At 34.1% G+C, this 60,948-nt stretch overlaps 2 protein-coding genes and 1 long non-coding RNA gene across 3 annotated transcripts; all 3 read right to left on the reverse strand.

The window, feature by feature from the left end:
- Positions 1 to 30,868: 30,868 nt before the first annotated feature.
- LOC146924032 (uncharacterized) lies at positions 30,869 to 33,639 on the reverse strand. Its single transcript, XR_015010021.1, has 5 exons — positions 33,229 to 33,639; positions 33,064 to 33,137; positions 32,671 to 32,756; positions 32,372 to 32,585; positions 30,869 to 31,046 (listed from the first exon to the last, which is right to left on the reverse strand). It is a non-coding gene; the product is annotated as an uncharacterized LOC146924032 (long non-coding RNA).
- Positions 33,640 to 38,297: 4,658 nt separating this feature from the next.
- Positions 38,298 to 39,519, reverse strand: LOC146924033 (uncharacterized). Its single transcript, XM_085711814.1, has 2 exons — positions 38,513 to 39,519; positions 38,298 to 38,376 (listed from the first exon to the last, which is right to left on the reverse strand). Exons 1-2 carry the CDS (start codon positions 39,517 to 39,519, stop codon positions 38,298 to 38,300), a joined length of 1,086 nt encoding a protein of 361 aa, XP_085567940.1.
- A 2,799-nt stretch (positions 39,520 to 42,318) lies between these two features.
- On the reverse strand, positions 42,319 to 56,471 carry LOC146924034 (E3 ubiquitin-protein ligase dbl4-like). The gene is made up of 4 exons (XM_085711815.1): positions 55,465 to 56,471; positions 55,254 to 55,328; positions 42,576 to 42,711; positions 42,319 to 42,483 (listed from the first exon to the last, which is right to left on the reverse strand). Exons 1-4 carry the CDS (start codon positions 56,469 to 56,471, stop codon positions 42,319 to 42,321), a joined length of 1,383 nt encoding a protein of 460 aa, XP_085567941.1.
- Positions 56,472 to 60,948: the final 4,477 nt, after the last annotated feature.

Consider the following 60,948-nt stretch of genomic DNA (forward strand, 5'->3'; position numbering starts at 1 on the left):
TCTGGAAAGTCCTAATATGTCGGAACCTATATTAAAACATTCCAAATCGTAACAAATATTTCCTAAAATAAAATGTCTATTTTAGTAATATTCCACAGCTGATTCTAATAAGATATGCGCGTTACTTGGTCAGTAAGTAAAAGGAAATACGATTTCCTTAATGGATAAACTACGCGCGTACAGATAAGGCAGAACCCAGGCACACTGAACCATGCCAGGATGTTGGAACATTGTATCCAACATCACACAGAGCTGCCTAACTACATGCTGGAACATTGGTTCCAACTTACAGAACAAGGATATTTGTTTTAGCAACAATGCAGCCAATACAAATACCCAACAATCTCCCCCTTTGGCAAATTTTTGGCTAAAACAAATTAAGCCCAATTCTTATGAAACTGAGGGATACAAAAATACCATTCCTCCAAGAGCATGAGCACACACCAATGAAGAAACAACTAGCACACAGAATTCAAAGAGACACCATAGATACAATTCCTCAAGTCATCACGAACACATATTCTTTTGTGTTTGAGGTCTGATAGGTCACTGGGGCAGTGACTGACCATTAGGATAGTGAGATGGGATCTCAGATCTAGAAGTTCCTAGGTTGAAGTCTAGACGGGTAGGTCCTAGGTCATATAGTGTAAACGAGGAGTTTGCTGAGAGCTATTGAATAAGGACTACACTAGTGGATTTCCTTCCTGGCTTGGTAGCCCCCAGATGTAAGCGTGTTGTGCTGAACTGGGTCAACAAACTTCCTGTGTTCTTTATTTTTCTGCACTTTATTTTCTTGTTTTATTTTCTGTTTATCGCATGATGTTGAAACATTAATCGGAACATCGCAAACGTTTAAACATCTGACAGAACCTAATAAACCAAGTACGCTAGAATTTCACTCTCTCAAATGACAAGATACTTCTCATTCTCGACCCTCTTTTTATATATAGGTAACATACCTTATTTATTTAATCATCCAAGCCCCCAACTACGAACTAAGTAGTTTGAACTCCCTCAACTATCAAACCTTTCAAAACCTTACTAAAAGACAAACTAGGAATCTACTAAAGCATAAGTATATAAGCAACAAAGTTTTTATTGAAAGAGATCTACCTCTTCAGGACTACCCTCACGTAATCCTAATCCTAAAGCTGATGCCAAAGCAAAGTGCGGTGACTTTTCTCCATTTGTACAGTTTTTGACATTGAAATTTTCATGGAACTGCATGTGTTACACACAAGGAATCAAACAAGATATAATAAGTGATACAACTTGAAGCCATCCAAGACTGCCCAGTAAATGAAACAACATATACTAGTTAAATTATCATTTGGAAAGCCCAAATTTATCAAACGATTTCAGAAGCAATATGAAAGAAAGAAGATTAAAAATTGAGCTATTGATTATCACAAAAATAGGGATGTTAGGAAAACAACGGAATGATGAAAACATGATATGACACATAAAAGTAAAGCAATGCTTTTTTTTATTTTATTTTAGTCACACTAAAAATTTTCTTCAACTTTTGATCTTTTAAAATGTTTTTCGTTCACACCTTTGTTGTCTGCTTTTAAGAGTCTGGTCATGTATATCATTCAAATATTATAAAAGTTTTTTTCAGTAAAATTTAGAATTTTTTAACAAAACATGAATTCCTGAGCCATTTAACAAAAGATGAATTAAAATCTAATTCAAATATTATAAAAGTCTCTAATTGATGACATTTATTAAAATGTTAAGGCTTTTCAAAAGTGATGATGTGGTTTTGCCGAATGAGATGCTGATGTCGGGGCCTCATTCGCCACTTTCGGCTAAGAGTGCGGCTGATTTGAGGTTTTGGTACTTTTAATTAGGGGGGACTTAAAATCTAATTGATGATATGTATGTAATCTAATTCTAATGATTCAATAATTTACCATTAGGATTACTTGTTGAATTTGATGTTATACCGAAAATGCTTGATAGCATATGAACAATGTGTTTAATTTTTTTTTTGAATCGACAAATATTATTAAGCTCGGAAAGCGCAAGACGCACAAAACCGGCAAGAGGAGGAAAAAGAGTACAAAGGCCAAAAAACAAGGGGCCCCTCAACACCAATAGACTCAATAAAAAAAACCCCCTACAAGTCCTACTTCCGAAAAAGAAGAGGAAAAAACAACAAAAGCAACCAGAATGCACAAAAGAGACATGCGCAACCAAACACCAATCACGAAGCCAGGAAGCAAAACCCCACCGCACACTAAGCTGCACCAGCCAACAAACCTGTAGCCCCACAGCAGGAAAAAACCGCCTGCAACTGAATAGAGAGAAGACCTGCCGCACCACAACTCAACAGGAACACAACAACCACCACAGCTTGCAACCGAAGAAAATAAGGGCAACACCTCCACTCCTCATATCTTCTACACAAACAGCTTTTTGGATTCCAAATCCACTCATAGAGCAAACAAGTCAACTCGCTAAATTCCACCTCCAGGATAGAACTTTTATCTCCTCAACTATATCATCTATTCTAATCTCAACATTATTGAAAATGGCGTTATTTCTTGCTTTCCAAATCGCCCAAATGGATGTGTGCCAAATTAATCTCATTCCCCTTCTAACCTCTTTCCGATGAGTTGCCACTCCATTCCAACATTCCCAAAGTGAAACACAAAGAAGATGATTTGTCGACTTCCAAGTCATTGTTGTAGATGTAGCCAAATCTTCAAGTCTTCAAACAATGCACAAGAAGATGATTTGTCGACTCAACCATCTCATTGCAAAAAACACAAAGCAAGTCTATGTTGTTTGGAATAGCATTCCGCCGAACTAAATTCAATCTCGTTGGAATCCGATTAAGCAAAGCTTTCCAGAGAGAGCCACCACTTTTGATGGCGCCGCACACTTCCGCACTTGAGTAAACACCCGCGTCTGTTCTCCCGGCACCTCATCAAGAGCCGTTAGAGCCTCTAATTTCTTATAAATTGATCTTACCGAAAACATCCCGTTCTCCTCTATCTTCCAACACCAATCATCCGCCCCTTGGGATAACTCCACATTGTGTTTAATTATTGTTGTATAGTAACAATCGGATTTTATTTTGGAATAAGTGTGCATGTCTCTTAAAGTCATGATTATATATGCAATTCATTATTGGACCCAAATGTGGTATGGCTAAACAACGTTCAATACCCCTTAAGGTGTGAGATAATCTATCTATCTATATATATCTTTGAATTTGAAACTTGAACTATTCTTATGCAAGAGTTTTGATGATGTGGCATGTCTAAATGAGCTCTAATTTTTCATTTTCTATTGATACTTTGTCACCCTCTTTTAACTATTACTCTAATAATTCATTCATTATTTAACCCCACTAAATCAATTTAATGTTTAGTGAATAGGCCTATTATGAGAGATTGTATATGCATGATGATACCCTCCACTAATTCAATGTTTTTCTATTCATTTTCCAACAGTTTCAAACTACCCAGTAGCTGAAATATTTTTCTTGAAATCAATCGGTTACATTGTCATTCTATTAATTTTTCCTAAAAAAACAAAAAAACTCTACGCAACATTTCTTACGGGAGCAATTTATTTGTATATTTATGACACTATATTATCATGCTATCAAAGAGAGAATTCCCTCTCCAAGTTATGCATCTTCTCCCTCACATTCTTTTTTTATTTTCAGTTATGAAAATTCTATTGAACCATAACTGTTCTTGCATAGTGAATTGCTTTAGTTGCGGATATTGAATCATCACTCTCAAAAACTATCCCTTATTTTTTCATCATCATTTTCTCTAAGAAACTATGATACCTCTTCAATTTTATCTTATGGTTCACCCCATCCACCATCACCACTTTTGTTACTCTTCAATCTCTTGATTATTCATTGATTTCTAATCTATGACATAATAGGGACTCAAATTACTATTAGATTAGAAAAATATTTTAGCTCAACTTTTCTTTATTGATTTTGTTTTGAAGGATACTTTGTTTATTCATATAATGTTTATTAGTTTAATTTTCTAACTTTTTTAGTTTATTTCTTAAGGTGGATGTGGCAATTTTTTCATGTCAATTAGAAGAAGAGATTGCTTCAATTAAAAAAAATTTTGGGAGAAGAGGATAAAGGAGGCTTTTATTTTCACTTTTGATGCATCCAGCTCGAGAAGCCTATGAAAAACGCCAGCTCATGTAGGTATATTTTTATAGCCCTAACTATTATTTGCATAAACATTTAAATTTATTGAATTTATTTTGAAGTTGTTTTATACAGTAAATTGTTTAGAGTTTAAGTAAATTATTTTTAATTAGTTTATATGAATGTAGTGCTAATTGTTATCATCTATTATATATTTATTTTCTCACTTATATTTTCGGTACAATTTATCTGTTTATCAAATTTATATAGGTTAAAGAAATATATAGGTTAAGACAATATTAGTAGAAAAATATTACAAATGACAAAATAAAATAAACAATATAATTATTTATAATGATAATATTTTATATGTAGTCAAGAAAATATTTTTATCTCTAAAAATAGTAAAAAAAAAATGACTAAAGGTTAATGAAACTATTGGATGATACCTCTTCAATTACTCGCTCATTGTATTAGTGCAAATTTTAAGTAACTGTTTCCTATTTCTTAACTATGGTCATTTAGTCACTCATTGTATTCCTTAAACAAATGAAAAGGATACAAGTGATGATAATTTTGTTCATCCTCACTTTCTTCAAGCAATTGAATGATACTTTTCAATTTTTGTATTATAGTTTTTCTCTCCTCTTTTTTACTCTTCATTTATTGACTATTCATTGGTTTCTATGATATCACTCAATTTACTCAAAACATTCCTCAAAATTAATCTATAAAATGAAAAGGCTTGATTTATCTATCTATCTATCTACTATCTATCTATCTTTGTATAATAAACTTGAGTCACTCTAATGCTAGAATTGTACACCTCTAAAAAAAACTTGATTTCTACTCTCTTATTCTATCTATCTAAATAAATAAATAATAATGTGCAGTTAAGTTGAAGTTACATAAAGATAACTTCTCACATTATATCTAGAAAATGTAACTTCTCACCACATGATAAATATGTATAACAGAAAGTTATTTTAACCGTTGACTCTATATATGCTCCAATTTAAAGATGTTTTTTATATGCTATATTAATTCTGCATGTTCACATATAAAGCTTATAGACTAATCAAATTCTTTTTTTGTTTGGTTCTATACGTTAATCAAATTCTACATATACACTGCAACATGAAATGTCTTAGCAAAAAATAAAAATTTGAAAAGTCAGTCCTAACATTTTAAGAATATTAAAAATGATTATTATGCTACAAAAATAAATTTCATTTATAAGACCAAAAACTCTAAAAATTGACGTTTTAGTTTTTCTAATAAAGTCTTGCCTCATGTTATATATACATCATTGAAACATATGTTGGAGTAAGCCCTAATATCCAATCAATATTGATTGGGTTTGGCTTTGTATCATGATATTGATATAAATATATATTGTGAATATATATAATAATAAGGCATTTCTTTATTGATTTTGTTATGTTTCAAAATAATAAAGTCCCTAGAATAGATAGTTCATGTAATGGAATATTAAGTGTGACTTAATCATGAGATTACATTACGTAAAGAACGCTATTCTTAAACATATCCATAGTCAAGCTTTAATATGAATTGGGATAATAATAAAGCATAAAGACTATTACGTATGTATACTGATGACCGCATCTCATGGGTCATTGATATTGAGATATTAAGTCTATACATAAGTATAAATATTAGGGGTAATATTTATACTGGATTGACCCACCGTGAGAATACTACATAGTATGTTATGAAAATGTCATAAGATATTCTCACAATGATAATAATGTATATCGCTCTTAGACCTGAAACCACTATGATCCCTAGATGTGGACTCAAGTGCTTTGTTGCCATTCTAACGTTGTCTATAAAAGGATAACCATAACGTTGGTTGATGGGTACTTGATGAATCATGCTGAGGGACATGAGTGTCCTAGATGGGATTTGTCCCTCCTCATAAACAGGAGATATATCTTTAGGCCTCTTGATGAAATATGACTGTAAAATTGCATGGCCATGCCGAACTAAGTCAATATAAGATATTGGACTTATTCGTTATTCAGTATATTTCGGAATCAAGGCTATACAAGGGTGACAATATCTATGCCTTGGGATCAATAAAGATATCGAGACAAAGGAGTAAGTGTACACATGAGTATTATCATGGAAAGGTTTCGTCAGATCACTTGACATTCTTGTCACTTGGGTAGCAATGATGTGTTGCTAGATACCACTCATTGTTTATAATATTAAATATTAGATTTAATATTATTGCAAACGTGACTAGAACATATAGGGTCACACACAAAGAACAATCAAAAGAGAAATATATAAGTATGACTTATATAAGGGGTGCGTTTAGTAAATAACGCTAATTAGTTAGCAAAATTACTAAACTCGTTGTTGGGCTTACTGAAGCCCAATAGTGACTTATGACTTGCAGAGCACACTAGAAGTTCTATAAATAGAACTCTGGTGCTGAAGTTTTTGGTTACACGTTGTTTTATCTTGGTTTTCGGGTGTCAAACATTGATTACGTTTGAACCTTTTAAAACCGGTGATATCTTATTTTTTCTTGGGAAGGTAAAAAGTAAGCAAAACCCTTGAGAATCGAGGTCCGGGAGTTGTTTTCGCTACGGGAAGGTGTTAGGCACCCATAACGACGATAGTATCCTATAGGAACCGTCTTTAATTTCTACGCGCGCGCTTTATTTTTAAATGCTATTTTGAAATGTTATTTACACCTAAAGTTTGCTAAATGAAGAATTGGAGGAAGAAGAATGTTTTTGGATTTTTATTTTATTTGAATTGAAGGAATTTTGTTCCTTGCCTACGTACCCGTTTAAGGGATCAAATCCACCGTAGTTCTCTTCCAAAAATGTTTTTGTTTTTGTTGGTTGATTTTAAGTTTGAAAATGGGATTTTGAAGAATAAGAGAGAGAGGCCTCAAGGGCATAAGATTGTGAAATTGTGAGGTTGAATTAGTTATTTTGAGAAAGGAAGTCAAAGTTTGATTAAAGTTCATTGAAATTTTGATTAAGAAAATAAAAGGAAAATTCAATGGGATTTTTGATCCCAAGGTTTATTAAGAAAAATATTTGAGTGAAGTTTGTTCAAGTTTTTTGGAAAATTGATTTTTCTAAGTGTAAAGCCTAAGCATTCATCTAAACATACAATCCTAAACATACATCTAAACATGCATATCCTAGCCATATACCTAAAGTGATGTGTGTGCATGTGTCGGTGCTTGTGTCGGTGTACATCATTAGAGTCCATTGTCCATAGTACATCATTGGCCTAGATACATTCTATAGCCTCTTTGCCAAGCTACAAACCAATGGTAAAAATATACATCCATTTACCTAGTTATACACCCTAATATTGGGAAATCTAAAATAGTAAATCACTGCCAAAAAAATAAACATGTAGAACATGCGCTTATACTAAACAAAGTAAGATGAAAGAGGCAAATATGCACATGATGAACTTTTTTTGAAAAAAAGAAGTTAAGATGCATGAAATATGGATTAAGTCACTGAATGAACTAGATAAAAGCATGCTTAACGTGGAAAATAATTTTGAACCAAAATGCAAGGGGATGTAACTAAAGTTAAACGAAAAACGTGATAAAAGCAATGCATGATATGATTTTTGGTTAAAAGTCTGTACTAAACCAAAAACATTACAGTGCATGATGTTGATTCCTTCAAAAGCTTATATGAACTAAAAGAAATAGGAACATGCATGAGATAAAAAGTTAACTATTGGATGGACTAAGAAATGGATGACATGAGGAGAAATGATTTTTAAAAAAAGCATGGAATGACTAATCATCCATTAAATTGTAAGCAACTGTATGTAACCTTAAATGTTAATTTTTAGTATGCAATCAAATGATAAAACAAATGCATGGTTAGATTATAACAAGAGAATGAAGAAGTATGAATAAAACCGAAACATAAAGTAAAGGAAAAAAAAATGATTAAACATGATATGCAATCACGAATACAAAATGCAAAGAAATTTTTTAAAGAAAATGAAACAGGGGTGCGCAACAAGCAGAAAGGGGGGGTTCATGCAGCACAAACATAGAGAGAACAAACGGCAAATGCAATGCAACAGAAGCCTGGCAGACTTTGAAAATAGGCTGGGTTGGGTTCATGGATCATGGATGCGGGTTAGGTTAGTAGCATGGGTTATGGGTTAGTTACAAGAATAGATTACCATTGAGAAAGAAGGCACACGTAACTTCTTCTTCTTCATTCTAAGCACAACAACAAGCCTCCTTCTCTACCAGAAAACAAAAAAACAACACCGTCCTCAGCTTTCCCCACCGGCGAGTTTGAATTTTCCGGCGTCGGCATCCTGGAAACAAACTCGCCTCTAGACTAACACACCACCACTACTCAGATTTCTATCCCCTTCTCAAATTCGAAATTAATTTTCATGGATTAAATTTCAAAACACTTAAATCTAACAAACACAAAACTCATAGTCATCGATAGAGAAAAGGAATTCGAAGGATTTTTACCTCTTTGGATGTGATCTGTTCCGGATTTGTTCAAGATTCTGTTTCCTTGCTGTTGCTGCGAATCCAATCTGCTCGCATCTCTCCTCGAATTCACGTACGGTTCTGGTATAGCTGAAGCTTCGTGTTCCACATACAGTTCCGGTATTGCTGTAGCTTCGTATTTCTTCTCTTCTTCTTCAAGCTGATTCGGTTTTGCTTCTCCTGAAAAGCTTCCCGGCGGCGAAGTTGTTGTGGCGAAGGTCGAATCAAATTCGTCGATGTTCTCTTCACAATTTCACCTTCTACACCAATTCGAATCAACGAATTCTTCATCGCCGATATTCGAAAATTCAGCGTTCTACTTCTTGATAACGCCGTGATTTAATGTCGCTGATGCCATTGAACTTCCTTTTGCCGTTGTTGTTATTGATCTTGTGCTTCACATATTCAACACTTGAATCCGATTCTGTTACTGCTGTTTGTAGATCCGATTCAGCTTGAATGTTCGTGTGGTAAAGGAAAACGAAAATGGATGTGTTGGTGATGACGATGATTGTGATTGTGGTGGTTTTGTGGTGGTTTTGGTGGTGGTTTTGGTTATGGAGTTTTTTGTGTGGTGAAGATGGTTGAAGGTGGTTATGGAGGTTGTTGAAGCTTTTGGCTATGGTGGAAGTTAGTTAGAGGAGAGAGAAAGTTGTTAGAAGAGAGGGAAAAATAGAGAGAAAAAAAAAATAAGAGAAAAAAAAGCTTTTGTGAATTTTTGTGGAATTTGTGAAAATAATTAGTGAAAAAAAAATGATTAGTTGTGTATGAACCTTGACCATGACTTTGACCTATTTATAGGTGATGTGGGAATGCTTGGACCAATGATGTGATGTCATGTGGCACTTGACTTGTAACAAACTTTGACTTTGACTCTAACAAACTTAAAAGGGAATTAAAATGCAAATAACAAAAGTACAAGGACCAAAATGAAAATTAAAACTAAAATTGAACTTGAAAATGTAAATTGAAAATTAACGTAAAGCGAGACGATTAAAAGCAACAAAGCAGATTAAAATGAATCAGAAATTTTACGTGAAATGACCAAAATGCCCCTGGGGACTAAAACAACTAAAAATGACTCAGATGCAATTTTAAAATGGATTTTTAACGAGAAATTAAAGCAAGGACTTATGCAGGCAAAATTAAAAGACTCAGAGACAATTTTTAGAATTTAAACGGGGTTTTAACACATGAAAAGACTAAAATGCCCCTAGGGGCTAAACTGACTCAAAAATGACTCAAATGATATTTTTGGAATGGATTTTGACATAGAATTGAAACAAAGACTTACTCAAACTATTTAAAAGGACTCAAACAACTTTTCAAAGATTGAAAGAAATTTTAACATAGGAAATGACTAAAATGCCCTTTTATGTGAATTTTGCAAGTAATATTGAAATAAAATGCAACGAAAGATGCAATTGATCAGAGACAGTTCAAATGACTTAAAATGCAAGAAAAGGAGAATTGAGCTAGTATTTTTAGGTCCAAAATTAGGGTATAACAGCTGCCCCTATTTAAGTTTCTTTGTCCGGAGAGTCAAGAGACGGAGTCTTTGATTTGACGGGACGAAGATACTTAAATATTAACATTTGCACTGTTTTTGGACGTAAAAATACGCTCTCAGATTTTCAAAATATGAATGCCATGCAACATTTTGATTATGAATGCAAGACAAACAACTGGAGTTCATAGAACATGTCATGTCACCAGGGATTCAGGTGGACATTGACAGGGTGGACAGACCAGGGAGTAGAAAACAGGGTACAAGTTGTTCTTTGGGTCGAACTAGCCACTTGACCGAGGAACACAAAACAAGAGATAGGTGCAAGCTGTTCTTGGGATTGAACTTGGCACTTGACCGGAAATACAGACATATAGGCAGATACAAGCTGTTCTTTGGATCGAACTTGACACTTGATTGAAGATACAAACAAATAGGCAAACACAAACTGTTCTTTGGATTGAACTGGCCATTTGGCTGGAGACATAGACAAAAGGGTTGATACAAGCTGTTCTTTGGATCGAACTTGCTTGTTGGATTATCACCACATCATGTGGGAAGGTGCAAACTGTTCTTTTTCAAATCGAACTTGCCATTTGACCAAATAACAAAGCATAAGCTGGGTACAAACTGTTCTCCAGATTGAACTTGCCGTCTGACCGATAACAAAGCATGAGCTGGGTACAAACTGTTCTCTGGATTGAACTTGTCGTTTGTCCGGAAGCATAGGCATATAAGCAGGTACAAGTGGTTCTTTTTGGATCGAACCTGGCACTTGACCAGTTAACAAGATACAAATTGAAAGTCTGGCTTAACAAGATACCAATTGAGGGTAAATTGTCATTGACTTGATTTGAAAATAGACATGACCATTTTTGTTGGCCCAAGAGTAAATTGAGAGTGAATTGACATTGATTTGAATTGGATTTGAAAGTTGACATTGAAAGAGAGATTGAGAATTGAGATTGAGCAGAGACATAGACATTGGATTGGAGAGTTGCAATTGACATTGAGATTGGATTGGAATTGAATTGAAAGTTGAAATTGACATTGACATTGGATATTGGAATTGAATTGAAAATTGACATTGACATTGACATTGGATATTGACATTGACATTGACATTGACATTGGATATTGACATTGACATTGACATTGACATTGGATATTGACATTGACATTGACATTGGATATTGACATTGACATTGACATTGACATTGGAATTGAAATTGGAGATTGACATTGAAATTGGAATTGAAATTGGAGATTGGAAATTGCTTCGAATTTGACATTTGAAATTGGAATTGCTTCGAATTTGACATTTGACATGATTTGGAATTGAGATTGGAAAGTTGAGATTGCATCGAATTTGACAGTTGAAATTGAATTGAATTTGACATTGGAATTGGAATTGAAATTGAAATTGAATTTGACAGTTGACAGTTGGATATGCAACATGTATGCATGGTATAGCAAGATTATTGGATGTATGAACACATAAAATGCATGATTATGCATGTATGAATGCTTGAAATGCATGATTGGTTGGCAATTTGGCAGAGAAATTTCACAAAGGCAGACAAGACATTGGAAGATTGGGCACGTAGTGGCTCGTGGTGCGACATATTCACAGGGGAAAAACCTCTTTGGAGAGACCGTCGTTAGGAGACGTATCGAAACCACGGCTGAGGGCAGTAAAACTTGTAAAGAAAGGACCCTTGGAAGGTTCTTGGATGCAGGTCGCCGTTGCTAGGCGTGTCAGTGCTGGGTAAACATTGAATGTTCGCATCTGTGGTCAATGCTTTTCAATTTTTCATTCTTTCACTTTTCATTTTCAAACCCCACTCTTGCCTGAACCGCCCTTTCGGGTTTTCGATTCACCGGGGAATAAATATTCTTTTCATTGCCCCATTTTTGCCTGAATTGCCTTCATAGGTTGTCAATCAGCGGGGTGCTCATTTTTGCCTAAGCCGCCCTTTCGGGTTTTCAACTTAGCGAGCTTTTCATTTGCATTTTTCATTTTTTTCATTTTCATTCTATTTTTTCATTCTTGCCATTGACCACAGATCATCCTGGGGAGTAACCTGCTTGTAACATGTATTGGAATAGACATTGACACTCATTTATTCATGCATGTTTCATTGAAATGTATCCTGTTGCTCAGGTTTGCTTCCAAAATAGACAGAAAAAGATTTTTCAATTTTCAAAGATGTTTGTTTCAGACATTGATATTATCAAATAGAAAGAAAATGTTTTGTATATAGCATTGAAAGTAGAAAGGAAAGTAGAGTTTCAAACAAAAGCACTGGCTCAAATTGATGTAGAAGAGTGAAAATCAGCCAAAGGCATGACTTCGCGGATTTACAAAGCTTGGAAAATGGTAATTTATTGGTTGGTGATACATTGAACACGATGACCGCTACATTTCATAGAAATTTTGAATTCACAAGTACAGAAGCCTCTGATGAAGATGACCATTGACAGTTGCAGACGCCCCAAGGGGTGATGGTGATTTGCCAGATATAGTTACTTGTCTTTTATTGACCTCATTTTTGCATGAACCGCCCTTTCGGGTTTTCGGCTCATCGAGGCGCTCATTCTTGCCTGAGTTGCGTACAATCTCAGCGAGCTCTTTCATATTCATTTTTTGTCCCTAACTTTTGCCTGGATCGCCCTTTCGGGTTTTCGATCCACCGGGAAGCGCATTCTTGCCTAGGCCGCCCTTTCGGGTTTTCGACCTACCACGCTGTTCTTTTCTTTTTAGACAAAGTATTTCTTGACTATATCGGCATTAACAGGATTTGGGAGTTCAACACCATCCATGTGTGTAAGGATCAAAGCACCACCAGAGAAGGCCTTCTTGACAACATAAGGACCTTCATAGTTAGGTGTCCACTTGCCCCTTGGGTCGGGTTGCTGACTTATCCTTCTTTTCAATACAAGTTCGCCTTCCTTGAATCCTCGAGGTTGGACTTTCTTGTCAAAAGCATTCTTCATTCGCACTTGATACAACTGTCCATGAGTCATAGCATCCATACGTTTCTCTTCAATCAGATTCAATTGATCATACCGACTTTGACACCATTCAGCCTCAGTTAGTTTTGCTTCCATGATCACTCGAAGAGATGGAATCTCCACTTCCAGAGGGAGAACTGCTTCCATACCATATACCAAAGAGAAAGGGGTTGCCCCGGTTGAACTGCGCACTGTAGTACGGTAACCATGCAAAGCAAAAGGGAGCATCTCATGCCAGTCTTTGTAAGTTGTGACCATCTTCTGAACAATCTTCTTGATGTTCTTGTTAGCGGCCTCAACTGCACCATTCATCTGAGGTCTATAAGGAGAAGAGTTGTGATGTTCAATTTTGAATTCTTCACATAAAGCTTGCATCATGCTATTGTTCAGATTGGAACCATTGTCAGTGATGATTTTGTTGGGAACACCATATCGACAGATGATGTTATTCTTGATAAACTTGACAACCACTTGCTTGGTCACATTTGCATAGGAAGCAGCTTCAACCCACTTGGTGAAATAATCAATTGCCACTAGAATGAAACGATGTCCATTGGAAGCCTTTGGTTCAATCCTTCCGATCATGTCAATGCCCCACATAGAGAAAGGCCATGGGGAAGATATAACATTGAGAGCATGTGGAGGCACATGAATCTTATCAGCATAAATTTGACATTTGTGACATCTCTTAGCATGTTTGTGGCAGTCACGCTCCATGGTTATCCAGTAATAGCCGGCTCTTAACAGTTTTCTTGACATGGTGTGACCCGAAGCATGGGTCCCAAAAGTACCGTCATGTACATCATGCATCAATTTCTCAGCTTCTTGCTTATCAACACACCTTAGCAAGACCATGTCATAGTTCCTCTTGTATAGGATTTCTCCGTCCAGAAGGAATTTACTAGCCCATCGTCTCAAGGTCTTCTTATCTCTGTTAGAAGCACCAGGTGGATATTCACGATTCTGTAAGAATTGTTTGATGTTATAATACCAAGGCTTTTTATCATTCACATCTTCATTAGCTTGATCTGGCACATTTTCAACAGTAAACACATGAGCGGGTCTATCGAGACGCTGCACTTTGATTACGGGCACATCATTCCAGTGATTGACACGAAACATGGAAGACAGAGTAGCAAGAGCATCAGCCATCTGATTTTCATCTCGAGGGATGTGGTGCAGTTCTACCTTTGTAAAGTATGTCAACAGACGTCTTGCATAGTCACGGTAAGGGATCAGCTTCTCATGATGAGTCTCCCATTCACCCTTTATCTGATTAATGACAAGTGCAGAATCTCCATAGATGTCAAGGTGTTTGATTCTCAGGTCAAGAGCTTCTTCAATGCCCAAGATGCATGCTTCATATTCAGCTATGTTGTTTGTGCATTCAAAAGTTATTCGAGCAGTAAAAGGAATGTGGTGCCCCTGCGGAGTTACAATGATGGCCCCAATTCCTTTACCATAAGCATTAACTGCACCATCAAACACCAATCCCCACTTGCTATTGGGATCCGCCCCTTCATTAATCAGTGGTTCCTCACAGTCTTTCGCTTTCAAATACATAATCTCTTCATCAGGGAAATCAAACTTAATCGGCTGGTAATCATCGAGAGGCTGACAAGCAAGATGCTCAGCAAGGATACTTCCTTTGATTGCTTTCTGAGCTTTGTACACAATATCGTATTCAGACAACAACATTTGCCAACGCGCAATCTTTCCAGTAACAGCAGGCTTTTCAAAGATGTACTTGATTGGGTCCATTCGGGATATCAACCAAGTTGTATGATTCACCATATAATGACGCAGGCGTTTGGCAGCCCATGCTAAGGCACAACAGGTCTTTTCAAGCATTGTATACCGAGTCTCACAGTCGGTGAACTTCTTGCTCAGATAGTAGATAGCATGCTCTTTCTTACCAGTCTCATCTTGTTGACCGAGAACACAACCAACTGAATCATCTAACACTGACAGATACATAATCAAAGGTCTTCCTTCCACTGGGGGGACAAGGATAGGTGGTTCCAACAGGTATTCTTTAATGCTATCAAAAGCTTCCTGACATTCATCATTCCATACAACATGCTGATTCTTTCTGAGCAATTTGAAGATTGGTCCACAGGTAGTAGTCATGTGAGATATGAATCTCGAAATGTAATTCAGACGTCCGAGGAAACCTCTGCCTTGCTTCTCAGTTTGAGGGGCCGGCATCTCTCTGATGGCTCGGACTTTGTCAGGATCAACTTCAATGCCTCTTTGACTAACAATGAAGCCTAGCAACTTCCCAGATCTTACACCGAATGTGCACTTGTTAGGATTCAACCGCAGCTTGTACTTTCTCAGTCTTTCAAACATCTTTTTCAAATACACAACATGCTGCTCCTCATCACTTGATTTCACAATCATATCATCAACATATACTTCAATCTCTTTGTGAATCATATCATGAAACAGAGTGGTCATACCTCTTTGATAGGTAGCACCAGCATTTATCAAACCAAACGGCATCACTTTATAGCAGAAAGTTCCCCACGGGGTGATGAAGGACGTCTTTTCTCTATCTTCAGGAGACATTCGTATTTGATTATAACCAGAGAAACCATCCATAAAGGAGAACACTTTGGATTGAGCAGTACTGTCAACAAGAACATCAATATGAGGCAATGGGAAGTTATCTTTCGGACTGGCTTTGTTCAAATCTCTGTAATCAACACACATTCGAACTTTCCCATCTTTCTTTGGTACTGGTACGATGTTGGCAATCCACTTAGGATATTCAGCTATCATAAGGAAACTCGCATCAATTTGCTTCTGTACTTCAGCCTTGATCTTAAGAGCCATGTCTGGACGAGACCTTCTCAATTTCTGTTTGACTGGGGGACATTCAGGTCTTGTCGGTATCCGATGTTCCACAATCTTGGGATCTAGACCCGGCATATCTTCATAGGACCATGCAAAGACATCTGGATAATCACGTAGGAGCTGAATAATCTTCCTTTTCACTTCTGGCTCAAGTGCAGCACCGATCTTAATCTCTCGCTTGTTCTCTTCAGTATCCAGGTTGATAAGCTCAATCTCTTCCTGGTGAGGCTGAATGGCTCTTCTTTCTTGTTCAAGCAGTCGAGTGATCTCATACGGTATCTCTTCATCATCATCATCCTCATCTTCAGCTTCATATACATGGAATTCAAAATTTGGAGGAACCATAGGGTCACTGTGTTCAACGGGTTTATTATGGTTCAATCTGCATAATATGATTGGGATGACTTTTAGAAAAAAAGTTTTTCATGCAGATTTTTGAAATTAATAAGAAAATACAAATGTTTTGGTTTTTTCTGCCATTACCATTATTTCCAAGAAAAAGGCACTAAAAAGTAAAAAAAAACAAAGAGTCGTGAGAAAGACGACAACTTTTATTGATAACGGCAATGCCGAAACAAACACGCCCTTACAATGATATCACTTTCGCCTTGGGCAGAGCGAAAGGATTGTTATTTTGAAAACAAAGAAAACATGAGCAACAAGACACATTACATGGAAGCATGCATGACTAAAGGAACATCAATGGCCTCCCAATTTCTCACAGTGCCTCCTGGTATAACAAATGTAGACACGTGACTACTTCCAGCAGCATCTTCAGTAATAACATTGATGAACCCAGCACTGTAGAAGGTTCCCTTTGAAACACCAGAGGTTGGGGAGAATCCAAGGCCCTCTTTACGCTTGTTTTCCAGAATCTGAATCACTTTGCCCCAGCCAGCAGCTTGCCCTTGTTGAACAGTCTTCTGGGCATCTTTCAGTGAAGCCATGCTAGTATCAGCCCTCTGGGGATCTGCACCCTCAACAGTCAAGCCTTGAAATGACGTCCCTTCAGCGGACCCTGCTTCAACACAAGAGAAAGATGACACTTGGCTAACCAGATATGCTTCTTCACCATGCACAGTGACAATCTTACCATTCTTCACAAATTTGAGCTTTTGATGCAAGGTAGAAGTTACTGCTCCAGCGTCGTGAATCCACGGTCTTCCAAGGAGACAACTGTAAGAAGCGTTGATGTCCATGACCTGGAAAGTGATCTGGAACGTCTCAGGACCAATGGTAATTGGCAAGTCCACTTCTCCGAGAACATCTTTGCGGGATCCGTCGAAAGCCTTAACCAGATAGCTACTACCCCTCAGAGAAATTCCATGATGACTCAATTGCCTTAGTGTGGACTCAGGCATTACATTCAACGATGATCCAGTGTCCACCAACACGTTGGATATCATATCAGACTTGCAGTGCACCGAGATATGTAGAGCCAAGTTGTGGTGTTTCCCCGCTTCGGGGAGTTCATCGTCACCGAATCCCAAGCTATTGCAAGCGGTAATGCTACCCACTATTCCATTGAATTGCTCCACAGAGACTTCATGATCAACATAGGCATGTTCCAGTACTTTCATCAGCACTTTCCTCTGAGTTTCTGAGCTCAGGAGCAGAGACAAGATGGATATCTTTGATGGAGTCTGCAGCAGCTGGTCAACAATTTTATAATCGCTCTTCTTGATGAGCCTCAAAATCTCGTCCAGATTAGACTCTTCGATGGGCTGGCCCGAGGGGCTGGCATTCTCTTCCTCAAGGTTAGCCATGTTTCTTCTCTTGTACAATCTTGTCTGATGAACTCTATCTGGTTGGTGAATCTTGCGAGTACGAGCCACCTTTCAGACTGCGGCAGAAGAACCAGGAGACAATGAGCACGGGAAGCCATTTGTGACCGATGAATGATGCATATGATGCATGATATGCAAATGCGAAAAGACTCTTTTTTGTCAGAGGACTTTGTCAAAGTGGTTGTGAACATCACGGAGAAACACGGTTTTATTTGAAAATCTTGAGCAAAACTAAAAGTTTAGTTGAGATGGTATCACTTGGCGTTCACATCCGTGATGTTCAAAAGATGACTTGTCTAAGTCCTCCGATAAATGCATGGGAAAAAGTTTATGCATGTATGCATGTATGCATGATTATGTTCAAGTTCGGAGAAAACATGGTGGGTTCAAAGTCGAGGAGTCATGGGTGGACACGGCGTCCGGTGAAACTAGGGCTTTAGGAAATAGTAACCGGGTTCTAGAAAGGTCCCCAAGCTGCAACCTCTCCGACGTATATCACGGTGTCACGAGACAACACTCGCTCCATGATTATCCGTGGAAGGTCTAACTTGAGTGTAGTATCGCGTGACGACTAAAACTCGAGACAACACTCGGTTTAGCCTCCGCACTACATCCTAGAAAATGGCCATGGATGGGTTTGGTTATCTACGGTTCATAGCGTCATAGAACAATTAGAAGTAAAGTGCCTAAACGCGACAACACGCGCCGACAACATCACCCCCAAAATGCCTCAGCTATGTGGGATTGATCGCATAATCCAAAACACGAGGCAACCCCCGGAATGAATTGTCGATTATATCCCTCCTAAATCCTAAGTTCACTCAGCCCGGGTGCAGGACTTTTGATATTCTCACCCCACACGTTTGCAAGAAATTAAACATTTATTCACATAGGAAAGCAAGTAAAAGAAACAAGTAAAAATGAGCGCAAGCGTGGAAATAAAAACTAGGCGTAACTCTCGAATCTCCCCAATGAAGTCGCCAGCTGTTTTATCTTGGTTTTCGGGTGTCAAACATTGATTACGTTTGAACCTTTTAAAACCGGTGATATCTTATTTTTTCTTGGGAAGGGAAAAAGTAAGCAAAACCCTTGAGAATCGAGGTCCGGGAGTTGTTTTCGCTACGGGAAGGTGTTAGGCACCCATAACGACGATAGTATCCTATAGGAACCGTCTTTAATTTCTACGCGCGCGCTTTATTTTTAAATGCTATTTTGAAATGTTATTTACACCTAAAGTTTGCTAAATGAAGAATTGGAGGAAGAAGAATGTTTTTGGATTTTTATTTTATTTGAATTGAAGGAATTTTGTTCCTTGCCTACGTACCCGTTTAAGGGATCAAATCCACCGTAGTTCTCTTCCAAAAATGTTTTTGTTTTTGTTGGTTGATTTTAAGTTTGAAAATGGGATTTTGAAGAATAAGAGAGAGAGGCCTCAAGGGCATAAGATTGTGAAATTGTGAGGTTGAATTAGTTATTTTGAGAAAGGAAGTCAAAGTTTGATTAAAGTTCATTGAAATTTTGATTAAGAAAATAAAAGGAAAATTCAATGGGATTTTTGATCCCAAGGTTTATTAAGAAAAATATTTGAGTGAAGTTTGTTCAAGTTTTTTGGAAAATTGATTTTTCTAAGTGTAAAGCCTAAGCATTCATCTAAACATACAATCCTAAACATACATCTAAACATGCATATCCTAGCCATATACCTAAAGTGATGTATGTGCATGTGTCGGTGCTTGTGTCGGTGTACATCATTAGAGTCCATTGTCCATAGTACATCATTGGCCTAGATACATTCTATAGCCTCTTTGCCAAGCTACAAACCAATGGTAAAAATATACATCCATTTACCTAGTTATACACCCTAATATTGGGAAATCTAAAATAGTAAATCACTGCCAAAAAAATAAACATGTAGAACATGCGCTTATACTAAACAAAGTAAGATGAAAGAGGCAAATATGCACATGATGAACTTTTTTTGAAAAAAAGAAGTTAAGATGCATGAAATATGGATTAAGTCACTGAATGAACTAGATAAAAGCATGCTTAACGTGGAAAATAATTTTGAACCAAAATGCAAGGGGATGTAACTAAAGTTAAACGAAAAACGTGATAAAAGCAATGCATGATATGATTTTTGGTTAAAAGTCTGTACTAAACCAAAAACATTACAGTGCATGATGTTGATTCCTTCAAAAGCCTATATGAACTAAAAGAAATAGGAACATGCATGAGATAAAAAGTTAACTATTGGATGGACTAAGAAATGGATGACATGAGGAGAAATGATTTTTAAAAAAAGCATGGAATGACTAATCATCCATTAAATTGTAAGCAACTGTATGTAACCTTAAATGTTAATTTTTAGTATGCAATCAAATGATAAAACAAATGCATGGTTAGATTATAACAAGAGAATGAAGAAGTATGAATAAAACCGAAACATAAAGTAAAGGAAAAAAAAATGATTAAACATGATATGCAATCACGAATACAAAATGCAAAGAAATTTTTTAAAGAAAATGAAACAGGGGTGCGCAACAAGCAGAAAGGGGGGGGGGGGGGGGGGGGGGTTCATGCAGCACAAACATAGAGAGAACAAACGGCAAATGCAATGCAACAGAAGCCTGGCAGACTTTGAAAATAGGCTGGGTTGGGTTCATGGATCATGGATGCGGGTTAGGTTAGTAGCATGGGTTATGGGTTAGTTACAAGAATAGATTACCATTGAGAAAGAAGGCACACGTAACTTCTTCTTCTTCATTCTAAGCACAACAACAAGCCTCCTTCTCTACCAGAAAACAAAAAAACAACACCGTCCTCAGCTTTCCCCACCGGCGAGTTTGAATTTTCCGGCGTCGGCATCCTGGAAACAAACTCGCCTCTAGACTAACACACCACCACTACTCAGATTTCTATCCCCTTCTCAAATTCGAAATTAATTTTCATGGATTAAATTTCAAAACACTTAAATCTAACAAACACAAAACTCATAGTCATCGATAGAGAAAAGGAATTCGAAGGATTTTTACCTCTTTGGATGTGATCTGTTCCGGATTTGTTCAAGATTCTGTTTCCTTGCTGTTGCTGCGAATCCAATCTGCTCGCATCTCTCCTCGAATTCACGTACGGTTCTGGTATAGCTGAAGCTTCGTGTTCCACATACAGTTCCGGTATTGCTGTAGCTTCGTATTTCTTCTCTTCTTCTTCAAGCTGATTCGGTTTTGCTTCTCCTGAAAAGCTTCCCGGCGGCGAAGTTGTTGTGGCGAAGGTCGAATCAAATTCGTCGATGTTCTCTTCACAATTTCACCTTCTACACCAATTCGAATCAACGAATTCTTCATCGCCGATATTCGAAAATTCAGCGTTCTACTTCTTGATAACGCCGTGATTTAATGTCGCTGATGCCATTGAACTTCCTTTTGCCGTTGTTGTTATTGATCTTGTGCTTCACATATTCAACACTTGAATCCGATTCTGTTACTGCTGTTTGTAGATCCGATTCAGCTTGAATGTTCGTGTGGTAAAGGAAAACGAAAATGGATGTGTTGGTGATGACGATGATTGTGATTGTGGTGGTTTTGTGGTGGTTTTGGTGGTGGTTTTGGTTATGGAGTTTTTTGTGTGGTGAAGATGGTTGAAGGTGGTTATGGAGGTTGTTGAAGCTTTTGGCTATGGTGGAAGTTAGTTAGAGGAGAGAGAAAGTTGTTAGAAGAGAGGGAAAAATAGAGAGAAAAAAAAATAAGAGAAAAAAAAGCTTTTGTGAATTTTTGTGGAATTTGTGAAAATAATTAGTGAAAAAAAAATGATTAGTTGTGTATGAACCTTGACCATGACTTTGACCTATTTATAGGTGATGTGGGAATGCTTGGACCAATGATGTGATGCCATGTGGCACTTGACTTGTAACAAACTTTGACTTTGACTCTAACAAACTTAAAAGGGGATTAAAATGCAAATAACAAAAGTACAAGGACCAAAATGAAAATTAAAACTAAAATTGAACTTGAAAATGTAAATTGAAAATTAACGTAAAGCGAGACGATTAAAAGCAACAAAGCAGATTAAAATGAATCAGAAATTTTACGTGAAATGACCAAAATGCCCCTGGGGACTAAAACAACTAAAAATGACTCAGATGCAATTTTAAAATGGATTTTTAACGAGAAATTAAAGCAAGGACTTATGCAGGCAAAATTAAAAGACTCAGAGACAATTTTTAGAATTTAAACGGGGTTTTAACACATGAAAAGACTAAAATGCCCCTAGGGGCTAAACTGACTCAAAAATGACTCAAATGATATTTTTGGAATGGATTTTGACATAGAATTGAAACAAAGACTTACTCAAACTATTTAAAAGGACTCAAACAACTTTTCAAAGATTGAAAGAAATTTTAACATAGGAAATGACTAAAATGCCCTTTTATGTGAATTTTGCAAGTAATATTGAAATAAAATGCAACGAAAGATGCAATTGATCAGAGACAGTTCAAATGACTTAAAATGCAAGAAAAGGAGAATTGAGCTAGTATTTTTAGGTCCAAAATTAGGGTATAACACACGTTTTGAAGCAACCCCTTTCTTCTCTGCACTTCCAATTCATTGGCTAGCACCGAGTTTTGGAGGAGCACTGTTCGTGTGGACTTACTAGAGGCTTTGCTGCTTTGCTTAGTTGTGATCGTGATTCAGAACAGAAACTATCGAGGTAACAATCATATCACTGATTCATGTCAAATTCGTAATGACCCAAGGAAAGAAAATCGAAATTCTTCTTCTTCTTCTTCTTCTTCTTCTTCCGCTGTGTATGATATCTTTCGATTTTCCTTCAGTGGTATCAGAGCCAATTACGAAACCATGAATCGGATTGCTTTGTTACTGCTTTATGTTTTAATATGATTAAACATTTTGAATCAGAATTAAATAATAAAGAGAATTAAAATTGGCATCGTATCATGTTTTCTGTGCATGACTTTTCGATTTGTTTGATGTTTCAGAAACCGTTTCTGGTGAAGTATCGACATATCGATTATACATATCGACGGGAACATGATTGGAAACAAATCAAATTAGATTATCTTTTAAAATTGTTTTAAGAGATAATAATATTTTCACAAATATTTGATTTGCTAATATTTTGATATTCTATAAGGAATTAATTTGGAATGCAAATCCGTTAATAAAATAGAATATTAAGTGTTAATATTTTATTATTTAAATTTAAATATTAATTAAAATTGATTGATCAATATCATATATGTGATATATGATTTTAATACAACATCATTATATGTGATATATTGATGATATCATTCGTTCAATAGGTTTTATATAATTGATTGTGAATTTGTAGTCAACTCGTGAAATTGAGCTTCGAATACCGATTCTGGTGAAGCATCAAAGATCCGGTTGTCCATACTGAACAAACAATTGTTAAAACTATTGATGTTTGATTGTTGTATTAGGATACCTAACTATACAAGCGTTGTATTATTATGGTTGTATCATTCGATCAATTGTTTTCAAAGAGATTGTTGTGAATTTGAACAATTCGTGAGAGTGAGCTTCAATATCCGAATCTGGTGAAGCATCATAGATCCGGTTGTTCATGCTAAACAAACAATCCTTGAAAATATTTATGTTTAATTAATTTATTTAATTGGAGAAAGGTAGTAAATTTAAAAGATCATGATTTTGAAAGAGTTTCAATATCAGATATGATTTTTGAATTTGGTAATAAAATATTTGCTTAATTTTAGCCCTGTAATTTGTTTTGGAAACAAATTGATTGCCTAAATAAAGCAGATTTAATTATAATAATTATTGAGTGTCAATATTAATATAATTAAGCAAATAAAAAAATCTACCTTTTGGATTGTTTTTCAAAAGTTGTTTGAAAGGTAATAAACGATCCTAAATTGATAGTTAATTTAAAAAATCATGATTTGAAATAGTTTCAATGTCATATATGATCTTTTGAAATTATTTAATCGATTTGCATGACTTTAACTTGATTTGCTTATAATTTAAAAGAATCATGATTTGAAAGAGTTTCAATATCATATATGATCTTTTGGATTTGATCATAATATTTGCCGAAACGATTTGGGTGTTCATAAATGTGTCAAGTGTTGATGCGAAATACGCAATCTAGAATATTTTGGAACACAATCTGAGATATTTTGGTATGCAATCTAATATATTTTAGTACTTGATCTGAAATATATTTTGGTACATAATATAATATATTTTGGTACTCAATAAAATATATTTTGGTACATAATATGAGATATTTTTGTACTTAACATAATATATTTTTGTACTCAATATAATATATATTTTGGTACTCAATTAAACCCCCAGCTAATCTGCGTAGTGTGATCATATGTCAAATTTTAATTTAATTTATTTAATTATAAGGTATAATTAATAATAATAAAAGTGTGTTTGTTATTATTATCATGTGAATGATTATGGCCCTAGTCCTTTTATTTTATTTCTTTTGGATATTAAAATACGGCCTGCGTGTCGTGCCTCTCTCTTATATCTCTATTGTACATTCTCTTCTCATCCACTCCCTCGTATGTAAAACGAGTTTCTTTCATATATAATGTAAATAGAATGCAAAGAAGTAATAGGGCTCATGACGTTAGGATAGTCCTGGAGGTCAAGCTTGGAGAAGCAAGATCGTTTCTAGGATTAGTTTAGATTCTCTCATTGGCTTAAGAGAGTCATAGCGTTAGGATGGCCATAATCATGTCACTTTTATTATTGTATAATCGTTATGCATGTTATGATTGGAGTGTGAATATATATTATATATAAGCCGTGGTGAGGTGAGATCAAACTTAATAAAAATCCTTCAATTCAAAATATTAAGTTTAATGCTTTCCAAAAGTTTAACACCCTTCAAGACTAATATCGAAATGTGTAGGTTTCGCCTCCGCGAGGTGCACTTTCTATACTAGTAAGTTGCGGTGCGGTAATCCAATTTACCCAAGTGTTATTCTTTTGGGTTTAACTTAACTAAATTAATTTTAATAAGATTAAAATAAATTTAGAAGCAATGTTTGGGAACATCTATATGATAGATTAGAGTAAGGAGTTATTCACTCAAATGATTTGAAAGTTGTATGAGATACAATTGGAAGGAGTTCCTACCTAAATAACTGAGTTTTGAGTACAGCCCCCGTTGACTTAAAGCAAGGTGAAATATGGATTTCAACCCACTAGAAAATCTTCCAACGGGATTTTCCGAATCAAGTGTTTTGAAGGTCATTTGATTTGAGTAAAATAGTGGGAGCGTATTTAATTAAAGACCTATTTAAATATGTTTTAAATCATGATACATTTATTTTATTTATTTTCTGTATTTAGAATTTCTTTAGCATATAAATTTTATTATACTGTTAAAAGTTCTTATGAAGAACAAAATTTTCAGAAAAGAGTTTCTGAATTGGTACAAAATTTAAGAATTGTTCTTAAGAATGAGAAAAACTGTATATTCTCGAGCAGTTATTTCCTAGCAACTTTCTATGTCTATATTTGAAAAACAACGCTTATTAGAAGCATTGGGTCAAATGAGTAGATATAGGATATCTCATAGTGATAACGACGATGGAGAATGATATGATCATTCAACCTCAATGTTATAAGATGAATAGTTTAAGCCTATCAAGTAGATATACATGGATAAGAATAAAATTCAAATTCTGTTTTTCTACCTTTGAAAGGTTAAACACGGTTGCAAAAAGGGGAAGCAATTATTTCAAAAGTTGAAAAACAAAAATTGCTCGTAGTTTTGAAAGGGTCAAAATATAAGAAAGAAGTAAGACTTCTTATTTACCCATATAGTTATAGAAAGTTAAATTTCTACTTCTTCATCATAAGTATTTGATACTTGATGATTAATCTCATATTTGTTGAAATATAGAGAGTTTTAAAGAAGCAGAACATTAACTATAAGTGAAGTTCACCTACGTCTGCAATGGAACAAATTGTTTCATTGACTATAAGAGCTTATGCTTGGACTTAAACTTAACTTGATATGGAACCAAATAATTGTTATTAAATTCCATATAAAATAGAAACATTAAATCTTAAATCTTGTATTGACAAGAGAAGGATTATGTAGTTGAATGATAGACAAATATTGTCCTATTGTCCTAATAATGTTTTCTATACAATGTGCTGATCAAGTAATGGATTTGAGTTCCATGATCTTGATAAGCTAGTCTATAACATATGAGAAAAGGATCAAATGAGATTTGAACCTTTTGTATATCATTGGCATCACTGTTTAGTACAAACAAGTGTGATTCACATTTCCAAAATCCATGGATATGGACTATTGGACTCATTTGGTTTTATATCATTTGAAGGATGTGAGTTCCACCTTTCAAAATAGATTAGTATACCGGTAAAGGTGAAAAGGACACATAATCTATTTGAGTTGATATACATATGAGATGTATATGGAGCACTAAACATATTTGCTGGATATTTTATTTCTCTTACTTCATCTAACATTACTAATTAATAGTATATGAGAAAAGTGTATTTGACACAATTCAAGAAATCTTTGAAATTGTTCAAAGAGTTTAACAATGAAGTAAAAGAAATAGGTTTGAAAAGTATAAAGACCATATGAGTAAGTCGTGATGGTAAATGCTTGATTAATGAGTATAATTATTATTTATATCGCTTCATGTTTGACATGAATCGATCTAAAATAGTTTGGTTATAACTCATTGACTCTTGATGTTAAATTAAATTACAGTTATTCTTCACCCACTACAAGTTCCAATAGAGTAATCATAAAGACACCATATTAGATATGGAGGTAAGAGTACCTAGTTTTTGGCTTTATGATAATTTGAGGTTATATGGTTTATTAGATAAACTAAACTACAAATTAAATGAATGTACATTTGTGGAGGTACCCTAAGGAAACTAAGGGATACTGATTATACATCACCTTTCATGACAATAGTCGTTTGTCTCTAGATCTGGAGTATTCCTATTAAAGGAGTATGTCTCTGCAGGAGCCAGTGGGAGTGTTGTAGAACTTGAATTAAGTCAAGTACCACAAAATACATGTATCTTTAAGAATGGAACATGAACTAATTCAACAAAGGGTTGTTGTTAAATCACCAGTTCGAGTAGCACAAGATCTAGATGAGTTTGATATGTCATATCACTACAATGAGTAACATGATTTTGTCATGGCTCAACAAGGTGTTATGATTTTCATGGTAGATGAGCCCCAAACTTACTAGAAGGTCGTAAATGGCCTGAACTTTGAGAAATGGCTAAATGCCATGGGATCTTATAAAGAATCCATGTACACAAACCATATATGGATATTGGTTAAATCATCCAAATGAGTATGACTCATGAGATGAATGTGAGTTTTCTTGTAGAAAGCTGACATGGATGGTATTATGAATACATTTAAGATGTGATTGATTGTAGAAGGTTTCATGCAACTCGTGATGCAAATCATGACGAAACTATTACATCATCATAATGCTTAAATCTAACGATCCCACTTGTCATTATTGTATAATGCAAATTCTAGGAGATGGACAACGATGTTGCATTCTTTAATTAGAATGACCTTGTATATGTTTTTGACATATATGTAGGGTTTCGTTAATCCAAAGGATGCTCGAAAGGTATATATATTACAAAATTCATGTATGAATTGGAGCAAGCTTCTTGAAGTTGAATTATTTGTTTTATTAGTGAAGTTTTATGAAAAACTTTGATTAATAAAAATCTTGTGCACACAAGGAGAATAGTGGGAGCATTGATATTAGTTTGGTGGAGTATGTGGATGACATACTAGTCACCAAAACAATTTATCTACACATGTGAGACATGGTTAAAAAATTATTTTCAATATATACCAAAATTGATTGTAGTGTTCGACACTAGAATACTTTCAAGAATATCCATGGATGTCTTAAAGGACTAAGGATTGTTTCTTGAACACGGATTAAAGGAACATTGTAAAGAAGTTACAATGATGTTGACTTTAATATCGGTGTACAGTATATCCAAATCGCAATTTGGAATAAATGCTATGCTTGGATATCAACTATGAAATTTGTAAAAGTACAAGCTTCAAATAGTTATTGTTTCTATTACAGATGTCAAATATATATGATTTGGATTGTTTAGCTCATAACTGAGCGAAACCATGTGTCTCTTGCGTTGCGGATTCCATTGATCCCGTCTGAGGTGAAATTGTTTTAATCTTGCGAGCAATGAATACTTGATCTCACCAATAATCCAAATGTATACTTTGACACTTCAATTTCTTTTCGATGGAAGATCGAAAGTGGAAATTGAAAGAAGTGTAACCTACCAACATAGGAAAGAGTTCCTTATCTACTAGAATAGTATCATGCCCAAGGTGTGCTTGATGCTAACACTTGATCAATATATATTGAGTTAATATTTGATTGGCTTTTAGTGCTAGTGGGAGATTGTTGGAGTAAGCCCTAATATCCAATCAATATTGATTGGGTTTGGCTTTGTATCATGATATTGATATAAATATATATTGTGAATATATATAATAATAAGGCATTTCTTTATTGATTTTGTTATGTTTCAAAATAATAAAGTCCCTAGAATAGATAGTTCATGTAATAGAATATTAAGTGTGACTTAATCATGAGATTACATTACGTAAAGAACGCTATTCTTAAACATATCCATAGTCAAGCTTTAATATGAATTGGGATAATAATAAAGCATAAAGACTATTATGTATGTAGACTGATGACCGCATCTCATGGGTCATTGATATTGAGATATTAAGTCTATACATAAGTATAAATATTAGGGGTAATATTTATACTGGATTGACCCACCGTGAGAATACTACATAGTATGTTATGAAAATGTCATAAGATATTCTCACAATGATAATAATGTATATCGCTCTTAGACCTGAAACCACTATGATCCCTAGATGTGGACTCAAGTGCTTTGTTGCCATTCTAACGTTGTCTATAAAAGGATAACCATAACGTTGGTTGATAGGTACTTGATGAATCATGCTGAGGGACATGAGTGTCCTAGATGGGATTTGTCCCTCTTCATAAACAGGAGATATATCTTTAGGCCTCTTGATGAAATATGACTGTAAAATTGCATGGCCATGCCGAACTAAGTCAATATAAGATATTGGACTTATTCGTTATTCAGTATATTTCGGAATCAAGGCTATACAAGGGTGACAATATCTATGCCTTGGGATCAATAAAGATATCGAGACAAAGGAGTAAGTGTACACATGAGTATTATCATGGAAAGGTTTCGTCAGATCACTTGACATTCTTGTCACTTGGGTAGCAATGATGTGTTGCTAGATACCACTCATTGTTTATAATATTAAATATTAGATTTAATATTATTGCCAACGTGACTAGAACCTATAGGGTCACACACAAAGAACAGTCAAAAGAGAAATATATAAGTATGACTTATATAAGGGGTGCGTTTAGTAAATAACGCTAATTAGTTAGCAAAATTACTAAACTCGTTGTTGGGCTTACTGAAGCCCAATGGTGACTTATGACTTGCAGAGCACACTAGAAGTTCTATAAATAGAACTCTGGTGCTGAAGTTTTTGGTTACACGTTTTAAAGCAACCCCTTTCTTCTCTGCACTTCCAATTCATTGGCTAGCACCGAGTTTTGGAGGAGCACTGTTCGTGTGGACTTACTAGAGGCTTTGCTGCTGTGCTTAGCTGTGATCGTGATTCAGAACAGAAACTATCGAGGTAACAATCATATCACTGATTCATGTCAAATTCGTAATGATCCAAGGAAAGAAAATCGAAATTCTTCTTCTTCTTCTTCTTCTTCTTCTTCTTCTTCTTCTTCCGCTGTCTATGATATCTTTCGATTTTCCTTCAACATATACATTCATGATCATTTTCGCTTTTCTCTTTTTTTGGTGAGGTGGTTCTCCCTTTTCCTTCCTTTCTTTTTATTTTTGTTCTTGGTATCTTTGTAATCTAAGTTTGCATAGTTCTTATGCAAGTATTGTGCATATGTGACACCTCTAAAAAGCTTTCTCACACTATTAACAACTTGACTCTATATCTTAAATTCTTAGTCCATTGATATCCATATTGTTGTTGTTCAACTTCGTAACAACCCCACCATACTAATTATTGTTATCAAAATTAACTATTTAATTTTTCATATCATCAATATTATAATATAAATCATTTTGGTTTTCTCATATTTTTCTAAGTCATCAGGCAAAATATGAAAGATTACTCATGAATATCTATAGAAATATACTTATGTGTGTGTCAAAATAACAACGCATCTCTTATATGCAATATACTTGGATTTCATGAGAATGATAGAAACAAAATCTAAGTCAGACATAAAGATTTTGAAGTTGTCATATAAAAAGAATATTGATGTAACAAAATCTAAACATGGTTTGTAACATCTCAGTCTGCTTTTTAGGATTGCCGACTAACCCCACAAACCAACACGAGTCTTTTCAGCGTGTTTTGTCCTCACTCGCACGCTTACCGGGAAACTTCCTGGTAGGTCACCCATCCTAGTACTACTCCAAGCCAAGCACGCTTAACTGTGGAGTTCTTATGGAATGGGCTACCGAAAAGAAGATGCATCTTGTTGATATGGGTAGTACCTAACAATTCTTATAAGCCTTCCTTCAACCATGTAGTCCCATACCTACACGGCCTCCGGATCCCTCTCATTCCGATGTGATTCGGTTCCTCCTATTATCGTGGGGTCATCCTTACGGATAGTTCCCGTTCCAACTGGCGGGAACCTTTCGTATCCAACTGGCGGGATATCGAAAGCCACGACGTGGGTGTTACATGCCCACCAGCTTCCGCCTGGTTCGTCCCCGAACCACACCGTACTGGGAGAGGTCTGCTCTGATACCAAATAATTGTAACGCCCATTCTAAACTTATCTAGAATATTTAGAATGTGTGTTAGATTTAGTACTGGATACATTAAAATTACAATAATAAAAATTTTCAACTGAATAAATATATACATCACTGCAGGATCGTACATTTGCTATCTGAATACATGTTTGGAACCGTAATAAATAATCTGAACTAGTACGACACGAGCATGTGAAAATATATCATTCAGCCTCCTGTATTGTCTCCTTGCCATGTACAACCTGCTGATCTGAAAAAAAATAAAAGGGATTGGGGTGAGACGGGATGTCTCCGTGAGTTCCACCTATCCTAGGCTGTAGGCAATCACAGGGAACCTAGGATCGCCATCTGTCTCTAAACTTAACCCATTCCGGGTTTATACTGTTTTATCATGCATAACTGAGCGATCAGGGAATAACTAGGATCGCTATCTGAATTACTAATTCAACTTTGATACTAATGCTGAAATCATAATCATAGTTATATTCATAATGTCTGTCATATTATGTCAGAAATGTTAGCGTTGAACAAACAATATTATCTGAGTTGATTTTACGAATAAACCCAGGTGGAGTAACCCCGGAATTTATTCCTCTGATAACCGGTATATATAAATATTTCCAACTGGCGGGAACCCAACTGACGGGGATACCGGACTCCTCTGATTATTGTGGGGTCGTCCTCACGGATAGTGTCCGTTCCAACTGGCGGGAACCTTTCGTATCCAACTGGCGGGATAGCGAAAGCCACAGTTTAAACATGTTTTAATATTATAACTTGAATTGATTATCTGAGAACTGAGTTAATCCTCAACTCCACTACAGACGGGGAGATAGAGAGGAATAACTTATCTTAACTGATTTTCTTTAATGAAAACATCCTGAAACTGATAATAAAGACGTAGTGATTCCGTCTTTATTCTGAAATTATTTCTGATACAAACCTATTCAAGTTCTAGGCATATCGTTGTCATATGCCGTTCCTAAAAGGTTATAAAAATTTTCCCCATATCCTGATAACTTAAATTCGACTAATTAAGCCGAACTTCCATACTTAGAATTCTCTACTTTCCAATGACTGGAAATTTACCCATGAATAATTTGTTTCAATGGCTATTTTACTCTAAACATTCCTTTACACAAATAAATATACACTATGGTAGTGTATGATTAGAGGATATGCATAATACAATTTCGGATACATATTCGGCAATAATGAGAATTGGAGTCTTAGCCAAGTCAAACCATTATATTACCTTAAAAGTATAATTTATATTAGGTAAGAGTCGAAATAAAATAATAAAATCCAACAATTCTCACTTTCCGGAATGTTAGCCGAAATTGCATATTTGTTCATATTCACGTAAAACTTGTCATAATATTTTTCCTCTAACTCCTACATTACCATAAGCATATTTATCAGCATAAAAACTATTTTTAGAGTACACTAGCAAGGGTATAAATCTCATATCATATTGTATCTAAATTTGGTCCTAATGTACCAAAACATATTCTATTATTCTAAAGGCATAATTTAACTACCCAAAGGGAAGTTTTCTAACTAAAAGGAACTCACCTTATCCTATTCCAAGCTCTTGAACAATATAAACATCAATTGAGCACCAGTCACTGCTCTTCACCTCTGCCTCTAGTCGGTCCTCCAACAACAGCCCAAAACCGCAATAGTTTAATTCATCAACACTTGAATCTCGGTTCAGCACAAAACATACATCATCCCTCATACTTCAAAACCATCTCCAGACTTCAAAACTGGACCATAATTCGTGAAACTGGTATCAAAATGTCCGTAATTTCGTTAGCTTTCCATAGCATTAAAAATCACTTGATTCCAAGTTACAGAGAGAAAGTTCTTACCGTTTTCGTGGAGCTCTGTCCCAAAACCCGTAACCAAAAATCCAGCAGAATTTACTCAACTTCAAACGCACTTTTCGAATTCATCACTAATCCAAAACACATGAAATTTATATTCAAACTGAAGGGAATTAAATGTAGAATCCAAAAATCCAATAATTACTCGATTATGGGTTACACAGCAGTATGTACAAGCCAGTGAAGATTATACGAATTTCGTCTCAAAATCATGAATTTCAAGTATTACCTCTTATAACAATATCAACTACCACTAAAAATTCATCAACATCAATCATCAATGTTGGTATACGCCTCTTTCCATAATAATTCCTTAAATCCAAAGTTTATACTTTTCAACCCTTTCTCCAAAAAATTCAACTTAGTAGAGTAACTCACCATGAATGTGATTCCAAAGCTCCTTACACATCAAATAAGTCACTACCATAATCACCCACAACATAATTGCATTCCTAAAACAATTCAACAAAAAAACAATAGAGGTAAAGGTGGGTGGATTGAATTCCATGGGAAAGGAAGAGAAGGAAGAGTTTTGATACTTACTTAGTGATTAAACCATCATGGGTGCTCCAAAAACAACTTACTTAATGATTTCCATGAGATTGGGAGGAAAATTGGAGAATTTGAGAAGAGAGAGAGGGGCGGTTATGAGGAAAATGGAGGGAGTATGAATTTTTGAACCATGATTCTTGCTTAACTCACTTCTATGAACTCATATTCCATGGTGATTTTGGTAAAGAATTGAGAGATTATGGTGGTGGTGATGTGAACCGAGTTTGAGAGAGGGAGGAAAAGAGGTTTATGTTTTTTTTTTTTTTAAATGGAAAGATGTAGAAGAATGAAGAAGAAATGGTGGTTTTCTACTTAAAAATCTCAAATGGCAAGATTACCAAAATGCCCTTAAAATGAAAAGTCACAATTACCCTCCGTTAATTCTTAACAATTTAATTTCTCAAGTCCGTAGGGTTGATATATGCCCTTCAAATGAAAAGTCACAATTACCCTCCGTTAATTCTTAACAATTTAATTTCTCAAGTCCGTAGGGTTGATATGCGAGATACCAAATTGTAACATCCCAGACTGCTTTTTAGGATTGCCGACTAACCCCACAAACCAACACGAGTCTTTTCAGCGTGTTTTGTCCTCACTCGCACGCTTACCGGAAAACTTCCCGGTAGGTCACCCATCCTAGTACTACTCCAAGCCAAACACGCTTAACTGTGGAGTTCTTATGGAATGGGCTACCGAAAAGAAGATGCATCTTGTTGATATGGGCAGTACCTAACAATTCTTATAAGTCTTCCTTCAACCATGTAGTCCCATACCTACACGGCCTCCGGATCCCTCTCATTCTGATGTGATTCGGTTCCTCCTATTATCGTGGGGTCATCCTTACGGATAGTGCCCGTTCCAACTGGCGGGAACCTTTCGTATCCAATTGGCGGGATATCGACAGCCACGACGTGGGTGTTACATGGTTGGTATAGTAAAGTTTATATACCGGCATCAATGATTGTCGAACAATTTTATCTAATATAAAATACTACTTACACATAACAAAGTTCATTCAAAAAGCTCTTTGAACATTTAATCTATTTTGCTTATTGAAAAAGTTTGGATGTTGATGTCATATATTTACTTTTACATTTTACTTATTTGAAACTTTAATTTTAACTAACTCTTTTATTTGACAATGACAAAAGTTTAAAAATGTTTCAATTGTAATTTTATTTAAAATAAAAATGATTCATTGGAGCTACCGAAATGGTCATTTCCATTAAATTTATAAAAAAAAATCCATTGAAACCCGTGCAACGCACAGGTTAAATACCTAGTTTCATTTATTATATCAAAATTGCAAACTAGTCATCAAATGTCTTTTTATTTAACCATTTTGATCCTTGAAGTGTCTTTTGATAATTACTTTAATACTCAAATGAGTTTTTTTGTTTGTATATTTTATCCATAAAATTACAAGTAAAAAGACACTTATGAATTATGTCCAATTTTGATACAACGCCTCCCACGTTAAGAGACAAAATGGTTGTTTACTCATGCCGTACCTATACCATCAATGATTTGAAGTGAGTTGATTACTTTTTGTTTCCATGTGATGTGAAGCTTTTTATTACTTCATGATCCCTTAATTCAATTTAACGATTCCTACTTAAGGGATAAGGAAAGGATGATATTATGCTTATGACGAAGGGTGTATGTTTTACTCATCACATATGATGGCTGTTATTTTTTAATAAAACTATGTTTCAATTTTTACGAAGTCGTTGTGCATTGACTGTGATGACATTTTGCATGATAATAATAATAATAATAATAATAATAATAATAATAATAATAATAATAATAATAATAATAATAATAATAATAATAATAATAATAATAATAAGGGTTAAATATGTTTTTAGTTCTTATAAATATATCAACTTTTTCGTTTGTCCGTTTTAATCGAACCGTTTTAGTCTTTCTAAAAAATTTCTTCAACTTTTTTCGTTTTAGTCTTTCTAAAAAATTTCTTCAATTTTTAGTCCCTATCGACGAACTGTCCTAATATTATTATTTATGCAGGGATAATTATGTAGAATTTGGTGTTTACTTTTTTAGGATTAATAATTTATTAACATTCTTTTTCATGAGATTTATGTGGAAAACTTGTAAGCCGAATTAGGACGTACATGTTCATGATAATAGTTGTGCTCCCATGATATACTTCAACCAAGTCGCTCTTTCTTTAGGCATGTGACTACTGACTAAATGGGAATTGAGGAGGAGGGAGGAGAGCTGGTGTGGGAAGTGGAGGGAAATGGTCCTGCTTCCTCCTAGGCAAGGACGAATCTGGACTTTCAATACTAGTGTGACAATTTTTTTTTGTCAAATAATTAAATATTATTAAATTTAATAAAAAGTTATATTAAAAATAGTTGTAGAAATTCTTAAAAAAAAAGTAATAGCAACCAAAATTATAAAGAAAATAATATATTTTTCACTTATTGAAAATGAACTAAAATTATATCATTACTAATTATCCTAAGAACATCTCTTTCTATTCTTTCCATATAGGTTATAAGAGATGTCAAATGTTCTAGCAGGATACCCGTGCATACGAACGGGTGAGCGCATTGAGCTCTTTTTTTGGAAGCAAGTCGCAATTGCATAGAAATTATAAGAAAAAAGCCTATGTATTGATATATGAATAAAAATATAGACATATGTACAAATTGTACAAAAAATTATTTTCGTATTAACTATGAATAAAAATATAGACATGTGGTCCCGTGAGCATATCTCAGTTGGTAGGACAATGCATTATTATATGCAGGGGCCGGGATTCGAACCCCGGACACCCCACTTATTCACCTTATAAGGTGAATTCTAGTCACTAGGCTACCTGACCAAAATAAATAAATAAATATAAGGGTTAATTAAGTTTTTAGGCCCTATAAATATTCACAGTTTTGTTTTTAATCCCTACAAAATAAAATCACACTTTTTAGTCCCTGTGACATTTTTCTTCAGCATTTAAGGGACTAAAAATGCTGATGGAAAAATTTATAGGGACTAAAAATGTTGTTTGAAAATTTTATAGGGACTAAAAATGTTGATGAAAAATTTTATAGGGACTAAAAAGTGTGATTTTATTTTGTAGGGACTAAAAACAAAATTCTGAATATTTATAGGGACCATTTACTTAATTAACCCAAAATATAAATATGTGTATAAATTAAAAAAAATTCGCTCCCTGTATTAATATACAAGTTAAAATATAAACACATATTAATATAGACACGTGTATAAATTACAAAAACAATATGTCCTCGTATTAATATATGAGTAAAAATATAGATAAATGTATAAACATAAAAAAAATTTTAAACATCTATATTAATATATGAGTAAAAATATACAGTGAATCGATAAAAAAATATTATAAAAAAAAAAAATAAATTGGACCTGAACTGGCGTGGCACTTGCCACACCATGCCTTCTTCAGGTCCGTCCCTGCTCCTAGGTCATAACTAGTATAAATATAGGAGTCAGGCTCCTCCAAAATATCTTCACACTCACAAATGAGAAAACACTCCGACCCTTGTTAAGCAAATTGTTGGTTGGGTAGATTCTATTGTGCTTACCACTAGTACAATTGAATGGATATTAAACAAGGATGATGATGGAAAATGTGACCGAAATCATAGGAGATGAGTATGCTTTCGAACAAAAGAAAAATATAAATAGGAATTAAGAAATTTCGATTATAACACACTCTACATTTATGTCAGAAAATCAATGATAGGGATTTGTTTGACTGTTGGTGGTTAATGTTCATGATTCCATCAGCCAAAAGGGAAGTTGGAATTCGATCAGGACCGTTAGATCCCCACTTTGAAAGGGTCGTTGATTAATGGACCATTTGATGTACCACGTTACAATATGGTACATAGGAGCATTTTAATGAAAGCCCTCGAGCGTGACGAGACATATCGCCACGACGACCGAATCAAAAGAGAGCAGACTGGCCGCATGTATAAGGCTTATGGTGAAATTAGTTTCCAAAATAGACTTGGCTCATTGAGGACAAGCCCGAAAAAAGAAAGAAAAAAGAAAGAGAGTCTTGTTTGGACTTGAGGTGGAGTTGAAAATTAAGAAATCGATCTCACATACGAGGGAACAAGAAAACCTTTAATTAATGGAAAGTTTGAGTCCATTTGTTGAAGCTTTAAAATTTGTGCCTCCAACACCCTAACACAAACTAACTCTCATTATATTTCTACACTCCAATTGAACTTGTGCGATAATGATAATCCAACAGTTAATCTCCAAAAATTTAAAAGAAAATAAATCAAGTCGTTAAGCACACAAAAATTAGGAGAAGCATAAAAATAACCTAAGTACCGAAGAACATGTTCAATAGTCCACATGCCTGATTTTGGCAGCAGTATTATCCTAGATTTATCCATAGAAAATATTACAACCCTAGATTATGAAAGAAAGCAATATTTTCGATATTATGAAAGAAAGCAATATTTTCGACATCCATAGAAAATCATATAACCCTAGATTTATCCTTCCAAGAAGTTTCTTGATAAGAATGATTGAGAAAAAGATCAAGTTAGCTTTGAAATTTTTGAGCTTGCAAACTATCTGAGATGCCATAAGAATACAATTGTTCCTGAGTTCTCTAAACCGATAAAGCTGCATCCACTTGCATGTGAACATCTCCACGAAAAATCTTTTATTCCAAGTCTCACATTTTACTTAAGATACAATTACATAGGAAACCCAAACCCAATATTAGGCACACTTCGATAATATCCGGAGTTCTGGATGATTAAACAACATTTTAAAATAAAATTAGTCAGTTTCAATGCCTTCTTATAAAGCACTTTGTATTAGTTGAAGAAAAATTCTTTGACAAAGAACTTGTAAAAACATTTTAGCTGAACCTTTAGCTTTAAAATGATTTCAAGTCTTTTCTTAGAACTTTTATTAGTGATCTTTGTTAAAGTGAATATATGTGTAATTTTGTTGGTGTGGTACTAGGATTACATGCATTCTTATATGCCTTATTTTTAATTCCATATGCAAAGAGTTTCATAGAGTTACCGTGTAGGTATTTGATTGCAAGTATGCAACCGATGCCAATGCTTACCACACATGTAGCAGAAGTCATAACCACACCTGAAAAAGAAAAAGCATCGAGTCGTTATAAATAATTTTTCATACATAATAGAATTAATTAAACCTAAAATTAGTGAAATTAATTATTAGGGATAAGCTAGAGAAAGTATGATATCATATAACAATACAATACAACCTGCAGCGCACACTCATACATCCACCAGCTTTCTGGACATGCATAGAGCATGTTGGACATCTCTGCCACCTTTTTCTTTTAGCCAACTCCAAAAAATTCTTATCCAACTTGTTTTCACGCTTGGACTTCTGAAATTGCCGACAATTCATATCTGCGTGCCATGGAACTTTACATTGTGCACAAAATAACCTATGACAAGAAGGGCATTCATAACTTGTAACAGCGCATGCCGTGTCATTCACCATCAAAAGAGAACAATTCTCATAAGGACAGTAAATTTTTTCCTTCAAAGCAATAGAAGACTCACAGTTTGCAGATTCCCAATCAACAATGATTTTTTTAGGTAAAATGGATTGCAAATGTTCTGGTTTCAGTTCAACAGAACATTCTGGATCAGGACAATTCAATTTCACCGCTTTTTCTTTTATTTGATTCTTCACATACTTGGATATGCATTTAACACAAAAGGGATGATTGCATGAACCATTTGAAAACATATTAGAGTCTGTTACAGAATCAAAACATATACCACAAAATACTTTCGAGAATTGACCTTGTTCGATAACTGTCTTTGTTTTCCTCTTCATAAAAAAAAGTGTCTTTATTTTGTTTTTATTTTTTTCTGGTTTAATCTGTATCTTTTTGTTGTTCCTTCCAGTTGCTTTCTTATTCTCCTTGTCTTCATCGTCAAGGTATTGGGAAAGAGAGTTTCTCTTCACTGTGTTTTGAGATCCATTTGCTGAAAGAGGTTGACGTTGACGATTAGTGGTTGCTTTCATAGGCTTCTTCTTTTCATCAACATGGTCTTCTGCAAGAGATTGTCTCTTCACTGGAATCTTCTTTCCATTTGTTGTAAGGGAAATCGAAGGAAACACGTGAGGACTGCGTTTGATTTTCAACATGAATTTGTGTGGAGGCTTCTTCTTTATATCAGCATAGTCTTCTGCAAGAGATTCTCTCTTCATTGAGATATGTGTTCCATTTGCTGAAAGAGAAATAGTTGACATGGTGGGAGGTCACGTTAGGGTTTTTTCTTCAGGAACTGCGTTAGGTTTTCAGTTGTGCTGGGTATTGTTGTTTCTTTTATAGGGTTACTAGGTAAACTAACATTATTTTATATTAAAGTTATAAATATAATTATAAATTTCCCTAAAAAAAATATATAAATTGAATTTAACATAAAAAAGGTTATCATAGTAATTTTGTTTAGTTGTTGAAATAACTATATATTGTATATAAGGATTAAAATATTTGGGTTTGAAAGTATAAAGTATATACGTAGCATAAAATATTCTTATTGTTAAACTTTTTTTTGTTTTTTTTTACAAGTCTTATTGTTAAACTTATTGTGTTTAATTTAACAATAAAATTCTGTCAACCTGTGGTATATTAATATTTGCAACAAAAATATATTATACTATCATAAAAAACTAAAATATTTGTAATTTTTTTATAAATTAGTTGTATGTTGTTTAAACAGTATTTGGAGAAGGTATCCCGCGAACGACAACCGATGTTAGCATTTTATTGGGTGTATGTGCTACTGTTTTTTTTTTTTTGGGTGTATGCGCTACTTGACTGCTGATTGTTTTATATTTTTTTAAAAATTTAGTGGTCTAATGTAACTATATTTTAAGGGTAATAGTGGACTATTCTAACTATTTTTAAATGATCTACTAAATTTATTAATTATGAGTCATCATCAATTTGTTTTTTGAAGAAAGTCATCGTCAATTTATAAGCAACCAAATAATAAAGAATTTAAACCCAATATTTTATTTTCTTTTAGAAAAACAATTATTCATTTATAAAATATATCCAATAATAACAAAGATTTTTGTCAAAAAAAAGTTACAAATATTCGTTTATTTTTTTATAAATCATATATAATAACAAATATTAATTTATAAAATAGATCTAATAGAAACAAAGATTCATTTACAAAATATGTATCTATATCTGTATTATATATAAAGAAAATTACCTCTTTCAGCATTTTTAGGTTGACTTTTTCCTTTCAAAAAATACCCTCAATTTTCAATACAAATAACACATGTATCAAATATATAAGAATAAATTTAAATATTAAAACAAATGTAACAAACACGAAATGAATCTATGTATATGTTTGGTTTTTTTCCTTTACAAAAAGTGTAACAAAATAGATGATTATATTTATACTTACTTTTTCATTATTTCAATTATACCCTTAAACAACATTTTCTATAATATAGATTGTTGTTGGTGTCATTAAGAAAAAGAATTTAGATTATATTTTTTTGTTTTTTTTAAGGAAGATTATATATTTTTTTTGTTATAGTGTTGATGTCATTGAAATAAATAATAATGGTTAGTTTGATTTGTTATAACTTTTATTTTGACAAATGATTTGTTATAACTTGAAAGCAACAAACATTTATGTTTTTAGTTTTAATTAAAATCAAAATTTCATTAAAAAAACAACGTTCATAATTTTTAAACGTTAACACAATAAAAAGAGCAGAAAGACAGACACATTTTTGCGCTAGTAACTAAATAAAATAAAATAAAACTAAATAATAATCAGATTTCCTTTGCAAAAAGCCACAAAAAAATTATAAATTTAACAAAACCAACTATTCATTTATAAATTATATCTAATAGCTGAATTAAAAGCAATGAAAGACATCATAAGACGTCAAAACATCCCAACTAGGTTGACACCCCAAGACCACCTCCATCCTCTGCCTCAACGCTCATAAAATTTTATTAATAAAAAAAAAATTGTACAAGAAGGGGACCAAACATGAACCCGCAAAATATATCTAATAGTAACAACAATTTTTTATTTTCAAAAAAAAAGTAACAACAATTTTTTTTTTAAAAAAAGTCACAAAGATTCATTTATTTTTTATGAATCATGTCTAATATGTCAAAACGAATATTCAATTATAAAATATCTAAGAAAAACAAAGATTCATTTGTAAAATAAGTACAACTAAATAAATTTTTTAAATAATAATCAGATTTCTTATGGAAAAAGCCAAAAATAATAATAATAAATCTAATAAAACCAATAGGTAATAATATTTGAAGCTACATGTTGGAATCTCCCATAAATATTTTAATTTTTTATTTTAGTCCTACTAAGAAATCTCTTCAACTTTTAGTCCTTTAATATTTTTTTTCGTCCACACTTTTGTTATCTGTTTTCAAGTCAGATCATGTATTCCATTCAAATATTATAAAAGTCTCTCTTTGTAAAAATTAGAATTTTTTAGCAAAAACATAAATTAAATATTGTTCTGGACCGGTCAAAAGGACTCTTGGCCCATTAACTTAGGCCCAACATCTTTCAAAGCCCAAACTTCACGTTTGGCATTATTGCTCGCAACATACCCCCTCTCCTGGAGGGGGGTGGACGAAGCAAAGAGACCGGTTCAAACGAACCCCAACGTCTCTTTGCACATTCTTCACGTTCCCACAATAAACTCTCTGGCGGTTACACTTCCTACGATTTCGTAACCGCTGGAGCCAGGTGTGCCTCCTCAACGGCTTTGCAGCCCTCCACCTCTATAAATAGGGGACTCACTGCAGTCCACAAGGTAGAACTCTTCTTCCCTCTAAAGCCCTCACTCTCTGATCTCTACTGACTTGAGCGTCGGAGTGCCTGCAGGTACACACCTCCCATCCGCTCCAAGAAGCATTCTGACGTATTCCACCACCGTCACAACCATCTCATTCAAAGCACCGACAGTCACCTTCTGATCAGGTACGATCAGTGGCGCCGTCTGTGGGAAAATATAAGCTCCCCCGTTTTTATAATCCTAAAAACCAAAGCTTTCCATAAAATACCATGGCTGCCAACGGTGCCAAATCCCAGTTACGAAGTGAAGTGCGCATTCCTCAACGGGATGGCATGACATCTTCTCCGTCACCTGTGGATACACCCAGGGAGGAACCAACTCAAATAGTTCCTCTCCAGCAAAGGCCTTTGTAATAAATTAGAGATAATCAGTCCTACATATCCTTCATACTCAATCAGAAATTTAGGGATTGTAATAAATTAGGTCAGGTGCCTTACAGAGACAAACTGACCCCACCTCTGAATTTCTGATCTTGCCCGCGTCTCTTTTACACTTTGGCCTTGAATATGTGCCACTGCTACTTGATTAACCTCTGTCATGTGAGCAGTGTCGCCAATGGAACCTGCAACACAACTATGCAGTTCAAGTGGAAAAAATTTAACATCCCCAGTTTTGTTGTCGCTGGGTGTGACAATCCCCTCAGTGGAAAACCAAATTCTGGTGGCGTATGTCCCTTCCAGACCGTTTCTGGTTCTTCCATTTTTGAAGCCTTCAACAACACCATCCACATGACACCCATTGACACTTCAGTTGTCTCCTAGAAAAGGGGTTCCCCTACCCCTTCACCCTGACATCATGAACTATGGTAAACACTTATGTTCCTCGCTCTGCTTCTCTGATTTCATTTTCTCTTGGTTTCTCCTCATTTACGGGTTAATCAACATCTTTCTCCTTCATTTTGTTATCCATTTTACTTTCTTCCCTAATGTCATGTACCAAGTCTTCAATCTTCATTGTTCTTCCAAATTTCATGATTCCACATATACTAAAAAAACCTCTTCGCTCTCGTGCTTTGAGACTGCTAGTTCTGATTTCTTGCTCTCGTCTTGAAATGGCCCATATTCTTGAAGTGGATAAAATAGTCACAAGAAAGGGGGGGTTTGAATTGTGACCCTTTAAAAATTAACCTGCACCTTTAAAAGTGATTCTCAAGTAGTTTACTTGGAATGGTTAAGTTAGTGACAGACTTCAGAACGTTCTGATGTCTGAGTGCAGAAACAGATTAACAAGTTAAATGTGTATGTGTGTGTTTGTGTTTGCAGTAAATAAAGAGTATAAGGAAGAGAGAATAAACACACATAGATTTATAGTAGTTCACCCAATGTGGGCTAGTCTACTCCTCACAGTTTACGTGAGATTTTTCCACTATGATGCTTGAGATAACCTCTCAAATCCTGCACCTTACAATCTGTGTTCACCTGAACACTTTCAGCTCTGTATTCTCTAAGCCTCAGCAGGCTTGCACCTTGTTGCTAAGTTAACCACTTAGACTTTTACAACCTTTGCTCAAACTAACACTTTAGTACCCCTAAAGCTAGATGAGACTTTGTTACAATTTGTATGAAGTTTTAAATGTTTGTGAATCAAACAGACAAGAAGAAAAGAGGAAGGAAAAAAAGTTATCTGTGAAGAAGATAACAGAGAGGGAGAAAGAAAATTGATTTACACTATAAAGAAGGTAAGAAGAAAGCCTTCAGTGATGATCAATTGAAGTTTGCAAAAGCTTCAAACAAACTTTTTTGTTTTCTTGTATGCTTTGCAATTTGTGTGGAGTTTGAATGTTTGAGAATCAAACAGAGGAGGGGGAAGAGAAAGTTATCCTGGCACGAGATAACAGAGAGTATTGATGTGCACTAAGGAAACAAAAGCCTTAGAGATGATCAATTTCAGATTGCAGAAGTTTCAAACAAAACCAAGGTTTTTTCTTGTATGCTTTGCAATGGTGCAAGTTTTGCTGAGCCTTAGATCTGTATTTATAGATCTGTATTTATAGAGCCGTTGGCTCAAATAGCTTCTCCATATGCATCAAAAGTTGCTGGAAAAGTAGGATAAAGCTTGATTCAAATCTGCCTTGGATATTGTGCTGGAGAGAGAGGGTAGTGGATCTGCAATTTCAGGCCCATGCTTCCAGGAAATCTTCTTGATTCAGTTCAGAGAATATGTTATCTCTGATGCAAGATCTCCTTTTGCTACCTTTTTCTTCTTTCCACCAACTACACTGTTCATGGCTGGAAGCATGTGCAGGAGTGAACATTATGACCATCAGAATGTTTCATTTGTTCTTACTTTAGGATGATTTGTAAGACTACTTTTGATGTAATCAATCCTAATAGTAGATACACGACTGAAGTGCAGTGAATGCAACATCTAGGATAATATTCTCATTGGAATAATCCTAGTACTTTAATGTTTATAGTCTTAGATGAACATTAAAGACCTTTTTGACATAGTTCCTTGTCCATGCCTTTATTGTTGATAGATCCATGCAGAAGTACTTTTTTGGACCTTTTATTCATGTCAAGTGTGCTTGCATGTTCTTCACGTTCTTGATGATTCTGGGTTTGGTTATGAACAACCTTCTAAACTATCATCAGAATGTTCTGATCAACTCGCTGATCAACATTCTGAACAACATTCTGAACTAACTTTCTGAACTCAGAGTTAGTTCATGAATGCAAATGTTCTTTGATTTCTTGTATCTAGGTATGTTTTAACTTTGTTTGTGTCTTGGTTAATTACTCAAGAACGCACAAATACCAAGAACTATCAAATTCCATTAATCCTTTAATCACCATAGATGTCTTTAATGATTTTTTGATCCAAAGTCAAAATCATTGTCTGCATAAGATATGTTCATGTCACATCTGTTCTTGCATGTTCTTGGTGTGGACATTGATTTATGGTTTTGCTCTAATGAACCTTCTGAGAAACCTTCTGAACAACCTTCTGAACTCCTTCTGGGTTCAAACATATGAACTTCAGAATGTTTCTTCTGGGTTCCTTCCTTTTTGATGGTTGTACTCTGTGCTGAACATTCTGATGTTCTTCAACACTTTGAACCTTAAGAAGGTTGTTTATTTATTTCCTTCAAGAACTACTTGAAGCATATAAATGAGAGATCATTTGTTTTGACAAACAAGATGATTCTTTCTTTGAAGTCCAAAAGAATATTTCTTTGCATCTAGTTCATCATTGCATGCAACTGATGACTTTAAATATTCTTGTTTATCCATGAAGTAATCCTTTATTATTTCTGGATATATTCAGGGTTAATGTTCATGATGATTATGAACTCCATTCATATGAACATTCTGATCTCTGTTCAAATGAACATTCTGAACTCAGAACTTCTTATCTTCAGAAGCTTTGGAAGTGTGATACTTTGAGGAGGTTCTGAGAATCTTCCTAACCTGTATGCATATTTCCTTTTATCTTCTTTACCCATGATGGATCTTCAAATCATATAACATAAAACTCAATGTGATTTTTGTCACATAACTTCAAGCACATTCTTGTGCAGCTTGTGATGTAAGTTCTTCCAGCATGATTCAAGTTCTTCCATTATGATACTTGAGCTATGAATCTTCATGGAGATATGATCTTGTTGTTTCAACTGATGGTATACTCATTCTTTCATTGTTGAGTAGATTATGATGCACTTATCAATGTGGGTGGCTTCTAGCTTATCCACTTATGTGATTCCTGTTCTTTTAACAAAAACTCAAGTGCAACCATCAGTAGATCACCATTCATAAAACTTATTATTTATTCCACGAGGTTTGTTATCATTAAAACATTCATCAAAAAGATTTTTGCTTCAACAATTCTAATTCTATATCATTTTTTGCCTTTGCCTCCACTTTTTCTTTGGCTTCTGTTCTTGATTACTCTTATGGCTCATCAACGAATAATGTTCTTCCACATCTCTAATGTAACCAGCATCTGAGGCTTTGCTTCTCCTCAAATTTCAAAGTTGTCTGCTCTAGGCCGATCGTTGCAGACTCGCAGCACCCCAATTCATCCTTCCACAACACTTCAAACTGTATCAAAAATTTTTGCACCATATACTCTCTCTATCTCTCTCTCTCACCCTCCCTCTCTCTCTCTCTCTCTCTCTCTCTCTCTCTCTCTCCCTCTCCCTCTCCCTCCCCCCCTCTCTCTCAAATGACAAGATACTTCTCATTCTCGACCCTCTTTTTATATATAGGTAACATACCTTATTTATTTAATCATCCAAGCCCCCAACTACGAACTAAGTAGTTTGAACTCCCTCAACTATCAAACCTTTCAAAACCTTACTAAAAGACAAACTAGGAATCTACTAAAGCATAAGTATATAAGCAACAAAGTTTCTATTGAAAGAGATCTACCTCTTCAGGACTACCCTCACGTAATCCTAATCCTAAAGCTGATGCCAAAGCAAAGTGCGGTGACTTTTCTCCATTTGTACAGTTTTTGACATTGAAATTTTCATGGAACTGCATGTGTTACACACAAGGAATCAAACAAGATATAACAAGTGATACAACTTGAATTGAAGCCATCCAAGACTGCCCAGTAAATGAAACAACATATAATAGTTAAATTATCATTTGGAAAGCCCAAATTTATCAAACGATTTCAGAAACAATATGAAAGAAAGAAGATTAAAAATTGAGCTATTGATTATCACAAAAATACGGATGTTAGGAAAACAGCGGAATGATGAAAACATGATATGACACATAAAAGTAAGGCAATGCTGATTTTTTTTTATTTTAGTCACACTAAAAATTTTCTTCAACTTTTGATCTTTTAAAATGTTTTTCGTTCACACCTTTGTTGTCTGCTTTTAAGAGTCTGCTCATGTATATCATTCAAATATTATAAAAGTTTTTTCAGTAAAATTTAGAATTTTTAACAAAACATGAATTCCTGAGCCATTTAACAAAAGATGAATTAAAATCTAATTCAAATATTATAAAAGTCTCTAATTGATGACATTTATTAAAATGTTAAGGCTTTTCAAAAGTGATGATGTGGTTTTGCCGGATGAGATGATGATGTAGGGGCCTCATTCGCCACTTTCGGCTGATTTGAGGTTTTGGTACTTTTAATTAGGGGGGACTTAAAATCTAAATGATGATATGTATGTAATCTAATTCTAATGATTCAATAATTTACCATTAGGATTACTTGTTGAATTTGATGTTATACCGAAAATGCTTGATAGAGAGAAGACCGCCAACAAACCTGTAGCACCACAGCAGGAAAAAACCGCCTGCAACTGAATAGAGAGAAGACCTGCCGCACCACAACTCAGCAGGAACACAACATCCACTGTTGTTTTTGGATTTCCAAACTGTTGAATTTGGATTTCCAAATTCTATTATCTACCGAAGTTGTTACTAGGTTGAGTCACGACCAGGTCGCTCTCTTTAAGACGTTTCGTGGCACTACCCAAAATTGTGCAAGGTAGACTATCAACCACGCCGCCTCCAGGATAAAATAAGCCCAGCTACAACTGTGCGGTTAACTACTGCACCGTAGAAAACCGTTCGAGAATTACACCTTCAAATATGGTACTAAGACCACTCTTTAATACTGAAACCACTTTAATATGGTATTATTACCATTCTATTATGGTGCTAAGACCACTCAAATATGGTGTTTCCACCATTCTAACTTTTAAGTTCTCTAAACTATCAATATGGTACTATGACCACTCAAATATGGTGTTACCACCATTTCTCCTCAAATAGAAAAATATTTAAATAATTTATATACTGTTAAGATCATTCATAATTCCGACGGGACATTATTATTACGAAAGGGACTATGATCTTAATAGTACTCTTTATTCCGAATGGACATATATTATCGAAAGGGACTATGAACTTAAGACCACTCTTAATTCCGAACGAACATTAAACCGAAAAAGGGACTATGGTCTTAAGAACATTCTTAAAATATGGTTCAATCGATTGATCAAAGCCACTCGATACGGTACATAACCGCTCTATTTGAAACCGAAAGGGACAGAAAGGAGTAGAAGCAGAAGAAACTTGTTAACACAAGTCGGAGGGAGAAGAGAAGAAAAGAATTCCCGACAACTCAATGAAATTCTTTTCGGTGTGTGGAATGCACTATGTGAGTTCTCTATTTATAGGGAAAATTCACAACTAATAAGTGAGAAACTTTGGGAACAAGTAATATGAGAAACTTTGGGAACAAGTAACATATTACTTTGCGATTAAGTAATTCACATATTAGATCTAGTACAAAAATATCTTAATTGAGTACTAAAATATATTAAATTTAGTACAAAAATATATCATATTATGTACCAAAATATTTTAGCAAAACTTGGGGACTAAGAAAGCACTTTCTAATAATGATTAAATTAATTATTTAATTTATCATTTCCAAATAATAAAATATATATCAATATATATTTTTTTCTCTAGTGCTTATGTACCCCCATTAATTAGAGGTACACCCCCACTATATAAACACTACTAATGTGTGTGTTCTATCCGATGTGGGACTTCCACTTTTTTCAGTTCACACAACACTAGTTCTACCCAACATGGGAATTTGTGTTTAGTCTTTTTAACTCAATTTCCACACATGTTCCAACAGCCACCACTGCTTGCAACCGAAGAAAACAAGGGCAGCACCTCCACTCCTCTTATCTTCTACACAAACAACTTTTTGGATTCCAAATCCACTCATAGAGCAAACAAGTCGACATCTTTGATCTCGCTAAACTCCACCTCCAGGATAGAACTTTTATCTCCTCAACTATATCATCCATTCTAATCTCAACATTATTAAAAATGGCGTTATTTCTTGCTTTCCAAATCGCCCAAATGGATGTGTGCCAAATTAATCTCATTCCCCTTCTAACCTCTTTCTGATGAGTTGCCACTCCATTCCAACATTCCCAAAGTGAAACACAAAGAAGATGATTTGTCGACTTCCAAGTCATTGTTGTAGATGTAGCCAAATCTTCAAGTCTTCCGACAATGCACAAGAAGATGATTTGTCGACTCAACCATCTCATTGCAAAAAACACAAAGCAAGTCTATGTTATTTGGAATAGCATTCCGCCGAACTAAATTCAATCTCGTTGGAATCCGATTAAGCAAAGCTTTCCAAAGAGAGCCACCACTTTTGACGGCGCCGCACACTTCCACACTTGAGTAAACACCCGCGTCTCTTCTCCCGACACCTCATCAAGAGCCGTTAGAGCCTCTAATTTCTTATAAATTGATCTTACCGAAAACATCCCGTTCTCCTCTATCTTCCAACACCACTCATCCACCCCTTGGGACAACTCCACACTGTGTTTAATTATTGTTGTATAATAACAATCGGATTTTATTTTGGAATAAGTGTGCATCTCTCTTAAAGTCATGATTATATATTCAATTCATTATTGGACCCAAATGTGGTATGGCTAAACAACGTTCAATACCCCTTAAGGTGTGAGATAATATATCTATCTATATATCTATATATCTTTGAATTTGAAACTTGAACTATTCTTATGCAAGAGTTTTGATGATGTGGCATGTCTAAATGAGCTCTAATTTTTCATTTTCTATTGATACTTTGTCACCCTCTTTTAACTATTACTCTAATAATTCATTCATTATTTAACCCCACTAAATCAATTTAATGTTTAGTGAATAGGCCTATTATGAGAGATTGTATATGCAGGATGATACCCTCCACTAATTCAATGATTTTCTATTCATTTTACAACAGTTTCAAACTACCCAGTAGCTGAAATATTTTTCTTGAAATCAATCGGTTACATTGTCATTCTATTAATTTTTCCTAAAAAAACAAAAAAACTCTATGCAACATTTCTTACGGGAGCAATTTATTTGTATATTTATGACACTATATTATCATGCTATCAAAGAGAGAATTCCCTCTCCAAGTTATGCATCTTCTCCCTCACATTCTTTTTTTATTTTCAGTTATGAAAATTCTATTGAACCATAACTATTCTTGCATAGTGAATTGCTTTAGTTGCGGATATTGAATCATCACTCTCAAAAACTATCCCTGATTTTTTCATCATCATTTTCTCTAAGAAACTATGATACCTCTTCAATTTTATCTTATGGTTCACCCCATCCACCATCACCACTTTTGTTACTCTTCAATCTCTTGATTATTCATTGATTTCTAATCTATGATCATTTTCGCTTTTCTCTTTTTTTGGTGAGGTGGTTCTCCCTTTTCCTTCCTTTCTTTTTATTTTTGTTCTTGGTATCTTTGTAATCTAAGTTTGCATAGTTCTTATGCAAGTATTGTGCATATGTGACACCTCTAAAAAGCTTTCTCATACTATTAACAACTTGACACTATATCTTAAATTCTTAGTCCATTAATATCCATATTGTTGTTGTTCAACTTCGTAACAACCCCACCATACTAATTATTGTTATCAAAATTAACTATTTAATTTTTCATATCATCAATATTATAATATAAATCATTTTGGTTTTCTCATATTTGTCTAAGTCATCAGGCAAAATATGACAGATTACTCATGAATATCTATAGAAATATACTTATGTGTGTGTCAAAATAACAACGCATCTCTAATATGCAATATACTTGGATTTCATGAGAATGATAGAAACAAAATCTAAGTCAGACATAAAGATTTTGAAGTTGTCATATAAAAAGAATATTGATGTAACAAAATCTAAACATGGTTGGTATAGTAGAGTTTATATACCGGCATCAATGATTGTCGAACAATTTTATCTAATATAAAATACTACTTACACATAACAAAGTTCATTCAAAAAGCTCTTTGAACATTTAATCTATTTTGCTTATTGAAAAAGTTTGGATGTTGATGTCATATATTTACTTTTACATTTTACTTATTTGAAACTTTAATTTTAACTAACTCTTTTATTTGACAATGACAAAAGTTTAAAAATGTTTCAATTGTAATTTTATTTAAAATAAAATGATTCATTGGAGCTACCGAAATGGTCATTTCCATTAAATTTATAAAAAAATCCATTGAAACCCGTGCAACGCACGGGTTAAATACCTAGTTTCATTTATTATATCAAAATTGCAAACTAGTCATCAAATGTCTTTTTATTTAACCATTTTGATCCTTGAAGTGTCTTTTGATAATTACTTTAATACTCAAATGAGTTTTTTTGTTTGTATATTTTATCCATAAAGTTACAAGTAAAAAGACACTTATGAATTATGTCCAATTTTGATACAACGCCTCCCACGTTAAGAGACAAAATGGTTGTTTACTCATGCCGTACCTATACCATCAATGATTTGAAGTGAGTTGATTACTTTTTGTTTCCATGTGATGTGAAGCTTTTTATTACTTCATGATCCGTTAATTCAATTTAACGATCCCTACTTAAGTGATAAGGAGAGGATGATATTATGCTTATGACGAAGGGTGTATGTTTTACTCATCACATATGATGGCTGTTATTTTTTAATAAAACTATGTTTCAATTTTTACGAAGTCGTTGTGCATTGACTGTGATGACATTTTGCATGATAATAATGATGATAATAATAATAATAATAATAATAATAATAATAATAATAATAATAATAATAATAATAATAATAATAAGGGTTAAATATGTTTTTAGTTCTTATAAATATATCAACTTTTTCGTTTGTCCGTTTTAATCGAACTGTTTTAGTCTTTCTAAAAAATTTCTTCAACTTTTTTCGTTTTAGTCTTTCTAAAAAATTACTTCAATTTTTAGTCCCTATCGACGAACTATGTCCTAATATTATTATTTATGCAGGGATAATTATGTAGAATTTGGTGTTTACTTTTTTAGGATTAATAATTTATTAACATTCTTTTTCATGAGATTTATGTGGAAAACTTGTAAGCCAAATTAGGACGTACATGTTCATGATAATAGTTGTGCTCCCATGATATACTTCAACCAAGTCGCTCTTTCTTTAGGCATGTGACTACTGACTAAATGGGAATTGAGGAGGAGGGAGGAGAGCTGGTGTGGGAAGTGGAGGGAAATGGTCCTGCTTCCTTCTAGGCAAGGACGAATCTGTGTGACAATTTTTTTTTGTCAAATAATTAAATAATATTAAATTTAATAAAAAGTTATATTAAAAATAGTTGTAGAAATTCTTAAAAAAAAAGTTGTAGCAACCAAAATTATAAAGAAAATAATATATTTTTCACTTATTGAAAATGAACTAAAATTATATCATTACTAATTATCCTAAGAACATCTCTTTCTATTCTTTCCATATAGGTTATAAGAGATGTCAAATGTTCTAGCAGGATACCCGTGCATACGAACGGGTGAGCGCATTGAGCTCTTTTTTTGGAAGCAAGTCGCAATTGCATAGAAATTATAAGAAAAAAGCCTATGTATTGATATATGAATAAAAATATAGACATATGTACAAATTGTACAAAAAATTATTTTCGTATTAACTATGAATAAAAATATAGACATGTGGTCCCGTGAGCATATCTCAGTTGGTAGGACAATGCATTATTATATGCAGGGGCCGGGATTCGAACCCCGGACACCCCACTTATTCACCTTATAAGGTGAATTCTAGTCACTAGGCTACCTGACCAAAATAAATAAATAAATATAAGGGTTAATTAAGTTTTTAGGCCCTATAAATATTCACAGTTTTGTTTTTAACCCCTACAAAATAAAATCACACTTTTTAGTCCCTGTGACATTTTTCTTAAGCATTTAAGGGACTAAAAATGCTGATGGAAAAATTTATAGGGACTAAAAATGTTGTTTGAAAATTTTATAGGGACTAAAAATGTTGATGAAAAATTTTATAGGGACTAAAAAGTGTGATTTTATTTTGTAGGGACTAAAAACAAAATTCTGAATATTTATAGGGACCATTTACTTAATTAACCCAAAATATAAATATGTGTATAAATTAAAAAAAAATTCGCTCCCTGTATTAATATACAAGTTAAAATATAAACACATATTAATATAGACACGTGTATAAATTACAAAAACAATATGTCCTCGTATTAATATATGAGTAAAAATATAGATAAATGTATAAACAAAAAAAAATTTAACATCTATATTAATATATGAGTAAAAATATACAGTGAATCGATAAAAAAATATTATAAAAAAAAAGGGTTAATTAAGTAAATGGTCCCTATAAATATCCAGAATTTTGTTTTTAGTCCCTACAAAATAAAATCACACTTTTTAGTCCCTATAAAATTTTTCATCAACATTTTTAGTCCCTATAAAATTTTCCAACAGCATTTTTAGTCCCTATAAAATTTTTCCATCAGCATTTTTAGTCCCTAAAATGCTTAAGGAAAATGTCACAGGGACTAAAAAGTGTGATTTTATTTTGTAGGGACTAAAAACAAAACTGTGAATATTTATAGGGACTAAAAACTTAATTAACCCAAAAAAAAATAAATTGGACCTGAACTGGCGTGGCACTTGCCACACCTGCCTTCTTCAGGTCCGTCCCTGCTCCTAGGTCATAACTAGTATAAATATAGGAGTCAGGCTCCTCCAAAATATCTTCACACTCACAAATGAGAAAACACTCCGACCCTTGTTAAGCAAATTGTTGGTTGGGTAGATTCTATTGTGCTTACCACTAGTACAATTGAATGGATATTAAACAAGGATGATGATGGAAAATGTGACCGAAATCATAGGAGATGAGTATGCTTTCGAACAAAAGAAAAATATAAATAGGAATTAAGAAATTTCGATTATAACACACTCTACATTTATGTCAGAAAATCAATGATAGGGATTTGTTTGACTGTTGGTGGTTAATGTTCATGATTCCATCAGCCAAAAGGGAAGTTGGAATTCGATCAGGACCGTTAGATCCCCACTTTGAAAGGGTCGTTGATTAATGGACCATTTGATGTACCACGTTACAATATGGTACATAGGAGCATTTTAATGAAAGCCCTCGAGCGTGACGAGACATATCGCCACGACGACCGAATCAAAAGAGAGCAGACTGGCCGCATGTATAAGGCTTATGGTGAAATTAGTTTCCAAAATAGACTTGGCTCATTGAGGACAAGCCCGAAAAAAGAAAGAAAAAAGAAAGAGAGTCTTGTTTGGACTTGAGGTGGAGTTGAAAATTAAGAAATCGATCTCACATACGAGGGAACAAGAAAACCTTTAATTAATGGAAAGTTTGAGTCCATTTGTTGAAGCTTTAAAATTTGTGCCTCCAACACCCTAACACAAACTAACTCTCATTATATTTCTACACTCCAATTGAACTTGTGCGATAATGATAATCCAACAGTTAATCTCCAAAAATTTAAAAGAAAATAAATCAAGTCGTTAAGCACACAAAAATTAGGAGAAGCATAAAAATAACCTAAGTACCGAAGAACATGTTCAATAGTCCACATGCCTGATTTTGGCAGCAGTATTATCCTAGATTTATCCATAGAAAATATTACAACCCTAGATTATGAAAGAAAGCAATATTTTCGATATTATGAAAGAAAGCAATATTTTCGACATCCATAGAAAATCATATAACCCTAGATTTATCCTTCCAAGAAGTTTCTTGATAAGAATGATTGAGAAAAAGATCAAGTTAGCTTTGAAATTTTTGAGCTTGCAAACTATCTGAGATGCCATAAGAATACAATTGTTCCTGAGTTCTCTAAACCGATAAAGCTGCATCCACTTGCATGTGAACATCTCCACGAAAAATCTTTTATTCCAAGTCTCACATTTTACTTAAGATACAATTACATAGGAAACCCAAACCCAATATTAGGCACACTTCGATAATATCCGGAGTTCTGGATGATTAAACAACATTTTAAAATAAAATTAGTCAGTTTCAATGCCTTCTTATAAAGCACTTTGTATTAGTTGAAGAAAAATTCTTTGACAAAGAACTTGTAAAAACATTTTAGCTGAACCTTTAGCTTTAAAATGATTTCAAGTCTTTTCTTAGAACTTTTATTAGTGATCTTTGTTAAAGTGAATATATGTGTAATTTTGTTGGTGTGGTACTAGGATTACATGCATTCTTATATGCCTTATTTTTAATTCCATATGCAAAGAGTTTCATAGAGTTACCGTGTAGGTATTTGATTGCAAGTATGCAACCGATGCCAATGCTTACCACACATGTAGCAGAAGTCATAACCACACCTGAAAAAGAAAAAGCATCGAGTCGTTATAAATAATTTTTCATACATAATAGAATTAATTAAACCTAAAATTAGTGAAATTAATTATTAGGGATAAGCTAGAGAAAGTATGATATCATATAACAATACAATACAACCTGCAGCGCACACTCATACATCCACCAGCTTTCTGGACATGCATAGAGCATGTTGGACATCTCTGCCACCTTTTTCTTTTAGCCAACTCCAAAAAATTCTTATCCAACTTGTTTTCACGCTTGGACTTCTGAAATTGCCGACAATTCATATCTGCGTGCCATGGAACTTTACATTGTGCACAAAATAACCTATGACAAGAAGGGCATTCATAACTTGTAACAGCGCATGCCGTGTCATTCACCATCAAAAGAGAACAATTCTCATAAGGACAGTAAATTTTTTCCTTCAAAGCAATAGAAGACTCACAGTTTGCAGATTCCCAATCAACAATGATTTTTTTAGGTAAAATGGATTGCAAATGTTCTGGTTTCAGTTCAACAGAACATTCTGGATCAGGACAATTCAATTTCACCGCTTTTTCTTTTATTTGATTCTTCACATACTTGGATATGCATTTAACACAAAAGGGATGATTGCATGAACCATTTGAAAACATATTAGAGTCTGTTACAGAATCAAAACATATACCACAAAATACTTTCGAGAATTGACCTTGTTCGATAACTGTCTTTGTTTTCCTCTTCATAAAAAAAAGTGTCTTTATTTTGTTTTTATTTTTTTCTGGTTTAATCTGTATCTTTTTGTTGTTCCTTCCAGTTGCTTTCTTATTCTCCTTGTCTTCATCGTCAAGGTATTGGGAAAGAGAGTTTCTCTTCACTGTGTTTTGAGATCCATTTGCTGAAAGAGGTTGACGTTGACGATTAGTGGTTGCTTTCATAGGCTTCTTCTTTTCATCAACATGGTCTTCTGCAAGAGATTGTCTCTTCACTGGAATCTTCTTTCCATTTGTTGTAAGGGAAATCGAAGGAAACACGTGAGGACTGCGTTTGATTTTCAACATGAATTTGTGTGGAGGCTTCTTCTTTATATCAGCATAGTCTTCTGCAAGAGATTCTCTCTTCATTGAGATATGTGTTCCATTTGCTGAAAGAGAAATAGTTGACATGGTGGGAGGTCACGTTAGGGTTTTTTCTTCAGGAACTGCGTTAGGTTTTCAGTTGTGCTGGGTATTGTTGTTTCTTTTATAGGGTTACTAGGTAAACTAACATTATTTTATATTAAAGTTATAAATATAATTATAAATTTCCCTAAAAAAAATATATAAATTGAATTTAACATAAAAAAGGTTATCATAGTAATTTTGTTTAGTTGTTGAAATAACTATATATTGTATATAAGGATTAAAATATTTGGGTTTGAAAGTATAAAGTATATACGTAGCATAAAATATTCTTATTGTTAAACTTTTTTTTGTTTTTTTTTACAAGTCTTATTGTTAAACTTATTGTGTTTAATTTAACAATAAAATTCTGTCAACCTGTGGTATATTAATATTTGCAACAAAAATATATTATACTATCATAAAAAACTAAAATATTTGTAATTTTTTTATAAATTAGTTGTATGTTGTTTAAACAGTATTTGGAGAAGGTATCCCGCGAACGACAACCGATGTTAGCATTTTATTGGGTGTATGTGCTACTGTTTTTTTTTTTTTTTGGGTGTATGCGCTACTTGACTGCTGATTGTTTTATATTTTTTTAAAAATTTAGTGGTCTAATGTAACTATATTTTAAGGGTAATGGTGGACTATTCTAACTATTTTTAAATGATCTACTAAATTTATTAATTATGAGTCATCATCAATTTGTTTTTTGAAGAAAGTCATCGTCAATTTATAAGCAACCAAATAATAAAGAATTTAAACCCAATATTTTATTTTCTTTTAGAAAAACAATTATTCATTTATAAAATATATCCAATAATAACAAAGATTTTTGTCAAAAAAAAGTTACAAATATTCGTTTATTTTTTTATAAATCATATATAATAACAAATATTAATTTATAAAATAGATCTAATAGAAACAAAGATTCATTTACAAAATATGTATCTGTATCTGTATTATATATAAAGAAAATTACCTCTTTCAGCATTTTTAGGTTGACTTTTTCCTTTCAAAAAATACCCTCAATTTTCAATACAAATAACACATGTATCAAATATATAAGAATAAATTTAAATATTAAAACAAATGTAACAAACACGAAATGAATCTATGTATATGTTTGGTTTTTTTTTCCTTTACAAAAAGTGTAACAAAATAGATGATTATATTTATACTTACTTTTTCATTATTTCAATTATACCCTTAAACAACATTTTCTATAATATAGATTGTTGTTGGTGTCATTAAAAAAAAGAATTTAGATTATATTTTTTTGTTTTTTTTTAAGGAAGATTATATATTTTTTTTGTTATAGTGTTGATGTCATTGAAATAAATAATAATGGTTAGTTTGATTTGTTATAACTTTTATTTTGACAAATGATTTGTTATAACTTGAAAGCAACAAACATTTATGTTTTTAGTTTTAATTAAAATCAAAATTTCATTAAAAAAACAACGTTCATAATTTTTAAACGTTAACACAATAAAAAGAGCAGAAAGACAGACACATTTTTGCGCTAGTAACTAAATAAAATAAAATAAAACTAAATAATAATCAGATTTCCTTTGCAAAAAGCCACAAAAAAATTATAAATTTAACAAAACCAACTATTCATTTATAAATTATATCTAATAGCTGAATTAAAAGCAATGAAAGACATCATAAGACGTCAAAACATCCCAACTAGGTTGACACCCCAAGACCACCTCCATCCTCTGCCTCAACGCTCATAAAATTTTATTAATAAAAAAAAAATTGTACAAGAAGGGGACCAAACATGAACCCGCAAAATATATCTAATAGTAACAACAATTTTTTATTTTCAAAAAAAAAGTAACAACAATTTTTTTTTTTAAAAAAGTCACAAAGATTCATTTATTTTTTATGAATCATGTCTAATATGTCAAAACGAATATTCAATTATAAAATATCTAAGAAAAACAAAGATTCATTTGTAAAATAAGTACAACTAAATAAATTTTTTAAATAATAATCAGATTTCTTATGGAAAAAGCCAAAAATAATAATAATAAATCTAATAAAACCAATAGGTAATAATATTTGAAGCTACATGTTGGAATCTCCCATAAATATTTTAATTTTTTATTTTAGTCCTACTAAGAAATCTCTTCAACTTTTAGTCCTTTAATATTTTTTTTCGTCCACACTTTTGTTATCTGTTTTCAAGTCAGATCATGTATTCCATTCAAATATTATAAAAGTCTCTCTTTGTAAAAATTAGAATTTTTTAGCAAAAACATAAATTAAATATTGTTCTGGACCGGTCAAAAGGACTCTTGGCCCATTAACTTAGGCCCAACATCTTTCAAAGCCCAAACTTCACGTTTGGCATTATTGCTCGCAACATACCCCCTCTCCTGGAGGGGGGTGGACGAAGCAAAGAGACCGGTTCAAACGAACCCCAACGTCTCTTTGCACATTCTTCACGTTCCCGCAATAAACTCTCTGGCGGTTACACTTCCTACGATTTCGTAACCGCTGGAGCCAGGTGTGCCTCCTCAACGGCTTTCCAGCCCTCCACCTCTATAAATAGGGGACTCACTGCAGTCCACAAGGTAGAACTCTTCTTCCCTCTAAAACCCTCACTCTCTGATCTCTACTGACTTGAGCGTCGGAGTGCCTGCAGGTACACACCCCCATCCGCTCCAAGAAGCATTCTGACGTATTCCACCACCGTCACAACCATCTCATTCAAAGCACCGACAGTCACCTTCTGATCAGGTACGATCAGTGGCGCCGTCTGTGGGAAAATATAAGCTCCCCCGTTTTTATAATCCTAAAAACCAAAGCTTTCCATAAAATACCATGGCTGCCAACGGTGCCAAATCCCAGTTACGAAGTGAAGTGCGCATTCCTCAACGGGATGGCATGACATCTTCTCCGTCACCTGTGGATACACCCAGGGAGGAACCAACTCAAATAGTTCCTCTCCAGCAAAGGCCTTTGTAATAAATTAGAGATAATCAGTCCTACATATCCTTCATACTCAATCAGAAATTTAGGGATTGTAATAAATTAGGTCAGGTGCCTTACAGAGACAAACTGACCCCACCTCTGAATTTCTGATCTTGCCCGCGTCTCTTTTACACTTTGGCCTTGAATATGTGCCACTGCTACTTGATTAACCTCTGTCATGTGAGCAGTGTCGCCAATGGAACCTGCAACACAACTATGCAGTTCAAGTGGAAAAAATTTAACATCCCCAGTTTTGTTGTCGCTGGGTGTGACAATCCCCTCAGTGGAAAACCAAATTCTGGTGGCGTATGTCCCTTCCAGACCGTTTCTGGTTCTTCCATTTTTGAAGCCTTCAACAACATCATCCACATGACGCCCATTGACACTTCAGTTGTCTCCTAGAAAAGGGGTTCCCCTACCCCTTCACCCTGACATCATGAACTATGGTAAACACTTATGTTCCTCGCTCTGCTTCTCTGATTTCATTTTCTCTTGGTTTCTCCTCATTTACGGGTTAATCAACATCTTTCTCCTTCATTTTGTTATCCATTTTACTTTCTTCCCTAATGTCATGTACCAAGTCTTCAATCTTCATTGTTCTTCCAAATTTCATGATTCCACATATACTAAAAAAACCTCTTCGCTCTCGTGCTTTGAGACTGCTAGTTCTGATTTCTTGCTCTCGTCTTGAAATGGCCCATATTCTTGAAGTGGATAAAATAGTCACAAGAAAGGGGGGGTTTGAATTGTGACCCTTTAAAAATTAACCTGCACCTTTAAAAGTGATTCTCAAGTAGTTTACTTGGAATGGTTAAGTTAGTGACAGACTTCAGAACGTTCTGATGTCTGAGTGCAGAAACAGATTAACAAGTTAAATGTGTATGTGTGTGTTTGTGTTTGCAGTAAATAAAGAGTATAAGGAAGAGAGAATAAACACACAGAGATTTATAGTAGTTCACCCAATGTGGGCTAGTCTACTCCTCACAGTTTACGTGAGATTTTTCCACTATGATGCTTGAGATAACCTCTCAAATCCTGCACCTTACAATCTGTGTTCACCTGAACACTTTCAGCTCTGTATTCTCTAAGCCTCAGCAGGCTTGCACCTTGTTGCTAAGTTAACCACTTAGACTTTTACAACCTTTGCTCAAACTAACACTTTAGTACCCCTAAAGCTAGATGAGACTTTGTTACAATTTGTATGAAGTTTTGAATGTTTGTGAATCAAACAGACAAGAAGAAAAGAGGAAGGAAAAAAAGTTATCTGTGAAGAAGATAACAGAGAGGGAGAAAGAAAATTGATTTACACTATAAAGAAGGTAAGAAGAAAGCCTTCAGTGATGATCAATTGAAGTTTGCAAAAGCTTCAAACAAACTTTTTTGTTTTCTTGTATGCTTTGCAATTTGTGTGGAGTTTGAATGTTTGAGAATCAAACAGAGGAGGGGGAAGAGAAAGTTATCTTGGCACGAGATAACAGAGAGTATTGATGTGCAC

The sequence above is a fragment of the Medicago sativa genome, chromosome 5, assembly GCF_051527215.1.
Source record: "Medicago sativa cultivar Bolivia chromosome 5, Bolivia_mono, whole genome shotgun sequence".
Classification (NCBI taxonomy): Eukaryota; Viridiplantae; Streptophyta; class Magnoliopsida; order Fabales; family Fabaceae; genus Medicago; species Medicago sativa.

Bases quoted from the DNA above. Each gene is read 5' to 3' on its own strand.
- LOC146924033 (XM_085711814.1), bottom strand. From the start codon at position 39,519: ATGTCAACTATTTCTCTTTCAGCAAATGGAACACATATCTCAATGAAG. The intron at 38,377-38,512 runs GTTGTATTGTAT...TTTCTTTTTCAG, and splicing joins TGTATGAGTGTGCGCTGCAG to GTGTGGTTATGACTTCTGCT.
- LOC146924034 (XM_085711815.1), bottom strand. From the start codon at position 56,471: ATGTCAACTATTTCTCTTTCAGCAAATGGAACACATATCTCAATGAAG. The intron at 55,329-55,464 runs GTTGTATTGTAT...TTTCTTTTTCAG, and splicing joins TGTATGAGTGTGCGCTGCAG to GTGTGGTTATGACTTCTGCT. The intron at 42,712-55,253 runs GTAACTCTATGA...TGAACTGCATAG, and splicing joins TGCAATCAAATACCTACACG to TTGTGTTGCAGGTTCCATTG.